The sequence below is a fragment of the Eublepharis macularius genome, chromosome 3 (genome assembly GCF_028583425.1).
Source record: "Eublepharis macularius isolate TG4126 chromosome 3, MPM_Emac_v1.0, whole genome shotgun sequence".
NCBI classification, from domain to species: Eukaryota; Metazoa; Chordata; class Lepidosauria; order Squamata; family Eublepharidae; genus Eublepharis; species Eublepharis macularius.
The window spans coordinates 27978458-28050546 of record NC_072792.1 but is presented as its reverse complement, the minus strand read 5'-3'; the positions used below and the strand labels follow the sequence as shown (position 1 = coordinate 28050546).

At 44.0% G+C, this 72089-nt stretch overlaps 1 long non-coding RNA gene across 1 annotated transcript; it reads left to right on the top strand.

The window, feature by feature from the left end:
* The first annotated feature begins 13073 nt into the window (after nucleotides 1–13073).
* Nucleotides 13074–36894, top strand: LOC129326695 (uncharacterized). Its single transcript, XR_008596726.1, has 3 exons — nucleotides 13074–13108; nucleotides 34190–34286; nucleotides 36625–36894. It is a non-coding gene; the product is annotated as an uncharacterized LOC129326695 (long non-coding RNA).
* Nucleotides 36895–72089: the final 35195 nt, after the last annotated feature.

Below are 72089 nucleotides of genomic sequence, written 5' to 3'. Positions count from 1 at the left end.
ACGATAGGAGCTAGTTTTAGCCCAGTGGAATTCTCTGGTTTTGTTTGAACATCTAATCCTTTCTTCTTGCAACTATATAACTACATTGGAATTGTGTCTTAGTTTCAAAAGTTGCTGGTTATTGGGATGGGGCGGGGGGTGACAGTTCAATAATTACCTTTCTTGGGGTAAAGAAGCTAATGCTGTCTTTTTGGGTAGTTTAGTCACTGGCTAGAAAGTGTATTCGTATTCACTTTTCAAATGGATCCTTTTATTTTTGTCCCACATTAATACTAACAATAGCACAAAAGCCTCAAAACAGAATTGGTTAGAGGCATTAGTCATGAGAAATTGGCTTGGATGTTTTACGTGCACTCTTTCTATAATAACTGTCCCTGGCTAAAGAAAGACTCGAGACTGGCAGGAGAAAACCCAATCTTAACACAATCTTAGTTAGCTGTGTCTCCCAACATTTTTAAAGGCACTTACCACTTCCTAAACCTGGTGACAAAGCAAGGTAAATAATTGGCTATTGCCCTGTGTTGTGAAAGTGTTATAACAGTGAGTAGAATATCACACTTAGACGCAGCCTATAATGCTTACTGGATGAACTTGGAGCAGACACTTGTTTTCTTGTTTCCACCTCAGGAAGCTTAGAATATGCTTTGAAAAAATTGGAAGATAAGTATCTTTATTGTAACAGTGCAGTTACTACTTATTCATGTTTTTGTGGATCTTGGCTTCATACTAAGTTTTGTATAGCCTTTTCTTAAGAAGATGGGTTTGGCAGCGTTAAAATAACATTTAAAGCTGTTCGATTCATGAAATTTTTATAATGTGGCTTTCAAAATGTATGTCTTTACTATGGTTCCTCCTGTTACAAATAAATGGTTTTAATTCAATGTGTGTGATGGAAATTGAGCCATTAGGTGTAGACCATGAGTAGATAAGACAATCCCCCGCATACATGCTGATGGTGGCACACCAAATTATTGCTGCTTGGCATCCAGGGCCAGATCTCTGCCCAAGCAGCTGAGGCACTGTCAGCATACTTGGGGCCAACAGTATAGAAACAGGCATGGCTTGTGCCAATTATCTCCTGACATCTACAGCCACCAGTGAAGCCCATTTTTGAGATGCTGGCAGTTCTGCTGAGGCTTGGCTTGGTCTGAGTGTATCGGACCCAGTAAACACCCCCACACCCACACACACAGTCCAGTTATGTTTGCCGTATACCAATGTCTTTGTAAGTAGACATTGCATTTGTTTTAGTATTTTGGACAAAAAAAACCTTGCAAAGTGATGGTCTAGATGAACATGCGTTTGAACATACGAAGTTGCTTATTCTAAGGACAGGCCACTGCTCCGTCTGGTTTGGTCTTGCCCTGACTGGCACTAGCTCTCCAGTTTCAGGCACAGAACCTGCTCCAGTATCTTCTAACTGGAGAAATCTGCAATTGAATCCAAGACTTTTATGTGTGTGTTATTGACTACTGGCCCTTCACAATAAGAAGTTTGTTCAAAATGAGGTGGTTTTAGGAGCATGTTACTGAAATTCAAAATCTGATCCTCCCTCCCCCCATGTATACTCTTAATGGGCAATATGTTACTGCCTTTTCACATTGTCTTGGACGGAGATTCAGTGATCAATGCCAGACGTTCAATGCATCAGAATTTTTAGAAACAAATACCTGCCTGTTCATTGTTTCTGAAGAATCGGGAGTAAATAGAGTATGTAGAGGTGAGATACAGGAAAGTCCTTCAATTTTTTGCGTGTGCTTAAGACAGTACTTGGATCAAGTTCTAGTAGTTACGTGACAGCATGTTAACCAGTTTTTCTCCAAATGATTCCCTCTAGCTTGGATCCTAAACTTCCCACAGAAGAGAGGGAAAGATCAGTTTTTGCTAATCCCTCCTCTCCCCATTCTGCAGTCTGTCATTTTGACTTGTGATGTAACTGATGGTTAAAAAATACTGCATCAGTAAGGGAAAGGAGTCAGTTGTCATTTATGCAGCATACAATCCACTATGGTTCCCCCCCAATATCTTCTATTAATGATACTCAAGTTTTGTGCTGAAAATAATCTCAGTATATTTTACGTGGTTAATGTTTGGGGGGCTATTTAATTTTTTAAACTTCAGACTTGAGTGTACTACAGAACTGTCGTATTTTTGAGAGAGTCATTTTTGCACGTTATATACATGTTAGGTTGCAGTGGAGTTTCACAATACATGAAAATGCTGATCTTTAGAAATAACTATTTGTGTTGATGTATTGTCAAAGGCTTTCACAGCTGAACAACGTTAGTTGTAGGTTTTCCGCGCTGTATGGCCGTGGTCTTGGCATTGTAGTTACTGATGTTTCGCCAGCAGCTGTGACTGGCATCTTCAGAGGCGTAGAACCGAAAGCCAGATCTCTCAGTGTCAATGTGTGGAGAAGATGTTAGCAGGTAACTCATATCTATTCAGGAAGGTGGGTTTGGGCTGAGTTGTCCTGTATCCACACCCTGGGAAACACAGGATGACTCAGCCCAAACCCACCTTTCTGAGCAGATATAAATTACCTGCTAACATCTTCTCCGTGCATTGACACAGAGAGATCTCTGTCTTTCGGTGCTGCACCTCTGAAGATGCCAGTCACAGCTGCTGGCGAAACATCAGGAACTACAATGCCAAGACCATGGCCGTACAGCCCGGAAAATCTACAGCAACTAATATTTGTGTTGAGTCTGTCATCTGTACCCTTTGAAATATAATTGACACTTAAAAACCAGCCACGTAAGAACTTCTATGCCATGTTAAGACTGAACATTACAACACATTTCAGAATATGCATACCAAATGTTGATGTCAAACAGACCAAATAGCTATGATGTGGGCATGTAAATAGGTTTTAAGTAGTTGAACAATTTGCAAATTATTTTTGCAAAAAAAATCGTTCATATGTTTGAACACATGGCTGTTTTCTTTTTAATATGTTAGAAGCTATTAAGTTGCACATTGTGAAATGTTTTAGAAGCTATGTTAAAAAGAACTGTGTGCCAAATGAACGTATAGTTTGAAATATGTTTATACCCATCATCAAAGACTATATACTAAGGCATGGAGCATATGACTGCATTCCACATGCACTTTGCTACAGCTGCAGTGCAATTCACTTACTCTGACACTTGTACTTCTGTTTGCGCAAGGTCAGTGGTTTTCAGTGAGTCTTGAAACAATCATTACTGGCAAAGAAATGACCTGTGCAGCTGGAGCAAAGTGTGGAATGCAGTCATAGGATCCAAAATAATGTTAAGTATAGCAGCATAGCATATCTTTTCAGAGTTCAATCTTCCATTAAAAGCTTTAACAGATACAAAATAAATCTGCTAAATCAAATGTTAAAAAATGAGCAGTTCCTGTTGTTGCAATGCATGTAACTCACACGACTCGAAAAAATTAGTGTACTATATTACATGTACAATGGAAGCACACTGCTACTTAGTGTCTTCTAGAGCATTGGCTCCCAACGTTTTTGGTGTAGTGACCTACAAGCCAAAATGTTACTTGGTCTGGTGACCCATTTTTTAAAAACACACACAAATCAAAAGTGCAAAAATCTGGGATGGGACCCACACATTGGGATATGCTGCTCTAGTGAGCATGCCATTTTGCGTTGATGTCTTACTGATATAAGCACTTAAAGAAAATACTAAGTTGGCAGTCTTTAATGCTGTTACTTTTTTTTCTACTTTTGAGTGTGGAAACGTTTGGTTTTGTCTTCCGGCAGCTTTTTCCTGCATTAGTTTTAGAAACTAGAGGTCTTTAACCATCATCATTCACTATACAGGATTTAAATAGGTTTGCTTATTTTCCCTGGATCGTTAGATCAGAAAGGGCATGGATTAGAATTCCAGGTAGCAAATCTGCATTTTTCATGAAGCTTAAGATACCCAAGTATTTGAATTAAACTCTGTCCTATTTATACAAAATAATGTCCGTTGAAATGCAGGGTCCTTGATGTTTAGTAATAATGAGTTAAGCTGCTGCAGTAGGTGATTAGTTTCTGAGCACCATGAGAGGCAAACAGTTGCCTAAGGGAATCTTACATCACTAGCCTCAACATGTCTCGGGAGTCATGCAAACCTAGTGTAAAACCTTGTATTAATCGTGAGAGGGTGAATAAACATGGAGCTGAGTGTGGACCATCAAAATCTGAGTGTTAATATATCCAGGGCTGATGCAGACATTGTGATAACACAAGTGCTTCCTGTTATACAAACTACTGTTGCTTCATGTGAATTTGCTAGATTTCCTTTTGAGTTGCCGGTTACAGAAGAAAGACAGTCATTGAGGATAGTAAGAGCTACTGTAAAATAACTTGCTTTGAAAGCAGTAACCCAAGGATAGACCTGCCATGTGGCAATGTATGATAGGTCCTGTTAAAGGATAAACTATTTTAAGACTCTGGCTTTAAAAAAATTAAGAATGGGCAACCATTTTCTGTTTCAAATGACACATGTTCTTGGACCCATTCTTACCAGTGGTTTGGGATTAGTCAGAACTCTAAAGCCAAAATATAAAATTAAAAGCTTCAGTATGTAAGAGCTTATGAAGATGCTTTCTGGCTGCTGTGCCTGCACATCTTTTCATATCAAAAAGTTTTTGATGTCCTGTTGTGACTATAGAAATAGTGTGGTTATTTGTATCTTGGACAATTTTAATATGTAGCCTAATATAAAATCTGACACACATAACATTAAGGGAAGCAGGTGGAATGGAATTTTACCTTTGGTTCAATGTCACATTCATAATTACCATAAAAAGTTGACCAATTTTCCCTAACTCATAGCATTCTGTCACTATATTTGTGGTTGTGATCATGCAACTATTTTATATTGCCAATTAAAAGTATTGAGCATGCCATTTGTGTAGCAAGGGGGGAGGAAAATTTTGACCAAAGTGCAACTTTGTTGTGAAGGTCCATGTGCCCAAGTTAACATAGTTTGCAGCAAAGATCACCTAAGTGAATATTGCCGGAGATAGCATTTGGCCTAGGAATTATTCCAAGGTCAGGAATAATTCCCAGGCTAAAAGCCTGGGAATACAATACAATCCATGTATTGTAAAATGTGGTTGCTGGAGTATTAGAAATATCACTGATAACCCTTGCCAGATTAGAAATTGTTCTGTCAACAATCTTTGTTATGTGTGTTTTCAAATTTAATAATAGATGGAAGGTAATTTAACTGAGATTACATTGTCATTTAAATTGATACGTACTCATGAAAAATTTCAAGAAGTCCTTTTTAATTACCTCTTGTCTGAAACACTCCCCCACTTTCAGTAAAGCGTACTTTGCCCAAGAGTTTGTTTAGGAACATTCAAGAGCATTTTTGACACATTTCTTCAAACATCAAATTTGCACATACAAAGCCCCCTTTGGTGAATGGAAATACTTGTGTACTATTCTGGATCCTGGTATATTGTAATAGCTATGTTCAAATCTGCCCTATTGATTCATTTTTATAATTGTCAGTATGGCACCCAAGAGATGGTTATCGATCAAAACTTCAGTACAAGTGCCCTGAGAAATGTTCTCATTGCACATGGATGTGTTTAGCTTAGTACAATTATTGGGGACAAATGTTTGAACTTGAATTCTGTTTAAGGTGTAGTGAAATAGCATATTTCATAATAAAATAATTTGATCTAGATTCAGTAGCTTGGATCCTATGATTGTGAAAGATCAGTGGTTTTGAAGGAGACCTTGCACAAACAGAAGTACTAGTAGCAAAGAAAGTGAGCTGAGTTGTGGCTGGGGTGAAGTGCATATGGAATGCAATCATAGGATCCAATCCAATAAAAGCTTAAGCTGGATTTGGGTATTGTCAATTGAAGGATACATGAATAATAGCTATATATGTTACAAATAGTACTTCAGTCTAAGGATATGTTTTGTCATTCGTTAGCCCTACTTTCAGTACGGTAAAGAGTGCAGTCAGCTTGGCAATATTGTGTTTGAGAGAAGGTAGTAAGGAAAGAATTTGAGAACATGGCACAAGAGAAATGAGAAAGTTGGAAATTCTCCTATACTTTGGTGATTATTGGAGAGGAGGGGGGCTGTCGGCTGGCCAGAATGGCTACATGCATCTCTAGCCCCTTGTTACAGTGCACAAGTGAATATTTCAACTGAGCTTGCTTGCTCTTCTGAAGACGTAAAAACAATATCTTAAGCACTGCTGGTAGATTTGCTACAAAATGCAAAGAAAATTCTAGCTGCATGTATGATTCTCTGTTGTGTGTATGAAAGACTGACCATAAAAGTAATTAAAATCTTGAAAGTCCTGTTGAGCTATTGATTTGTGTATAAGGAAACCAAAGTGTATTTAAGCAAGTATGCAGGAGCAGTATAAACAAACTAAAAGGGGAAAAACTCAAATGGGCTGAAAATGTTCCAGAAGTCAAGATTATTAAGAGCAGTTTGTTGTTAAATGGAATGGGGTAATAATTCTGTTCATGTCACTGAATCTTAAGAAAATCTTTGGAGGGATTTCCCACCCATGTTTCTTCAATGTCCCCTGGTTGGCTTACCTACAGGCATTCATTCTGCAGTTTCAGTCAGGTACTGTGTTTGTCTGTAATAGAAGAGCAAGATTCTGCAGTCTAAGGTTTTAGGACTTTGCACACACCTTAAACATTACCATGGGAGGAGACCTAGTTAAGGAGAGAGGTTGAATTGCACCTACCTTCTAGTTCTTGCAACATTTTCCAGTGTCAGCAAATATTTATCTGTTACAACTTTTGCGGGTGCTGTGCCAAATGGAGCCTATAAATAGTCCATCATGTTGGTACCCTGAGCAAGGTGATCACTGCTTGCTTCAAGCACATGTTGAGTAAAAATTGAATTGGTGAGCCATGATTTTGTGTGTGTTTTTAGAAGAAGTGACATCTGGTAAAGAAGGAAACAAAGCTGAAACAAGATGAAGCGCACACCTAAGAATTACTGGTGATTTGCTGGAACCCTATTTACTGTACCTTTCTGGTTGTATCAAAGGGGCAATGCTGTGTTTACATGTAGAGTCCAAGAGTGGGTAAAAGTATAAAGCCTTATCCATCCTTTTCTCCTAATCCATCCAGATTAATGAAAGTTAAAGGACAAACCCGTTGCCTTCACCACTTCCTTTTTTACCCCACAGCTATTCTAGATTTATCCACAAAGGGAAGATCAGTCTTTAAACTGCAATGTGCAGAAAAATGGTTATACTACATAGTGTCTTTTGTAAAATGTTATGTTTTTAAATAAATGAACTCAATGCTTTTTAAAAACACAATATTGTATAGCAGCTATACTTTAATATCCAAGTATTTAAAATTATTTCTGTATAATGAAACCTGTCTCAGTATTTGTTGAATAACAGAATAAACTAGTACCATATCTGTTGAAAAATGGCTAGCTGTTACAGAGTTTGGACACTTGGGGGCTCTAGTATTTTGCAATGTCAGTTCTTAGCAAATGTGATTTTTTTTCTTAGCTGTACTGAATTAATACTATTTTCTTTTTACTGCATTTATACCTCACTTTTTTCCCCAATGGGACCCCAAAGAGGCTTACAACATTCTCTATTTTATTTAATCAGTTCTACTGCAAGTCATTTTCTGGTGGGGAGAGGGTGACACTGTGGGAAGTGCGCTACACAGCAGAGACTGACTAGCATGTATATGAAACTTGTTGATAGGATCCAAGTCATTGTAATTTTATACATTTAAGGTTTCATGTACATCAGTTTCTGAATTGCATAGAGCTAAAAATAAATACTTCCAAGCATCTTATGAATGTATGGAAGACTTTATTAAGGACATCCTTTAACTATAACCTTCCACAGTTTTTTAAAATAACTAAGTATGATTATAGTAAGTGCTTTTGGGATGAACAGTTTTCTTCAACCAGGTAGCACATAGCATACCATAATTAACCATCAACACTATGAATTTATGTTGGGGTTATGTGACTTGTATTAGATGAGCAGAACCTGCCCCTAAAGGCTGATCCACCATACATCACAGCCCTAGCACCTAAGCTCTCCTCTCTCACCAACCTCATTGTCCCTTGTGATGGAAAGACTGGCAAACATGTACTGCTCTTTCTATACAGTATGTTTTGGGAGAGGCAAAAAATATAACTACAACACACTAATAAAAACTAATGGCAGGGTGCATCAGTCTTGAATTTGATGTGTTCACAATTTACTTGATTTGAGAATAAAATTTTTGAAAGTCTAATCCAGAAAATCCATGTAGTTCTATTTATTGAAGACCAACCTAAAAAAATTACATTTTTTGTCATTTGGTTCATTTTAGATGATATCTGGGGGCTGCCAGATGTTGGGATCCAGCTCCCTGCCCTGGATGGGACACCACTGGCAACTTTGCCAGTGGTAAAGAGTCTGGGTGTGTTCCTGGATGCCTCCCTATCGATGGAGGCCCAGGTCACGGCGGTTGCCAAGTCTGCATTTTTCCATCTTCGTCAGATCAGGCAACTTGCCCCCTACCTGACGCCCCAGGACCTGGCTACAGTGATCCATGCAACGGTCACCTCCAGGCTAGATTACTGTAACTCACTCTACGCTGGGCTACCCCTGGGCCTGATCCGGAAACTACAACTGGTCCAGAATGCGGCGGCACGGGTCCTGACTGGTATACCTTACCAGTCACACATCACACCTGTCCTGCGCCAGCTGCACTGGCTTCCAGTTGAATTCCGAATCAGGTTCAAAGTGTTGGTTCTTACCTTTAAAGCCCTGAGTGGGTTGGGACCGGCATATCTTCGGGACCGCCTCTCCCTGTACGTTCCCCAGAGATCGCTCCGATCAGCGAATAAATATTTACTTGTGGTCCCCGGCCCTAAGGAAGCCCGCCTCGCTTCAACCAGGGCCAGGGCTTTTTCAGTCCTGGCCCCAGCCTGGTGGAACGCTCTGTCAATGGAAACCCGGGCCCAGCGGGACATATTATCGTTCCGCCGGGCCTGTAAGACAGAGCTGTTCCGCCAGGCGTTTGGTGATTGAAGGGGGCGGTGCCATGTCAGCCTCCCACCTTTGGGGTGGGGAAGGTTCTCCCCACCACTGCACCTTGTTAATTTGTTTTATTATTTGTATATTGATTTTAGTTTTTGTTTTTATCAATTTTCACTGTTCACTGCCCAGAGCCCCTGGGGATGGGCGGTATATAAATTGAATAAATAAATAATTACATGGATTTTTATTTTTGGATTTTTGTTGGACTTCCCTGTCACCTTCCTGTTGACTACTTTCTGGAAATTTTAAAGCCATAAAGAAAAAGCATTTTTCTGAGATAAAATTGATATTAAAAGAAATGCAATATTTTCTATCAAGCCTGAACTTATTTTCCTGTTTTACCATAAAATACATTTATAATTAAGGATACAAATTGTACATTTGTCCATACTTTAAATTTCTAGAAAGAAAACTGCAAATGTAGCCAATACTAGAGAGAGCTGCAGACTCCTGCTGCCTAATTTTACCTTAGGTATGTCTCCTGTCTGAGAGTTGGGAAGAATAAGGGTTGAAATTAGAACGCTATGTAGTAAACCATATATTTAGATACAAGTAGTCTCACACAATCACAGTAGGACTACTAGCATATTTAGGTATAAAAACACTGAACTTGAAAGGTATCATCTCAAACATTCTAGCATCCTGTTGCCAAAATTACTCATTTAAGCAATAAACACATCCTTGAAAATGGTGTACGTGTCTACAGTATAGGATGGAATTATTCATATATCCAATTCTGAATATAATCTGAGAAAGTGGATCAAAAATGTGCACGGTGCACGTGTGTTCTCTCTAGTGCCTGCCCACTTTGGAAAGGCCTGTCTGAAGAGGTTAGGAAAACTTTCAAGTCCTGACTTTCCACAGATTGTGCAAAACTGAATTATTCAGGAGGGCTTTTTTACGCAGGTAATAGGACTGTACCATAAAGAAATGGTTCAGAGAAATGTCTTGGTAAAGGGAAATGGACTGTTGACCATATCAGTGTTTCACAACCTGTGGGCCAGGACCCCAAAATGGGTCACAAGGCCTCTGAAAGTGGCTGAAGGCAGTTCTTCCTAAAGGCAGATGCTGCCCTTTGCACCCTTCTCTTTCCTCCTTTTGTAGCTACTCACATTCTTTCTTTGTTCTTCCTCCTTACTACAATAATGGACAAAAAACTCTTTGGCAGCTAGTAATTTATGAAAGTAAGTGGAAGAAGGAGGGGGGAATGGAGGATTTAAATTCACTTACCATGAAGCTTCCTTTCTCAGTAGGTGGTTTGGGAAGGTAACTCCTCTGATGCAGGGTCAGCTGACTCTTGATCCCAGAGGGGAGGGGCTTGTTCCCGCATTCTCCAGTTTCTCTGTAAGCCATAAACCTCCGAAACTGATCTAGTCCTGGAAAAACACTGATTTGCCCTCCCCTTAATTCACAATTCCCTAACACCTGAAGAGCGCTCCTTCCTGCCAAAACTAGAGGGATTGGGAGAGAGTGCAACGAAGTGAGAGATGAGGTAGGGAGGGGATCCGTTGCTCCAAGCCACCCTGTCTTTCTTGAAATGTGGCAGAGGGGTCTCCTCTTGGGGGCAGCAATGTTGCCTCGTGGAGCGGTACGTGCAATTCCTCTCTGCCCTGAGGGAAGCTCCCTGCTTCACACCCATGGAGCGCCAGCTCCCTGAGCCCCTCTGAATATGTGAAGCTGAGCTGCAGCCACCTATTGTCCCTTGGCAGCCCTGGTGAGCCTTTCCGAGCAGCCAGGCCGCAGAGAGCTTAACGCAGTGCCCCTCAGCCTGGGCAGCCTTACCGTCTCCAATGCTTATATTGCAGCCTGCCTTGGATGAACCTGTGGGTGGGAACATGATTTCCTTGTTCTTTCCTTGCTCCTTGCTAGGCTGCCTTGGACTCTACCGCAGCCCCACCCCCAGGTTTTGTAGCAACCGATGAGGGGAAAGGTTAAGCCCATTGAGCAGAGCCCTCCTCAGGAGTCTACTTTTGCCTGAGTCATGGAAAGATCAGGACCGATGGCTCTCGTGCCCACTGTGATCTCTGGGGCAATCACCCTCCGTGGGCCTAGGGATTGCCTAGGACCATCGGTAGAGAAGCTCCGTGACTTCACACCTTCCAAAAATAACAAAAAAAGGGGGGGGAGCCAAAAAACACCAGCCTCATCTCTTCCTGGAGCTTACTGTGCTGTCTATATCTTCTACTGCTGTCTTTCTGCTGCCGGGATCACCACTCTACAGAGCAAAGTCAGAACAATCTTGCACTGAGGCAGGGCCAGAAAAAACGAGAATGCTGGAATGAGCCCCTTCCCTCCAGGATCAAATAGTTGGCTGACCCTGCATCAGAGAGGAGGAGCTACATTCCCCAACATCTGGACTGCCCCACTCCCCAACCACTGGAGAATGCTGCAAAGTATGGAAACTGTAGAGGAGAGAAAGTGGTGTGTACAAATATATAGGCTTGGCACTGCTCCTTAGAAATCCAACCTCCTGCCCAGCCCTCTACGTGCTGTGGGAGATGTACTGCACTGAGCTGCTTACCACCCATCTCTTTGCTGTTATCTCCTCAACTCACCTTCTCGATCTCTTGGACCAGCCCTAGATGGGTCACCGTAGACGTAAATTTTGTACCTGTGAGTAACTATACTGTTATTTGCTCTAATTATTATCCTACTGGCTAATTTCTTGATATCATTTAATGTGTCATGTCATTTTTGACTATGCTTTGTTTCAGCATTATTTCAGCTGTGTAGCAGATTTCTCCTTATTTTCAGGTTTCTATTGTATTGTTTATTGAATGCCCCAGCCATTAATCATATTGACTTGCACTGCATAATCTGCCTTGAGTCTCAGTGAGAAAGGCAGGCTGTAAGTAACGTACATTGCTCTTTTCCTACAGGCCTGATGAATATCCTAGATCTACAGAAAACTCCAACAAATGAAAAAATGTGTGTGTGTGGGAGGGTCAAATCCCCCTGAATGGTGAATGTGAGGTCATAGTGAGAACTTGCATTCCATAGCAACCAAAGCATCAGTGTGTGGACCTAGACAACCTTGGCACTACAGAAGGTTGAGTGAAAACAACAGCAGTTGACTGAGGTAGAGAGGAGAAAAGAAAAAGGTGAGAGGAAGAAGGGAGAAAAGGTTGGGAATAGGATTCTTCCTGCAGAAAATTGCAGGTCACCAATTTCCATAAATGCTTTAATCTTGCACACTTTTAGCAAGTAAAACTTTTTAAAAATTCCCATTGGGAAAAGAAAAAAATATTTTATAGGAGTGTGATTTTAGTGTTCTCTAGAATTACTTTCAATTTTCCAGTGGAAAATTGCAAAGACTGAGGTAGAATCAACCCCCTCCCACACACACACACACTTGCCAATTTTTTCCAGCCCTTCACATCTCTATAGAGGATGTGTGGAAATCTCTTAAATCCACAACAACAATCTCAGTATTGCATATTAATAAGCATGCCACCAAATCTAAGAGAAGGGCAGCGTGTTTAGTAAGTTAAATAATACCAAGAAGGCCCCTTTTAAAAAAGTCTTTCTCAAATGAGGCAAGCAAGAAGGGGCTCAGAGTCTAGCAAAATATAAGCAACTTAAAATGATAAAGCAGATGAAAATTTTTTTACCGTGTTGTCCAAAACATTGAATTGCTTGAAAGACATAAAAGCAAGAAACAAACGGGGGAGTGTGGAGTCTTGGCTGATAAAAGGAGGAAAAGATTGCTAAATGCAGAAACTGATGACTTGTTTGGAGCAGGCACTTTGGCTCCAAGGATGCTGTAATTGTAATCACAGGAGCACCTGAGAGAAAAATCTGCTCCATCTCTTAGGGCAGGCTGTATCGGCAGTAAACTTCACTTTCGACTTAGCACAGAGACGTTGTTTCTCCTTTCAGAGGGAACAATGATAAAAACGGTTAAGAATTTTTCAAAGTGGAGAGAGAGAAGCTATGCACCATGCTAATCTTGTTTTTCTTTTGGTTAATGTTTGTATGAAGAAAGTCAATAAAAGGCTTATGCAAGTTCAGAAAGTTTACGAACTGCTACAAATCATCCTTCAACAGACTGCTACAGGTACTTTGGTGAGCTGGTAAGAGAATTTTGCTTCAACTTGCGCGGCGGTAGCCTTAGCGAATGAAGAGAGCTTTTTCAGTATATACTGGGTACTTAGCCCTTGCGCGCCCCCCCCCCCCCATCCAAGCACCAGTAGTGGCCACTGTAACAACCTGGCTAGGTGTGATTCACCTTCTCTTGAAAAAACAAATCCCAGTTTGTTTTGATCCCTCCCCCCAATTCCTAGAACTCAGAATCCTAGGCAGAAACGGTATTTTAGAACTACAAATCCCAGTTTGCCTTGAAATTAGAAGCGTGCTCGATCTAAACCAATCAAAAGAGAAGTAAGTCGAGCCGCACGCCCACTCCACTGATGTTTACTGATTTCAAGTGCTAGACCTCTGTGTGAGAAGGCGGTTTCGGGAAGTCAGTTCCGTCGTATATCCTCCCCCCCCCCCCCCGCAATAGTTTTGTGCGGGAAAAGGTTTCCTTCCCTTCTTATTTGCAGAAAGATTGTAGCGTGTGATAGCAGCTGAGCAGCTGTTTCCCCGATAGTGTTTACTGGCTTCCTCCTGTGCCAGTTCACCATTTCCTTTCCACCCCGCTGTGATAGTCCATCCGCCGAAGAGGCTAAGTATCCGTAAAGGAAGCTGTAGCCACATCCAAGGGCCCAGCAGTTGCAGCCGACTCTCCTACACTTTATGGAAACCAGCAGACGTGAAGTAGAAAAGATTACGTCTGGAGTTGCCAGCGGGGATGGATTTCGCGACTGCAATTGAAGCAAAGGGAGGAGAGTTATCAGTCTTCTGGCAAAGCTTCTGTGCCTTAACCGCTGAATAGCAAACAGAGATGGAAGCAAGCAAAGGCTCTCCATCACTGAATCTGAAAACTGGCAGAAGTTTCACTTGCTGAATATCCAACTTTCCCCCATAGTCTCTTAACTGCTTTTTCCCTGATGATCTTATAGTATGGCATTTCAGGTACCATCTACATACTGGTGATATTTCAAACAATTTTGCTTTAATCTAAAAGCACAGCCGATTTTATGTTGTTCAAGATGTATTACCTCAGTTCCATAAGATGTCATGAATATTCATTTATGTTGTTGATTTTACAGCTTGTAGTAGATAGGCGAAAGCCTTCTTAACAAGCCCATGTAATTTGATGCCTAAACCCACAAATCTTGTGTGCCATTAGTGCCATATATGCTGCATAGAAAAGATCAATCAGCATGTGATGCACTCACCTTATTTTCTGGATAGGCTTCTATGCCTTAGCCTAACAGTTCAATAACTCCATTAATCAATAATTTACCTCTGGAAAAAGCAGCAGTTGGCATGTATGAACATCCTGTAGATCTCACAATAGTAAACTTGTTCACCTTTTTGATATTAACCAGATCAGGGTTTTAAGGCAGCAGAGGCATTGAGAAAAGACCAGATTGAATACAAACCTCTTAGGGACATGGCACTGGGAACTAGAGAAGCAATCCTAGACTGGTGTACTCTGATGTCCCCCATTTTCAGTGGTACTAACTCTCAGGACTTTCTTAAGATTACAGCTTTTAAGGCCTAATTTCAAATCCAGGTCATGATAAATGATGTGACTTTCATGACTGTTGCCTGTCCAACAATACTGAATTAGGTTAGAGAGTTTGTATTTATAAGCACTCACCATTTTTCTAAACAATGAAATCCGAAGGACATCCCTAGTGGTTAAACTTTTTTGGATGACATAGTGTTTAAAACAGATGGTGTCTCTGTAATCTTTGTTTTATTTAAACAAAGATCATATGAGAAACAAATATGTACTCCTGTTGCAGGCAGTAAATCTGCTATCCCTAGACGTTTCCAGGGAGAGTACCTGGAAGTGTACCTTCACACAACCCATAACTCAGTGTATCAATTGCCCCTTAATTGAAATTGCAAACTTGACTCTAGCTATCTCTTTATTCCTTCCTTTAGCTGAAGGGCATTGACTTTCAAAACAATAGGCAGAGGTTCTGTAGCTATCAAGACAATGTTCTTTTGATAAATCTCAAGCTAGCCTTGAAGAAATACGAGGGAACAATTTCTGATACTACCGAGTGATTAGCTGAACAAAGGATGGGCAGACAGAATCCATATGTGAAATTACTACAAATACTACAAGTACTTCCATGCAAGTGGTGTCCTTACAATTATCTGTTGTTGTTTTTTTCCAGAAAAAGTTAAAGGTTTTGGAAAAGATTTTCAATGCCCAAAATACTGTGGCTTGGTTGAACATGTTTGTTGTGATTTATAAGTAGCCCATGTTACCTGAAATTCTTGGTTAGGGAAAAATCAGTTAGATTTAAATATATTTATGGTTTAAAATTAAGAAAAATACTAAGGCTCTGAAAACTATTACTGCACTAATTTTAGCAGACTCAAGCAATTGTGCATGGTATGCCATGGACGAGCTTGTTCACTTCTCTATTTCAGCAGAAGTTAACTCTCTTACATGGAGGTCACAGGAGCTCTTCAGTTTCACTGTCAATCTCCATAGCATCACTTGCATTTAGAGATGTGAAGGCTCAGAAAAATAAAAATAAACCAAGGATTTTCTAATTTTCTGATAGTGAAATTGAAAATTTGGGGAAGCACTGAAAAAAACCTGTATGAAATATTTTTTACTTTTTTAAAGATTATATTTTAGTCAGTTAATGTATAGTGTAGAGATTTGTATTAAGACAGTCTATAAAATAGCAAGTGAGGACTCATAAGGATGTGCAGGGAGGTACCTCACTTTCCTCTAGATTCCCCTCCCCACACTATTTCCTCTTTGCCTTCTCCTAGCAACTCCCACATCCTCATCTTTCCTTGCTTCCTTCTGTTCTTCTTACCTACCCACCAATTTACCTTTTGTTCCGACCCACCCCCCATCTTCAGCTATATTTGTCATTTATTAACTTCAGTTATATGTTGCTTTTTGTCACAATGAGGACCAAAATCAGCTGGGGAAAAGTGTGTGATCACACGAAGGGAAAAAAACCCTGTACACCTACAAACAATGAAAAATGAATGAAAAATCTGTTTATGGAAAATATACAAATTATGCACCAGATAGACATCAAACTGTAACTGAATCCCATGACTATTTGCAAGAAGAATAAATAGAAAAAATACATGAGACCTTGTCAACATCATAAAACACATTTCCACATTCCAAAGTGTATCAGAAAATACATGAGACCTGTTAAACATCATGAAGAACAATCACACATCACAAAATATGGAGGGGGCACCTGGCTTTTGTGATGTGTGATTGTTCTCTATGAAGTTTACCAAGTATTTTTTTATTTATGGTTTCTTGCAAATAATCATTGGATTGCCTAGCAATGGCCACAGGGCCCCTCATTTCTAAAAGCTACAGGTGCTGCTTCTATTATTTTGGGTGTAGTTAACCACTCAATGTATTTTTTGTTCCATTTCAGATTTTTCTGCAAACCTGGAGCTTTTTTCAAATCTATAGAAAGCTCTGTCTTGTCTATTCATGGCTACAGTCTCCGGATTTAAGTATACATAGATTTTTGGCCATGTTGAGAATTGAATAGATTGAGGATTCCAGTGTACTCATAAGATATTTTCAAGCGTGTGTTCATTGTTTAAATTCTGTCTACAGTTAGTATGCTGTAATGTGTTTAATAAACCATTATTGAAAACGTAAGTGTTTTTAAAGTTATAAAGTTTAACTGAGTGTTGATATATGCTGCTACTGGACTGTTAATATCCTATTATTTAAAAGGCTAGGCGTATTCAAGACAACCATTTCTTACCCTGGTGCACCCAGCTGGGATCAGGAGCAGAGGAGGTGGCAATGCCTGCCCGCCCTTTATCCAGCTGGGATCAGGCACGGAGCAGGGGGCAATACTTGCCCCCCCCCCACCTTCACACAGCTGTGATCAGGAGTGGAGTTTGGTGGCAATGTCCACCTGCCATCACCCATCTGAGATCAGGAGTGGAGTAGGTAGCAATGCCCATTCCCTCTTCACCCAGCTCCGATCAAGAGCAAAGCAGGTGGCAATGCCTGCTCCCCCCTTCACCTGGTTGAGTTCAGCAGTGGAGCAGGTAGAAATGCCCACCTCTCACATTGACCAAGGTGGGATCAGAAGCGGAACAGGTGGCAATGCCTGCCTCAAGCCTTCACCAAGCTGGTATCGGGAGCTGAGCAGGTTGCAAAGCTCCCCCCCCCCTTCACCCAGCTGGGATCAGGAGTGGAATAGGAGGCAATGCCCACTCCCCTTCACTCAGCCAGGATCATGCACGAGGCCAGCGGCAATGCCCCCCCCCTCCCATTCACCAGGCCAGAATCAGGCATGGAGCAGGAGGCAATGCCTGCCCCCTTCACCCATCTGGAATCAGAAGTGGAGCAGATGGCAATGCCCACCCTTCACCTGGCCAGGATCTGATGGGGATCAGGAAGCAATGCCCGTCCCCTTTCATGCGGCCGGGATGAGGTGCAGAGCAGGTTGCAATGGCCACCCCCGTTTACTCTGCTGGGATCAGGCGCAGAGGAAGTGACCATGCCCCCCCCCCCTACTTTCTCCTGGCCTGGATCAGTGATGGAGGATGAGGGAATGCCCGCCTGCTCACCCTCCCCTTTCTAGAGCCCATTGTATTTTTCCACAATGGGCTTTGTTGCTAGTTATTATATGTTTATGGTTAATGGGTTTAATCTAGACAGTATGCATTGATACAGTTAGCGTGAATGTTACTTGGCTCTTGACTCAATGGCCCTATTCTTTTGCCCTTGCCTCTTGCTCTTGCACTGATCTGGAGAAAAAACAGAGTGCAATCCTAAACAGAATTACACCCTTCTAAACCTGTTGTCCTGGCAGGCATGTTGTAGACATATTGATCCACACTGGCTCCAGCCTCACAGCGGGCTTATATAGGGAGTTTCCCAACAGGTAATTCTGGGTCCAGTGTTAGGCTCATCTTCCAGGTTGAGTTAGCACCTCTACTCCCCAGAAGAGTGTAACTCTGTTTAAGAGTGCACCATAAGTAGCTCCTTCCTATGTCTTGCAGAATTCCTGCTTCGAGAGTATCAGAAGCAGGGAACATATCTTCCAACAGTGGTGTATTAACAGTAGTCCAGGTCTTATAATCCCCATTCAGGGAGTTTAGGGAAGCGATTGAATTAGGTAAGCATTATTAACTCAGCATTTCCCACCAATGTGTAATGTCTATGCAATACTAGCCTACTTTTTAATATTGCTATAGTGATTAACAAGATAACGTAAAAAGCTGTAAGTACAAAAAAGAGTCTATAAAATGTTGCTGTGTGAGGAGCCATGGAGTATATTGTTGCTGATCTGTGCAATCATTATAGAATTTTGTCTTAAGATTTTATGGGTAGGATCACATAAAAAAATGTATAAATGCAAGGAGGGATTTTTGCTGGTGACAACCTCATGCAGCTCCTAGGAGTCTGCTGTCCCATCGGAGCTGCATTTCAGGGGATGCATTTTAGGAGGAAGGGAGGTATTGAATTCATGCTTCCATACATGGAAGTCTTTATGTTAGAAGATGGGAGGGGTGTTACAAGAAGGAACAACACCCCTCCCACCTTGATACAAGCTAGCATGGTAGCCCACCTGAAACTTTTTAAAAAGAAGAACCAGTGAAATTGCTGTTTCTGACCTATCAAACTGGAAACGTACATTGTCTGAGCCTGTGTTTAGTGCCTAGGTGACTGACCAACTCATCTTGCTCTGTGCCAGGGGTATTTTAAGATTTATGCTGGAAAGTCTGTGTAAGCTTATTTTTTCCTAGATTACAATTTCCTGCTGATTTTGTATGCATTGAGCTACCTAATGGCAAATGCTTGGTAGAAAGTGAGAGCATAAATTTATTTTTTAAAATATATTATTTTAAGTTGTTTTCAATTTTTATGTCATTTTGTGCTTACTATCCACCCGTGAAGTGTGGTAAACATGCATTAGTAGGGGAGCAGCAAGGGAAGATGTGACTTTAGTTGACAGGCAAGAAAAAGATTTAGGGATGCTTGACTTTCCATAGGATTTTGGGAAGGCTCTCTGATATGTCTTAGAACTAGAGTTGTTCCCAGTGTTACTTTCATCTGCTACATGCCTGTGTTTTTTCTGATGAATATTTAATAGGGCTTTTCGTTGTGTAATTTTCTGGCCAGAAGTATGCTCACAAAAATATGTACCTGTACCAGAATAAAACTAAACCAAGTTCGTGTCCCTTTCTCTGCCCTTCCCATCGCTTGTTGTTCAGCCACAACAAAGAACAGTTCTGGTGACCTTGATGACCTCATTACTTTGTGACTTTTTAGTTGGTTTCAATAAGGGCATTATGGTATTTGGATTTCTTAAAAAATGGAGAAACACAGATTCCTGCATATTATTCTGTGCCAGTAATTTTATCATGACTTGCAGTGCAATAATAAGAATACATTCCTGAATAGACCCAAGTAGGCTTCTGAGTAGACCTGCTTAGGATCCCACTGTTAGACTACTAGCTGGGGGGGGGAGCCTAGGGTTTCAGAGAAACTCTGGAAGTCTAATGAATATACCTAAAGAACTAAGAAGCAATCTCAGTTCCTCCATCCCGATGAACTAGGCTAGAACATATCCTCTTCTTAGCACATTTGTATTAAATGTACCATTTGGCATCTGCATCTAATTAATGCAAATTAACTGATTTCACAGACCCATTTATTTTATTTTATATATTTTTGTAAACTGTACACAGTCCAAAACTTTTGTAAGTTTTAAAAAATTACATTGTTTCCAAATATATGATAATGCAATTTCAAATTATTATTATTATGGATATCTTATAACTTTTGAAGAGCAGTATTGTTTAAGCACCCAAAAAACTTTTAATTTTCATTAACTAATCTTGTCTAGAAGGAATTATTTTCTTTTTCTACATTCTTACAAAAACTAACCTAGCAGCTGTTATCATATACAAAACAACTACTTGTTTTGTTTTGAGACAGAATCAGCATAACTTAGAAGAAAAAATTGTGGTATACAAGGAATTAACTGTCCATCACCTGTTGTTAGAGTAGAAGCTACTACATTCCACAATGTTTTGGCTCATAAGCATACCCACCACATTGCAATACCAACAGTTCTCCTTCTTGTTATAATACATCCTAGCTAACTACCAGGGTGATAAATGCCACTGAGACATCATTTTCAATATATTGTTTCAGAAGACCGTACTAATGGGATTTGCTTCCAGTGCCTTCTAACAGGGGAGGTGAACTTGGAATTGGTACAAAAGGCAAAGTGTGTCTGTGTCTGTGTTTGCTTGAGGCTGTGTTGCTCCTGAGCTGTTGGGATGTGTCTGTTTGAAAACATTCTAGCTTTTGGTGAGTCCTTCAGAAGCTGCTGGGAGGGGCTTCAGCTAAGTGAGGAGAGTCAGCAGCCTGCTATTGTCTACCTCCTGGGGGTGGAGCCGCAGCTCACAGCTGTAAAGCAGAGTTCATTAAAGGTCAGACTTTGTAAGAGGTGCCCACTTTTCCTGGGGGGGGGGGAGTTGTATCTAGTGCTTTTGAACATTGTTTCTGTCGGGAAAGGAGAGAACCCCTCTAGCCAGAGTTTCCTGAGAGAGGCCATACAAGCTCCACATCAGCAAGAGGGTGGTGTGCTGCAGTGGAAATCTGCAGATTCAGTTAGGGACCCTATTTCAACCCTAAGACACTTTTAAATGACCAAACTAGTTATGAAGATAGAAAGCCAACAGGGGAGTATCCAGTGTTTTGCAGTGAGTACCACATGTATGATTATCTGCTCACTGGGAAGAAATTCTTGATGTGTCCCTGATGCATGGACCTTTTGGCTCTTAGTGGACAGGTTCATTCCATTGGGGCTAGTGTTGCTGAGGGAGAGAGGTTTGTGGACAGCATCTTCAGGGACCTGCTAGTACAGTCCCCCTCCTGTGCTGGCCGCTCTTCTGTCATCATGGAGATTGAGAGTCTAGAGGCTGGAGGGACTCAGCATAGGAGGAGGGACAAAATTCCTTAGAAGGGACACATTCCTTGGATGATGGATCAGTATCCTCTCATACTGAAGATACCCTCTGGGGTTGAGGGGAGGTGGGTATTTTTGGTAGTGTGTGATTTATTATTAGGAATATAGAGGGGGGGGGTCTGTGGCAGGCATTTTAATTACATGGTGACTTGTCTGTTCAGATGGCTGCAGACATTGCAAGCTGTCTAGCTGTGCAAGAGTCAAAGGTTTTTTGGCCTGTGGCTCTTAGCCTGGAATTCTTAGCCTGGGGGCTCTGAAAGAAGCCAAGGAAGGACCCTAGGGGCAAAGACCTAATCTCCTAGTGTTCCCAATAAGGTAAGTAGACTTTCCACAAGGAGAGCCACATAAATACGTAGGGTATTAAAAGGGGGGATATATATATATTTTCAGGTGATTGAAGGTGGGGGCCATTGCCACCTGCTCCACTCTTGATTCCAGCTGAGTGAAGGGGGGTGGACTTTTCCACCTGCTCTGCCCCTGATCCCAACTGGTTGAAAGTGAGGGGCAGGCATTGCCACTTGCTCTTTGCCTGATCTCAGCTGGGTGAAGGGGGCAGGCGGGCATTGCCACCTGCTCCACTCATGATCCCAGCTGGGTGAAGGCAGGGGCAGCCATTGCCGCCTGCTCCATGCCTAATCCCAGCCTGCACTTTCTGCTGTGGTGTGCTCTCTTGAGGTCTGGCTGCCTCATCTGAGCTTCCCTCCACAGCAGCACCCTCCGGAGGTGCTCTAGGGTAGAAAGTGAGTTGTCTTAAATACACTTATGTCAGTCCTAGGGTGGCAGTCAGATCCCCAAGCCCCTCACAGCAAGCACTCCAGTGCATTGGTTGAAGAAACTTTATTCAGAGATCCATACAGTTCAGGTATGCACTCAAAGGTCGCAGTTGGCAGAAGTGATTATTCAAACATGAATACTACTAATTATAGGAACATTCTACTGGCCTTTCAGTTCGTTGACACTCTGGCACAAAACCCCCAAAGTTACATGAGAACAGATTAGTCTAGACAAGGTACAGAGTGGAATCATCCCACCCTGAGAAAAGGATACATTCAGCACAGATAAAATGCAGCTGCGGCTCAGCTCCAAAGACGCTCAAAAGTGAAAGCACATATTTCCCTCTAGATAACAAAGAGGCCACTTGCTCTTCTGCAATTAATATTAGCCCTTAAGACACTCCCAAGTGATTCATACACAATACATAGAATACAACATATAACTGTGACAATCAGTATAAGATGCATAATGCAAAAATGGCATGGATGCTGGTATACATGACAACTTAGCCTTTTATATAGTAGGATGCTGTAGTTATGAGCAACGGGCCAAGCAAATTAAATAATGGTAGTGCATATGGAGACAGTAACCTCTGAGTTCCCTTTTCACCAGTAGCCCTGGGCTATAGTTTGGTGAGGGGAAGTACATACAGAGAACTGGCTGCTTGTCTAGTGGAGCCTCTGGAAGAGGAGAGAAGGGACCTTGTAAAGATATGGGTCAGGGCTCTTTGCCTACTGTGGTGGAAATAGACAAGTAGTGTGTGGCAGTGGACTCCTGGCCTTTATCAGCCTTGGAAGCCCCAAACCTGTGATGAGAGAGTTTTGAGATGGATGGCAATGGTATGTGAAAGGATTGTCGGGGGAGTCTCACAGCCATAAGGAGAGAGGAGATCTGGTGTATATTTTGGTTAGGGCTTTCTGCCTGATAAATAAAGATTAGACAGGTGAGGGGTTGTAACTGCTCTTAACTGCCCATGAAAGGAGATTTAATGGTGGGTGGCAGTGTGTAAGGGTGTCACAATGACCAATACTTATTGATCCAAAGTTCCCAACAGACACCACTATATCGCTATCAAATCAAAGCTGTCCCCCAAACCAGCGACTTATATACACAACTCTTTGGAAAAACAGGCCTATGAGTGAAATACTCTTTACAATCCATTGATTGTAAACATGTTTGTCACTTACATATCTGCAAATTACTTACTATTCATCAACGGTCTTAGTGCATTCCCACATTATGAACTGCGCTTGTGCAGGCCAGCCGCTCGGAACAGGATTTTTTAAAGCTTCTAGGCTATTAAGGAGGGGCGAGCTCCCCCCCCACACACACCACTCCGAGCTGGTTTTTCCCACCAAAGCTGGTCACGTGATAAGGGAGCTCGCCCCCTCCTTCCCCAGTTTGTTTTTCGCCACTGTGAGAGACAAACGTCTTCTTCACTTCGGCTTCACCTTCATAGGACATTATATTGTTAATCTTCTTACTATATAATGGAGTAAGTGTATTACAGACAACTCACTTTATACCCTGGTGCACCACCAGAGAGTGCTGCCATGAAGGGAAGCCTAGGCAAGGCGCCATGTCCCTCTAGAAAACGTGCCATGGTGGGAAGCCCAGGCCAGGAGCATGATGGGAGAAGGTGGCAATGCCTGCCTCCCACCTTCACCCAGCAGATATTATGAGTGGAGCAGGTGGCAATGCTGACCCCCTGCCTTCACTCAGCTGGTATTAGAAGGAGAGCAGGTGGCAATGCCCAACCCCAGCTTCACACAGCTGGTATTAGGAGCAGAGCAGGAGACAATGTGTACCACCACCTTGCCTTAACCCAGTTGGTATTAGAAGTGCGGCAGGTGACAATGCCTTCTCCCCACCTTAACCCAGCTGATATTAGGAGCGGAGCAGGTGGCTATGCCCCCCTGCCTTAACAAAGCTGGTAATAGGAACAGAGCAGATGGCAATGCCCACCACACTGTCTTAACCCAGCTGGTATTAGGAGCAGAGCAAATGGCAATACCCACCCCCCTTCAGACAGCTGGGATCAGGAGCGAAGCAGGTGGCAATGCCTGCCCCCTGCCTTAACCCAGCTGGTATTAGTGGCACAGCAGATGGCAATGCCCACCCCCCAACTTAACCCAGCTGGTATAAGGACTCGAGCAGGTGGCAGTGCCCACCCCCCAACTTAACCCAGCTGGTGTAAGGAGCGGAGTACATGGCAATGCCCTCCTCCTGCCTTAGTCTGGCTGGTATCAGGAGTGATGCACGTGGCAATGCCCACCACCCATCTTGCCCAGCTGGAATTACTGGAGCAGGTGGAATTTCCCCTCCCACCTTAACACAGCTCTTATTAGGAGCAGAGAAGGTGGCAATGTCCTCCCCTGCCTTAACCCAGCTGGTATTAGTGGCGGAGCAGGTGGCAATGCCCACCCTCCACCATCACACATTTGGGATCAGGCGCACAGCAGAAGGCAATGCCAACCTCGTGCCTTCAACTGGCTGAGATCAGGCACAGAGCAGGAGGCAATGTCCTTCCCTTTACTCAGCTGGGATAAGGAGCAGAGCAGGCAGAAATGCCCTCCCTGTCTTCACCTGCTGGAGTCAGGAGCCAATGCAGCATTGCCTGCCCCCCCCTTCAACCTGCTGGAATCAGGAGCAGAGGAAATGGAAATGCCCGCACCCCCTTCGCCCAGGTGGGATCAGGAGCAGAGCAGGTAGTAAAGCCCACTGACCACCTTCACCTGCCAGGATCAGGTGCAGCAAGAGAACAAGGAGGAACCACTCCCCAGGAGCACAATATTCACTTAAACCTTTTTTTCTTTTTTTTTGTATACTGAACCTTATGTATTCATTAAACTCTACAAGGATGTGTTAAACTGCTTATTATTATTCACACATATCACATTCAGAGGAGCTAATCACAAAAGTACATTCTTTAAATACAGGACATGTAAGTAACACCTGATCAATACAAAAACTAGTTCCTCAAAAGTACATAAGAGCCAGGAAGGATCGAGAGCCAAGGGGGGATCGAGAGCCAAGGGGGACTTTGCTCCCCCTTGGCTCTCGATCCTTCCTGGCTCTTATGTACTTTTGAGGAACTAATTTTTGTATTGATCAGGTGTTACTTACATGTCCTGTATTTAAAGAATGTACTTTTGTGATTAGCTCCTCTGAATGTGATATGTGTGAATAATAATAAGCAGTTTAACACATCCTTGTAGAGTTTAATGAATACATAAGGTTCAGTATACAAAAAAAAGAAAAAGAAAAAAAGGTTTAAGTGAATATTGTGCTCCTGGGGAGTGGTTCCTCCTTGTTCTCTTGCTGTGTATTCCAGGGGTTGGCCTTGTTTTGGTTCACAGGATCAGGTGCAGAGCAGGAGGCAATGCCTGTGTCTCCCTTCACCCAGTGGGGAGCAGGTGCCAATGCCCACCCCCCTTCACTCAGATGGGATCAGGCTTGGAGCAGGTGGCAATGCCTGCCCCCCTTCATACAGCCGTAGTCAGACTCAGAACAGGAGGCAATGCCCCCCCTTTACCCAGAATGTATCAGGCATGGAGCAGGTAGCAAAGCCCACCACCCCTTCACATGGCCCAGATCAGGCAGATTGGGCACGGAGCAGATGACCATGGCCACCCCCCTCCTTCACCAGCTGTAATCCATGAAGGAGGAGGAGTGAATAGTTGATAGTAGTATTTAGTTAGTTAAGAGAGAGAGAGAGAGAGAGAGAGAAGGCGATGCCAGTGAGTCACAACCGTTGCAGCAAAAGTTTTTTCTTCCCTCCCCTCCTTTCTTGTGATTCAATGGAGATAGTGGATAAGTCCCTGTTTAAGAAATGCACAGGTTGCAGCACCTAAATGGCCAAACCTGATAGCCATTTGTTGTGTCTGGCATGCTTGGGGGAGAGCCACGTTGTAGCAAAATGCAAACATTGCCAGCTGTTCACCCCGAAAGCGAGCGGGGATAATGCTTCCCGCCTGAAAGCTATACTTTGGGAAAAAGCTATGTCCAGTGCTAGCAGGCCGGCAGCTAAGATATCTGCCCTGGCAGAACACTCCACACGACCTGCTTCCGAGCCGGCTACAACTTCCAAACCGGCACCGTCTGGTACTGCATCAGATCCGAAATCTCAACCTCAAGATCGGACCTGGAAACACTCTAGATCGTGTGAGACTGTGACATCGAGCCGATCAGTAGCGAGCATCATACCTGTGGAAACGACCCCGCCTGCAACCAGGCATGAGACCTCAGGATCAATGGTAGCAATGGATGCTGGACTGACTCCTTCTGATCCTCCTCCTAAGAAGCACAAAGACAAGGCTAAATATATTGAGAGAAGGACAAGCACTGACGCAAGTCTCAGAGCCAAGTTGAATCCTCGGATCCGACACCTTCCTCCAACCTGAGGGTGCGATCCCCAGCTACAGACATGCCCTGTAAAGGGTCAAGCTCCAGATCTGTAGTGTCTGATAATGACATCAAGAGGGATGGAGGACACCAAAGGGATGCTCATTTCTCCTCGGATCCCGTGCAGCCGATGTATCAATGTCCTCCATGGTATCCCCCATATCCTCCAACAGATTACTTCCATAAGTGGGATCGGTACCACCCTTATTGCTATGCCCCTTCGATCTCAGGGTACTCGGTTTTCTCCAAATCAGCTCATCTTGCTTATCCGGACTGGTATTTGGAGATGCATGATGTCCCGTCATATCTGAGGTCAAGGGATTCTGATTCGGAGTCGGAACCAGTCGGAGCAGTGTGTAGTCCAAGCATGACCTCGGACCCATCATCAGGAGACGCTGTCAGGGACCTGGATCGAGATTCACCTAACATGGATTTCAAGCTCTATGCAGAAAACAGGGTTATACATACCTGTAACTATTGTTCATCGAGTTCTTCTGTGCTGACACACATGGGACTGCGCAGGCGCAGGCCAGCTGCCAGAAAACTCTTTACTGCTTTTTTGAGCTCCAAAGGGGCCATTGCTCACGAGCCTCATAGCAATCATTTCCCGCCCAAATGGTCACGTGCCCAACGGCGAGCAACAGTCCGTTCCCTCAGTTCTCCTACGTTGCTGCAACTCAACCAGAAATTATAATCAATGAGTTCACAGCGGGGTAGGAGGGAGGGATGTGTGTCAGCACAGAAGAACTCGATGAACAATAGTTACAGGTATGTATAACCCTGTTTTCATTGTCGTTTTTCTGTGCCTCCACACATGGGAGAGTACCAAACTAAATGCACTGAGGAGGCGGGGTGAAATTCCAACTCAATTTTATTAAATATAAGAAACCAGATAACACTGAACAATGTCAAAGATAACAAACCTGAACTGTAAAATATTACAAGAACAATCTGTTCAACAAATAATCCCCCACCAGAGAATCTTACTATATAATTGAGTAAGCGTATTTCAGATGACTCACTTTATACCCTGGTGCACCACCAGAGGGCACTGCCATGGAGGGAAGCTTTGGCAAGGCACCATATGCCTCCAGAAAACGTGCCATGGTGGGACGCACAGGCCAGGAGCATGATGGGAGCAAGTGGAAATGCCCGCCTCCCACTTTCACCCAGCTGGTATTAGGACTGGAGCAGGTGGAAATGCCCACCACCACCCAAACTCAGAAAAAACAATTCTGACTAGATGGCCAGAAGAGTATGGTTGCACCATTCTTTGAGACCAGATTTTCAAGGTTCTCCCAGGCCTGGGAGGGTATTTCTAGTGATGTTTGGGTTCTGTCTATTATTAAAGTGGGTTATCAGTTGGAGTTCAATGCTTTGCTTCCTACTTATTTGCCATCTTTGGCCCCCAATAACACAATACCTGAGTTGCAAGAGGAAATCCAGTCGCTATTAAACAAGGAGGTTCTTCAGGAGGTACCAGAGTCAGACACTCCATTTGGGTTCTTCTCAATTTTTCTTAATAGATAAGAAGGATGGGGGCAAGGGACCCATCTTAGACTTGCAGGGCCTCAATGAATATCTCAGAATTTCGAAATTCAGGTTGGTCACCTTGCCCTGGGTTATTAGTATGTTGTCACTAATACATGGTTTGTGGTTATAGACCTGCAAGATGCTTATTTTCACATTTCAATATACAAAGAACATAGGAGATTTCTAAGGTTTATGTACCAGGGGAGTGTGTTTCAATATACAGCTTTGGCATAGCTACAGCACCTCGGGTATTTACTAAATGTGTGGCAGTAATGGTTGCTCACTTGAGGAGATTGGGGTGTGCAATCTACTCTTACTTAGATGATTGGTTGGTCACAGCAAATTCCCGGGGAGAGCTAGAAGTTCATTTACAGATGATATTGAGCACATGCAAGTCTCTGGGTTTGGTGATAAGCCAAAAGAAGTCACAGTTGTGTTATGCCAATATAGATTAAAATCATATGCCAATAATCAATACTGAACAATACTAGGCCTAGCTTCTGTACTCTCTAGATGAACTTTTAAACTTTGCATGAACTTTCAGTGTATTTTTTCTATGTGTAAGGTAATTCAGCAGGTGTGCTTTCATCCTTTGACAATTAATTAAAATAGTGGACTCTACCGAGATTGATGTTCCTCTATCAGAGATTCAACCAATGGTGATTGCCCAACTTAACTTTTTCTTGACACTTGTCAGAGATTTATAGTATTCTCTTGCAGATCAGATTATGACATAATTTTTTAACTAATTGGAAGGCTGTACTATGAAATTATGAATATTCAGTGAAGTATCAAACCAATCAATATTTGTTTGTGCTATCATGTGAATAGACCCTAAATATTTGCATATGATTAGGTATATAATTGCAAACACAGAAAGAATAAGCAGGGTACTGATGGAAGAGATCTCTTGGGAGAATCTAGGTGAGAACCTATTTCTACCTATGTATTTCATAGAAACTTTGAGCAATGTTAAACTTAGGATTTATTAAGAAATGTTAGTGAACTTATTTCTTATTGCCTTTCTATGTTCTGTTGTTATAGGATTCATATTAATAGCCATTTATATTTTGATTACTTGCTTCATTAAAAAACTAGGGTATATTTTTAATAAAGTGAAATAAACTCTAGATTGGTGTCTGTGTGTTTGATAAGGAGTTGCAAAGCAATATTGAACCCTATATAAATAAATGTACTGATAAACAGCTGGTTCAAAGAACTTATCTGTTTGACAGGTCTAAAGACTAACTGCTTTCGGCTTCCCCAGAGAGAGATCCATCTTTCTCCTGGCAAGTTGAAGCTTGGTTTTAGACACGGGCAACCGTCCCGTTACAGTTGGTGCCTACTCGTACCATACAGTTTATTGGGGCAGTTCTGGATTCTGAGATGAATAAGGCTTGCCTACTCATGGACAGACTGAGTAGAATAGTTAAACTAGCAGTACAATTTCAGACTAACAAATTCCAATCAACACAATCCATCCAGGTCCTATTTGGGTTGATGGCATCAACCACGGCAGTAGTACCATTTGCACGCTTAAGTATGAGGGCCTTGCAAATTTGGCTTATCAAATTTTTCAGACCTGGTATTCATTCTCCTCAAATGAAGTTATCAATACCCGGGAGTGTGGTTCGCTCCCTGAAGTGGTGGTCGGACCCTAGCAATTTATCCAGGGGGATAATGTTCAGTATGCCTAGTCATGAGATTACCCTCACCACAGATGCCTCCTTAGAGGGGAGGGGTGGTCACTGTGAGGAAGTGTCTGTGAATGGGGTCTGGTCTGAATCAGAAAAAGAGCACCACATTAACTTCTTAGAACTGAGAGCAGTTTTCTATGCCATTGCAGATATGGTTCCAAACAAAAAAAGGTCCAGGTTATATAATAACAATAATAACATTCAATTTATATACCACTGTTCAGGATGACTTAACACCCACTCAGAGTGGTTTACAAGGTATGTTATTATTATCCCCACAACAAAACACCCTGTGAGGTGGGTGGGGCTGAGAGGGCTAGAAGCTGTAACTGACCCAAGGTCACCCAGCTGGCTTCAAGTGGAGAAGTGAAGAATCAAACCTGGTTCTCCAGGGTCCCGCACTCTTAACCACTACACCAAACTGGGTCCAGTTGTCAGATTCTGTCGGACAACAGAACAACCATTTTTTACATAAACAGGGAGGAACAGCATTAAGAAAGCTCTGTGAGGAGGCTATACTTATTTGGGACTGGGCTGTTGCCCATGGTATAACTCTGTCGACGCTGCACATTGCAGGGGCGCTAAATACCAGGGCAGACTGCCTCAGCAGTATGGGGAAGTCACACCACGAATGGGTTTTGAATGAAAAATATGCCCGATAGGTTTTTCTACAGTGGGGTTTCCCTCAGGTGGATCTGTTTGCTACGAAGCTGAACACAAAGCTCCCAAGATTGGCTCCTGGGGAGGGAAGGACAGGAACTCTCTGGGCGACGCCTTTCAGATACATTGAACTGGGGAGCTATTTTACGCCTTTCCACGAATTCCATTGCTCCATAGGGTAGTCTGCAAGATTCAGACAGACAAAACCACTTCCATTCTAATTGCCTTCTTTTGGCCGAGACAACCGTGGTTTCATATAATCAAATGGTTAGCCAGGGTGCATTATGTCCACCGAGTGTTAGCACAGGACTTACTTACGTATGCACATGACAGCACAACCTGTGTGGGCTGGATCTGGCACACCGGCCAGTCTTGGCAGCCCACTCTGCAGGTCCTGACCAACAGGCACACCATGATCAGGACTTAGAAGGGAGTACACCTTGGCCTTGGGCCCTTCTCAGCATGTCTCAACATGTTCTCTCATCCCTCACAGAGCTGCACAATATAATCACACAAGCTCACAATGTGCTTTGCTATGCTTCACAGATAAGACAAAAGGCTGACCACAGCATGTTTGCCCAGTTGTCTGTGACTGTCTTAGAATATAGTAACTTTTGCTATTGCCTTAATTGTGCTTGCTCTCTTCCGGGACTTCTGGAAAAACTTCTCAATAAAGCACTTGCCTCCAATTGGAGGGTCAGACTTGCATCCTGACTTCGTCTCCTGTTGGTTCATCGCTACAACCTGAGCAGGTTACACCTGACAGCGTGGTTCCTAGGATGCTAGGTTTATAATTCCCAAGGGAAGCATCAAATGTGTTGCTCAACGCCCGCAGACTTTCCACCAGAAGGTTGTATGCAGCAAAATGGAACAGATTTGTGGCATAGGCAGAACCTATGGGAATTTCTCCAGATGCCTGCCCATTATCTCAAATTTTTGAATCCTTAATATCCCTACAAATGGCAGGCCTATCCTCTTAATCCATAAAAGTCCACCTGGCTGCGATCTCAGCCTTCCATGGAGGAGTGGACAGAAAAACGATATTCTCCCATTATTTGTCAAAATTATTCCTTAAGGGCTTATATAACCTTTAACCACCAAGGACACAATTGGTCCCACAATGGCCCTTGTCCCTGGTGTTAGCCAAATTGATGCAGAAACCCTTTGAACCAATGGCAACTTCCTCATTGCATATCCTGCCGACTAAGATGGCCTTTCTTTTGGCAGTCATTTCAGCAAGAAGGATTAGTGAGCTCAGGGCACTTAGCTCAGAACCTCCATTCTTACAGATATACCTAGACAAGGTGGTAATTAGAGATGGGCACGATCTGGATTACGATAAAAAAACCCCACAATAATGGCAATCTCCCAATCGTGACCTGGTGGATCGTTGTCTTCCACGGCAAACGATCCAGCAGTCGGGACTCCGGGGCGATCGTGATAGGACCGGGAAAGTAGACATTCAGGCGCCAACAATCTGTTCCCCTGGCAACGGAGGCAGGGGAATGCCTGAGCTCTGTTTAAAACTTGATAATATTTCCCCTAGTGAGGAAAAGCTCTTCTCAGTGTTAACTCTTTCAAAAACCCCTTGCTTTGAGAGCAGCTATCAAGCTGTTTTATGCTCCTCTCCTGAGTTCGTTCAGTGCTGAAAGAGTTAACTGAAAAGAGATATCTCTCTCCTCCTGGCTTCTCAGCCCAGTGCCTGCTTTTTGCAAGAAGTTGGTATGTGATTTGATGTTTCATTTGTGTTTTTCCTATTTAAAAAACCATAAGATCCGCGAGGATCCATGTGGATCCTGGTTTTACTTCCTTCCTGTTTAAAATATGCTTTTTGAAGACTGGCTGCTTGCTTTTAAAATTGGGTGGGATGGAGGATTCTATCCCTGCTTTTTTTAAAAAGCTGGCTGAAACTTGTTGACGGGGTGTCTCTCTATTTGGAGGCAGGGACGGGTTAAAAACTCCCCCCCCTCTGCTCTAAGTGCGCGCGCGCACGTGTGTGTGTGTGTGTGTGAGAAAACGCCGGGTTAAAAACTTCCCCCCCCTGCTCTAAATGCGTGCGTGTGTGTGAGAGAAAATGTCCCCTCCCTGAGGGGAGGCGGCTCATCGCAGGGTTAAACCCCCCCTTCTGCTCTAAGTGCGTGCATGTGTGTGTGTGAGAAAACGCCCCCTCACTGAGGGAAGGCAGCTCGTCGCTGGGTTAAAAACTTTCCCCCCCATCTGCTCTAAGTGTGTGTGTGGGGGGGCGCCCCTCTGATCCCAGATCCCAGATCGGAAACGGGACTTGATCAGAGTGAATCGGTGATCTGGACTTGTCACCAGCGTGGATCCACGAACAGCTTGATCGGTATTTTTTTTGGATCGTGCCCATGTCTAGTGGTAATGCACATTAGCTTACAATTCTCGCCAAAGGTAGTGTCTAAGTTCCACGTGTCACAGAGTTTATCCCTTACTGTGTTCTTCCCCAGCCCTGCGACCTCCCAAGAACATACACTACATGTGCTGGATGTGAGGAGAGCCATTTTATTTTATAGGGACAGAACACACCCCTTTTGGAGGGATTCTGCCTTTTTTGCTTGTCATTCAGGAGTCAGGACCAAAAAGGGCTAGGCAGCATCTTCCCAGTCGATATTACGGTGGGTGGTGTCGGCCATCAGGTTATGTTATAAAATGGCTGGAGCTGCATGTCTTTTACATTTAGAACGCAGATGACGTGGGTGCAGGCTTCATCGGTAGCTTTCTTGAAAGGAGTCCCATTGGTAGACATCTGTCGAGCAGCCACCTGGTTGACAGAAGAGACATTCATCAAACATTATGCAATGGATGTCAACTCTAGATGAGAATCAGCGGTGGGGCAAGCAGTCTTACAGTCACTTTTCACATGAGAGCATCACCCTTCCGCCTGGTGAGTAGCTTGTGAGTCTCCCAATGTGGGAATGCACTAAGACCATTGATGAAAACAGGGTTGTACTTAGCTGTAACTGTTGTTCATCTAGGTCTTAGTGCAGGCACACATTTCCCCCTCTCCTGCCCCGCTGTGAGCTCTCTGAAAGGATTACGTGGGAATAGCGGCAGCACAGGAGAACTGGAGAAGGAGGGGGCGAGCTCCCTTACCACGTGACCAGCTTCAGCGGGAAAAACCGGCTCGGAGCAGTCTGCGGAAGAGCTCGCCCCCCTTAATAGCCTAGAAGCTACGAAAAATCCTGTTCTGAGCAGCTGGCCTGTGCTGGCAGTTCCCAATGTGTGCCTGCACTAAGACCTAGATGAACAACAGTTACAGGTAAATGTAACCCTGTTTTCTGCCTTTTGATTGATTGATCTTATTGGATATGTGATGTTGAGTCACAACTGACTTATGACAACCTCAGCAAGGATCTTTCAAGGTAAGTTAGAAGCAGAAGTGGTTTGCCATTGCTTTCCTCTGCAGAGTTTTTCTTGGTGGTCCCCCATCAAAATACTGACCCTACTTAACTTCCAAGATCTGAGATACCATGACACCTTCCTTCCGTATGGATCTTATTAGGCAGTAACAACCTTGGAGATGTATTCTGAATGTGAGGGTTTTCATGCTTGTGCCACTCTCTGTAGTGCCTGGGAAATAATTTAGGTATGTCACATGTTAACATTCTCCAACTGTCTTTATTTATAAGAGATGGTTCTTTCCTGGTACCTGTCTTGTGCTGTAAAATACTGTCTCTGTTTTTTTATTTGGAAAGATGCTGGGAATGCGTTTTAAAATTGTGTTAGTTTACACAAAAATGCATTACAGTTATTCAGATTTAAGCTGTGTTTTCAGGGTCTTTAGAGGGAGATTTCTGAAGGGGTGATAATACATTTTAACTTGAATGAGCATGCATTTTAGCTGGAAGAGAAACAGTTCACTGTCTTTGTGTCCCTATCTGCATACAGTTAGAGCCCAGTAAATTTTATCTTTTCCATTCCTTCATAAGCTACTTATTCTGTTAATAAATATCCTACTATATAAAAGGCTAAGCGTATTCAGGACAACTCACTTCCTACCCAGGTGTGCCTCCAGAGTGTGCTGCTGAGGAGGGAAGCCCAGATAAGAGAACCAGACCTCCAGAGAGCGTGCTGTGGTGGGAAGCCCAGGCTGAAATCAGGTAAGGAGCAGGTGGCAATGTCTGCCCCCTGTGTTCACCCAGCTGGGATCAGGAGCAGAGCAGGTGGCAATGCACATCCCCTGTCTTTACCCAGCTGGAATCAGGAGCAGAGCAGGTGGCAATGCCTGCTCCCCACCTTCACACAGCTGGGAACAGGAGCGGAACATGTGGCAATGCCCGCCCCCATCTTCACCCAGCTAGGATGGGGAGCAAAGCTGATGGCAATGCCCACCCCCCGCCTTCACCCAGCTGGGAACAGGAGCAAAGCAGGTGGCAATGCTAACCCACCACCTTCAACCAGGTGAGATCAGGTGCAGAGGAAGTGGCAATGCCCACCCACCCTTTCCCAGCTGGGATCAGGAACAGAACAGGGGACCATACCTGCCCTCCACCTTCACCCAGCTCAGATCACGAACAAAGCAGGTGGGAATGGCTGCTCCCCCTTCACCTGGCTGAGATCAGCAGTGTAGCAGGTTGCAATGCCCACCACCCTTAACCCAGCTGGGATCAAGAGTGGACCACGTGGCAATGCCCATCCCCCACTTTCAACCAGCTGGGATCAGGAGCAGAGCAGGTGGTAATGCCCATCCCCCATTTTCAGCCACCTGGGATTCAGGAGCAAAACAGGTGGCTATGCCCGCCCCCCCTCCAATCAGCTGGAATTAGGAGTGGAGCAGGTTGAAATGTCTGCCCCCCTTCACCTAGCTGGAATTAAGAGTGGAGCAGATGGCAATGCCCATCCCTCGCCTTCACCCTGCCGAGATCAGGAGCGGTACCAAACAACAGAGGCGTTCCCAAAGGAAAAAAATGCTAGAATACCCAAAAAAACTTCCCAGGGAATGAAATTGACAATTCATTAATAACAATTGATATGTAGACCAAGAGTTCAATACAAAAATATTTATATAAGGATAGACCACTTGTAAGTGTGAAAATATACCAATGACCTATCATACATAGCAACAGTGAATTAAATATCTGACTGTGATCCTAGCAAATGTCTCTCAGAGCAACAAAATACCGGTCTTAAAGTCAACCATATCTAACATGAGTGTAAATTTTCAAAACTGGAGACAATGCCCAATCCACAAAGATTTTCTTCTGAAGATGGTCTCTTTCAAAGGCACATGGAACACATGGCAATGCCGCCCCTCCTTCAACCTGTTGGGATCAGGAGCAGAGCAGGTTGAAATGTCTGCCCCCCTCACCCATCTGGGATCAAGAGTGGAGCAGGAGGCATTGCCCGTTTCCCCCGTCACCCAGTCGCGATCAGGAGCAGAGCAGATGGCAGTGCCTGCCTGTCCAGCTGGGATCAGGCTCAAAGCAGGTGGCAATGCCTGCCCCATTCACCTGGCTGGAATCAGACACAGAGCAGGAGGCAATGCCAGCCCCCCATCATCCATCTGGGATCAGGAGTTGAGCAGGTGTCAATGCCCACCTCACCATCACCTGGCTGGGATCAGGCATGGAGCAGGTAGCAATGTCTGCCTCCTGTCTTCAGCTGGCTGGGATCGGGAACGGAGCAGGTGGCTATGCCCACCCACTTCACCCAGTCAGGATCAGGAGTGGAGCAGGTGACAATGCACGCCCCCCTCCACCTTCATTTGGCTGGGATCAGGCACAGAGCAGGAAGCAATGCCTGCCCACCCTTCATCCGGCCAGGAACATGTGTGGAGCAGGTGGCAATGCCCCCCCCCTTCACTCGGCTGGGATCAGGAGTGGAGCAGGTGGCAATGCCTGCCCCTTTCACCTGGCCAGGATCAGGCACAGAGGAGGTGGCCGTGCCTGCCCCCTTTCCGCCTTCATCTGGATGGAACAGTGATGGAGGAGGAGGTAATGCATGTCTGCCCACCCTCCCCTTTCTAGATCCTGTTGTATTTTTTCCCACAAGGGGTTTTGTTGCTAGTTTGCAGAATATTTTGAGTTATAGTTATTTTGTTAGTTGAAAACATTTATATGTCACCTTTAATTCCAAACAGGGTCCCCCAGGTGGTGAACAATAGCTATCAAATCATTGAAAACATTAAAAGTGCAATCAAATCCACTGTGAGTTTAACTATTCTTAAGGTGCATACATATTACATACATAGATACATCCAAAGGAAACAGCAATGGTGATTTCACTAGTATGCCCTGGCAGAAGTTAATTGAGGCAAGTCTATTTTGCAGACTAAATTAATATAGCATACTACAAACAATAATGTCTTCAGCAATTCTTTCTTTCTTTCTTTCTTTCTTTCTTTCTTTCTTTCTTTCTTTCTTTCTTTCTTTCTTTCTTTCTTTCTTTCTTTCTTTCTTTCTTTCTTTCTTTCTTTCTTTCTTTCTTTCTTTCTTTCAGGACATGCACAATTTGGACTGAATGGATAAGATCATCTTAGTAGCTGCTTCGTTGTTCACCAGGGATCCAGGTGCATTACTGCAGCTTGGAAATGCAGGAGCAAAGAACTTGGTGGCTTGAGTATAGGTCATTAATACGTATCTCTTAGTAGCCTCGGGCTGCCACCCAGTGGACATCATTGGAAATTTCAGTTCATTTTGGTTACTTTTGAAGTATCAGTAGAATTTAAATGACTATAGGTAGGGACCCACAATAAAAAAATAATGTGGATTGTGTTGTGGTTTATTTTCAGTAGTCCTTTTTAAAAAACAACAATGCAATATATATGATTTGTACACAGTAAATGTATATGCTCTGCTCCCCCCTTTCCCATTTTTACCGTAGAGTATAGAGAAAAATACCTCTTTAACAATGGGCATTAAAAATACATATGCAAGTGCTTAAAGTGTGTGCAGTGATACTTAATGCAAGAACTCTGGGAAGGCAGTGCTTGGAGCAAGTCTCATTGAATTCAATTGGGTTTCAAAAGAAGTGAGCATAGGATCACAGCCTAAACAACCACAAAAAAACAATGCTTGCAAACCCACACTTTTCTCTGTTGCAAAGTCTCCAAGACTGATCCAACAGCAATGCAGACTCCAACCTTTTTAACCTGGAAGCCAAAATAATGGCATAATCTCCCTCTTGAGCAGATTAAGACTCTCCTGAACTGCCCTCTCCCTTCTCAAAATCAGAAGCAATACATTTGAATTTGCAGAGAAGGGTTTTAAAAAAACATTATTAAAAAAACTGTTCATTGTCAATCTTCTGTGGAGTCCCACATGGGATTGTGTATGCATAGGCCTGCAGATTGATAGGCTTCTATAGCTTTAAGACTATGCAGGAGGCACCTTCCCCTCCCAGAGTGCCTGCTTGGCTGTTGAGTGCCCCAAAACAGCCTGTGTGCCCCAACCCTCAGTTTCTCTTCTGTCACCAGTCGAAGAGGAGCATCTGTAGCATTCTTGCTGTTCCCAGGTCCCCAGACATGATATTGTGGCATGATCTGTAAGAAAAGGAAAATTCTTTGTTATTCCCATGAATGAGAAGGCTTTGTTCAAGAACTGCTCGAAATGCAACACTAAGATGTCCATGACTGATGGACATTCCCTGTGTCTTCTTTGCCTGAGAGAGGGGCACAATGTTGGACACAAAAAGATGGCATGGGAAGAGCTACGCAACTGATAGCCAGTTTTATGGGAAAGATCCATCTCAAGCTCTAGCAGCCTAGCACCTAATTATCTGCCTTGGTGGAGCTCACTGAATGCTCGGAGCTGACTGTTGGGAACACCACATCGGAGTATTATGGAGGCATCAGATGTGATGGCATTGAGCCGCATCCAGTAGCACTTGCCATCTATGGAATCCTCAGAACTGACTCTGAGGCTTCTCCTCACCACCAGAGCATACTAACTCCCACTTGGATCCACACCTGTAATGGTCAAGCCCCATGGGAACTGGAGGACTGGTCCTCAACTCCTTGGAGCCCCCAGCTAAAAATGTGAGATCAACGTTGAAGCATTCTTCTAAGCGCAAGACTTCATTGCACTCAAAGGTTATTAATTCCAAGTGACAATTGACAACCTGGCGAACATCAAAGTCCCTCACACTCCATCAGTGCACATCAGATTTTTGTCCCAATATTCCTCAGAGGAAGAAAGTGAAATAATCCAACCTTGACCAGAGCCATCTGTCCAGAGCCATAAGAGATCTTCCTACAGAAATTGCTGTGCTCACCAGTGCCCATCATGGTATCCACACTGTCCATCCCTGTCAACTAACATCGATGGGGGGGGGGAGATATCTATTGACCCAAGTCTGTCAGATCCACTTTGAACCCAGTGCAGCTGAGGCCACACCAGTGTCATACTCTTTATCAACTACCTCCTTGATCATCCATGTTGTTTCATCTCTCTGAATGAGAGTTTGACATTAGGAGATCTGATTGGAGCTTGAGTATACCATTGGATTAATCCGCCAATGAGAACATAGGGAATAGAGAACCTGTGTCTCCAACAGATAACTTCAGCCTTTACACTGAAGAATTGCTATGGATGGCAAATTCCTTAGATATAGATATTTCCTCCTCTGAACCGAAGCCTAAAAATAAGGTACTATAGCATATGTACTCAGGGATTCCTTCAGCAATTCTGCTCCCAATAATAGAGGTGTTTGTCGACCTGATGTCAAACTTATGTGTTCATTGTTGTGTCTTCTGTGCAGTCTCACATGGGAACTGCACATGCACAGGCCAGTGGCAGATGTATCAAAGCTTCAAAAGGCATGAGATGCTCAACTTTTCATGTGCTTTTTGAGTGGATGCGGTTATAAAAGGTGGTGCGAGTAGAGCCCTCCAGTTCTTCTTTAGCAGCCACTGAAGAAGGACATGCTTCGAGCTCCTCCTCGATTCTGAGCAAGAAGAAACAAAGCAAGAAGAAGAAGATGACCTTGAAGACACTCTTCAAGAAGTGCCAAGTGTGGCTCCAAGATGGCCCAATCCAGTGTGCACAAGAAATGCCTCATGTGCTTGGGAAAGGCACACAATACCATGTACTGTGGCATGTGCAAACAATTCACTCCAAAGGCCTGACATGAACAGGCATCACACCTAAAAGTGACACCGTGGGAGTCGGCTCTTAATGATGTCTCTGATTCCGTACTGATCAAAGCTGCAAAAAAGGATCGCAGCACTCAGAATGGACCTCCTTGGTACCTATTACTTCAGCTACAAGTACCGATAAGAACCGGTCGGTTCCTTCTACTTCAGCTCCAAGTGCCGACTATATGAACCAATTGATTCATAAAGATTCTGGCCCATCTCAGTCTTCATCTGAGCCACCGTCGAAAAAGACCAAGCTCTGAAATCAAGGCATACTGAAAAGCGCCTGACTCTGAAACCTTAAAAGAAAAAGCAGCCCTCAGCTTCGGCACCATCTGCCTCCATGGCCTCCAGTCCACCTGCGGCTCCAAGTAACACCCTCTCCAACCCTGAGACGTTGGTCAACCTTGGTTCCTGCCATTCTAGAAGGTGAGATTCTAGATCTTTCAGGCCTGGGAATGTCATTGTCTCCATTACCACCTTCCCTTGTGAAATCTGCACAGAAGGAATCAGCTTCCTTGGCTCCAACTGACACCAAGAGTTGTCTTGAGGTTTGTTAGAAGTCACAGGCGCCTATGGGTTCTGTACCCTTATGAGTCTCCTTACCAGTACCTATGGCACAGAAGGATCTCTGGGTCTATATCCTCCACCTCACTACTATCTACATGATTATTACTACCTTCCAGAGCCTCGTCTTTCTGTCACAAAGACAAAGCCACCCTCATTTCCTCCAGTGGTTCCTGAAGATACTGAGTCTGTGAACACTTGATCCACCAGTGTATCCCGACAACAGTTCTGACTTGACATCTGAGCCATCTCTTCCCGAGTGTATCACAGAGGACTCAGCTGAGTCTCCCACTGAAGACCTTCGCCTCTACTCTGAACAACTAGTCAGAATGGCAAGGTCATTGGAAATTAATTTGTTCAGCTTCGACTTCATCGGATCCAGTCTTCAAGGTTCTCCACTCTGAGTCTACGGGCCTTGCGGTGTTCCCAGTTATGCAGGGAATGACAGATGTCACATCACAAAAGAGGTTTGGTCAACTGCAGCATCCGTGCCAGCAACCTCAAAGAAATGCTGGCGAAACATCAGGAACTACAATGCCAAGACCACGGCAATACAGCCCGGAAAACCCACAACAACCAACCTCAAAGAAATCAGATAACCTATATAAAACCAAACAAGATGGGGCTGGGTTCTTGTTCAATCACCCTCCTGCTAATTCCATCGTTATGGAAACCCTACAAAGCAAGGATCTTCCACAGGGTGCTGGTCATTCTACCCCCACAGATAAAGAGAGCAGGAAGCTTGATATTTTAGGGAGAAAGGTTTATGCCTCATCAGCTCTAAATTTCTGTATTGGCCATTACGGAGGCCGTTATGGCCAGATACCAATTGTTCCTTTGGGACAAGATTGGTCCTTATTTAAAGTCTCATCCCTGATAAGAAACAAAGTCTTGCAAAGATTCTTCAGGGACAAGCCCTTCGGCTCTCAAAACAGCAAATTCTCACTGCGAGGCACAAATGAGATTGCTACGCATGAGCTATGGCCTCATTTTAATTCGGAGGCATGTGTGGCTTAGAACCACTGCTTTAGCTCCACACCACAGGTTAAAGGTTGAAGATCTATCTTTTGAGGGAAGTAATCTTTTCTCGTCAACCACTGACGATGCCCTCAAGAAAATAAAAGATGATAAGGTGACTGCTAAGTCCCTAGGTATTACCCCGGTCGTACCTTGTAAGCCCTAGTTCTCTCCTGGACCTTATCCTTACTACAACCCCAGATACAATTGGTTTCTGTCTCAACTGAACTAACATTTCCTTCAGAACCAGCAACATGCTGCTTCCATCCAACCAGCCTCGACAGAAGTATTACTGTCAAGGTCAGTTCCAGTTCCCTCAGAGAACAGTCGAGCTCCACCAAACAAAGTTTTTGACGCCAAGCCATCTTTCCCCCTCTCTGTTGGTCAATCCCTGCCCTTGCCTGCATGGAAGAAAATTACCCAAGAGCTATGGATACTGTCAATAGTTTGGGAAGGTTACTCCCTAGAGTTCAAATCCATTCCTCTGAATGTTCCTCCCCAGTCAGACCCCTCCCTGCTCAAGCACTTTTGGTGAAGGAAGTACAGAGCCTATTGCTGAAACAGGCAATAGAACCAGTTCTATCCTCTGATTCCAATGGAGTTTATTCCCGCTATTTCATGGTGGACAAAAAGTCAGGGGGCTCCCCCCATCTTAGATCTCCATTTTGTAAACAAGTTTATTGTTCTGAAAAAGTTCAGAATGTTATCATTAAAAGATTTTTTACCCCTTTGTTTGGTTTGTTACTGTAGATTTAAAGGATGCTTATTTCATGTCACAATAAATGTTTGTTACAGAAAATATCTCTGGTTCCAATATGTACAAGTACAAAGTCCTCCCTTTCGGACTGAGTCTGACGGTCAACTTAGAGAAGTCTTCCTTGGTTCCACAACAGAAGGTAGGAGCACCATTGGACTCTGTGCTAGCTTGGGTTATATCCACCAAGAAACAGATAACTCGGTGTCAAGGAGTTCCAGACCCCTGGGGCCCAGCCCAGCTCAGGGGAAGGGACACAGGCTGCCTGGAAGGTCCTGTTGCAAATAGCAAACCAAGTAAGCTGCCACCAGCTCCCCAGTCTATCCCTAGGCTAAGGAGTTAGGGAGCAAAGCTCCAGAGCCTATTAGGGAATTTAGCCAAAGCAAAGTCTACCTTGCAAGGATAAACTTACAGGCAGAGTTCACAGCAAAAGAATAGTTGTTTGGTAGGTGGATCTCAAGCACACATAGGGTGAGTTCAACAAAGGTTTTATAGCAGTGAGGCTTCAGAGTCTTAATAACCCACACAAGATAAAAATATAAAGGTTTATTAATTCCAGGTGCAGGGTTATCACACACGAGACAAAAAGTGAGTACAAACAAAAAAACCCCATAGCAGTAAGCTCTACATACCACAGTAAACTCTTAGGAGGCAAAGCAAGTTGGTTTCTCAGTTGTAGCAAGCAAAAGTCCCACAAAACAGCAAGGCAAAAGATGGAACTTCAGTCCTTCTCAACAAATAGAGCCAGAAACAAAGCAAAAGGGCATAAGCAGAGGTCTAAGGTAGACACTCAACATAAGCTTCTCCATATTGGTTAACAGCCGGTTTATATTGGTTCAAGCTGGAACCAAAGTGAGGCAGGCCTAACCACACCCACTCCCAGCCTGACCACATCACCTGACAAGTGCGCAAAGGGACGTGTGGAAGGTCTGCAGCTCTTGGCACACGACCCCAAACTACAGGTGTGAAGTTAATTACCAATTAGCTAGCAAGAACAGCTTATCTTGACTCAAGGACAGAGCATACATAACTTACTGCTAGCAAAAGTGAAAAGCCTCTCCAAAAAGGGGGGAAGGAATTTCTCCAGCAAAGGAAGCCTCCAACCCAGATCTCAAAAGGGCTTCCTATACTCTTAAACATAACATTTTTTTCTTTACACTCGGTTTCAAGTAACTCTGAACAAAGTGCAATCTTTCAGACACCAAAACGCAAGAGAAATCCAAAAACTGATCTTGATCTTTTAGAGGGGGCATTTAATCCATTCACTTCACATTTACTGAGATTATCCTAAATTTGTTCATTTTTCTTCTTTTTTTTCTTTTTCTGCTTTTGATTGCTTATTGCTCCTTCTTTCTCTCTAGTTGAAGGGCTGATATCTCCCGAGCTTGATATTTGGTCACTTGTAGAAGAGCCGCCACTTCTGTAACTGATGTTACTATTTTCTTACCTTGACTCAAAACTATTTCTAGCCCACACAGGACTTTGCAAAGATATGAAAGTTCAAATCAGAACTTTCTTTTCCAACCTTTACAAAGAAGGGGCCACAAAAGAAGAAGAGATGGAGAAATATCTGCAAGAGACATGAATCAAAGAGTTTGACTGAGCCTAGAAATATCCTAAATCAAGCAATAACAATACAAGAGATTAATTTTGCAATAAAAAAACTAAAGCCCTCAAAGGCTCCAGGTCCTGGTGGGCTCACAGCCGCCTATTATATAAATGTTTTAAAGACTTATTAGCTATACCCTTGCAAAAAGTGCTGAAGGAGATACAAGACAAGAAGATCTTACCATGTACATGGCAAGAAGCAAACATAACATTAATATCTAAAGAGGGAAATGACCCATTAATACCACAGTCATATACACCCATCTCCTTACAGAATGTGGATTATAAGATATTTCCAACAATAATGGTGGAAAGATTAAGATGCATCTCAGAAGTAATTCATGAGGTTTAAACAGGCTTTGTCTCAAAGAGATACATGAAAGATAATATCTGATACCTCCTCAATGCAATTGAATACTCAAGAAGAAAGGGCAAAAAAACTGCATTTATATTTCTAGATGCTGAAAAAGTGTTGGATAATGTGTCTTATGAAAATTTCTTAATTTAATTTAATTTATTGTATTTATATTCCACCCTCCCCGCTTTCGCAGGCTCAGGGCGGATAATTTTCTTATGAAAATACGGCAATGAATTAACTGTGGGACTGAGTTCTTGAATTGGATGTAAAGTATTTACAGCAGCTGCAATCCTAGTAAATGGTTTGTTTATGGAGAAAATTGAAATAGCAAAAGGAACACAACAGGGGTGCCAAATATCACCATTATTATTTATTATTGCCTTGGAAATCTTGGCAGTGAGCATCGGGCAAGATAGAAGAATCTTACTATATAATTGAGTAAGTGTGTTTCAGACAACTCACTTTATACCCTGGTGCACCACCAGAGGGTGATGACATGGAGGGAAGCCTAGGCAAAGAACCATGTCCCTCCAGAAAACATGCCATAGTGGGAAGCCCAGGCCTGGAGAAGGATGGGAGCAGGTGGCAATGCCCACCTCCCGCCTCTACCGAGCTGATATTAGGAGTGGAGCAGATGGCAATGCCTGCCCCATGCCTTCACCCAGCTGGTATTAGAAGCGAAAAATGTGGCAATGCCCACCCCTAACACAGCTGGTATTAGGAGTGGAGAAGGTGGCTATGCCCACCCCCACCTTAACCCAGGTGGTATTAGGAGAGGAGAAGGTGGCAATGCCTGCCCCCTGCCTTAACCAAACTGGTTTTAGTGGTGGAGCAGGTGGCAATGCCAACCCCCCTAATTAACCCAGCTGCGATAAGGAGCAGAACAGGTGGTAATGCCCACCCCCTGCCTTAACCCAGCTGGTATTAGGAATAGAGTAGGTGGCAATGCCCTCCCCCTGCCTTAATACAGCTGTTATTAGGAGCAGAACAGATGGCAATGCCCATCACCCATCTTAACACATCTGGAAATAGGAGTGGAGCAGGAGGCAATGCCCACTCCCTGCCTTAATCCAGCAGGTATTAGGAGTGGAGAAGGTGGCAATGCCCACTCCCCTTACAGCAAGCTGGGAAAAGGTGCCGAGCAGGTGGCAATCCCTGCCCCCTGCCTTAACCCAGATGGTATTAGTGGTGGAGCAGGGGGCAGTGTCCACCTCCACCTTAACCCAGCTGGTATAAGGAGCGGAGCAGTTGGCAATGCCTAACCTCTGCTTTAATCCAGCTGGTACCAGCAGAGGAACAGGTGGCAATGCCCATTCCACTTTGAACAAGTTGAGATCAGGAGAAGAGCAGTTGGCAATGCTCGCCTCCCCCGCTGTAACCTAGCTAGTATTAGGAGCAGAGCAGATGACAATGCACACCACCCATCTTAACCCAGTTGATTTTAGGAGCAGAGCAGGAGGCAATGCCCACTCCCTGCCTTAATCCAGCAGGTATTAGGAGCGGAGCAGGTGACAATGCCCACTCCCCTTTCAGCCAGCTGGGATATGGTGCCGAGGAGGTGGCAATGCCTGCCCCCTGCCTTAACCCAGCTGGTATTAGGAATGGAGTAGGTGGCAATGCCCTCCCCCTGCATTAATCCAGCTGGTATTAGCAGCAGAACAGTTGGCAATGCCCACCTCTGCCTTAACCCAGCTGATATTAGGAGAAGGCAAAACTGCGGGCAACCCCAGACTAACAATTATAGTTACAAAAAACAAGCCGGGGAACTTCAAAAATATGTTTTTCTTTTTTAAAGTGTGAAAAAGTGCAATAGTGCAAAAGTGCAACAATTCAATTATAATAACTTTACAATATAATTTTACAATACAAGAATACACAAACACACAGTACAGTCATTACAAAAAGTCTTCTATAGTCCGTAGAAATTATCCTCTGCGTTAAAGTGCAAAGTGCCTATTACAATAAGAAGCCGGAGGTGGAGAGTGGCAATGGGCTTGTATATCCTTTCACAGTCCAAAAATTAAATTAGTTCCAAAAACGCCGACGGGAGTATGCTGGCAGATTTCAATTAACCCGTTTCGTGAGTAAACAACTCACTTCATCTTGGGCATGAACATTTCGGACCGGACCCACTGTGAACATAAATTACAATCAACGCTTGTATCCATTATACATCGCTTATATGAATTTATACAAAGTTTCATAAAATATATCCACTCACAGTGTAGTGCAAGCTCCGTCTACCCTCTCCGGCAGCAAATGAATCAGGTGGTGCTAACGGACTCATGATTAGTAAATTAATTACTGTGTATATATCAATTGTGTGGGGCCAATTCCAACTTTAATTATATCTAAATAGGTTCCAGCTGGAGGAAGGTCTGTGAAACCCTCACTACTTATAGTAGAGCCTCCGATACCAAATTTCATAGAAAGCAAGAGTAGATAATCTCTAAATTCAATCCATGCGGTGAGAGGGTATTGAGTTGGAAAATCCATTTAGACTCCAACCGCATGAGTGATTTATTTATGTCTGAAGCATATGGGCAGTCCAAATGTTCAAGGACGGAGACCTTAAAGTCATGATGTGTATGTTTACAGTCATGAAAGTGACCGACCAGGGGTGCCTCTAGGACCCCGTTCTTAATCCTTGATATATGTTCTTGTATTCTTATCCTGAGCGGGCGGGTGGTACTGCCTATATATAACAAGGGGCACTGGCATTGTATAATATATACCACATTGGCTGATTTACAATTTGTAAATCCATGTCGCAGGGGTGTGAGGGTCGGTAAAATCCGATCCAATCCTACCATGTGGCCACATACATTACATGTGCCACATGCGAAATGGCCCTTAGGCATATTAGGACGCGGTGGTGCATTTGAAAATTCGGACCTAATTAAAATGTCCCTGATCGATCTAGTACGTCTGTAACCAACTGCTACTCCTGACTCGCATCCCCGGACATCCGCTATAAGATGCCAATGCTGCCGTACAATAGAGGTAATCTTCGGTGCTAAGGGGGTATATTCCAATCCCCATTTAATCCTGTCGTCCCCTCTCCTCTGTTTCGGAGTCAACAAAGTTCCCCTGTCCGTTGCATCCGAGCGTGTCCTAGCTTGATCTATGATTGTCCTGGGATAACCTCTTGTGGCAAAGTTTTCCCCCATTTCTTTACGTCCAATCTTATAGAAATATGGATTGGTGGAATTCCGTTTTATCCTCAAAAATTGGCCAACAGGAATATTGTTCCGTAGGCTTGCAACGGACAGGGGAACTTAAATGGGGATTGGGCAGAGCAGGTGGCCATGCCCACCCCACTTCACCCAGCTAGGATCAGGAGCAGTTCAGATTGCAATGCCCAACCCCCTTCACCCGGCTGGTATCAGAAGTGGAGAAGCTGGCAATGCCCACTCCCACCTTTAGGAGTGGAGCAGGAGGCAATGTGCTCACCCTGCCTTAACCCAGCTGGTATTAGGATCAGAGAAGGTGGCAATGCCACCCCAACCTTAACCCAGCTGGTATTACAAGCGGAGCACTTGGCAATGCCCACCTCCTTCACCCAGCTGGGATCAGAAGCAAAGCAAGTGGCTTTGCCCATCCACTGCCTTAACCCAACAGGTATTCGGAATGGAGCAGGTGGAAATGCCCACCCCACCTTAACCCAGCTGAGAACAGGAGCAGAGCAGGTGACAATTCCCACCCCCCTTCACCCAGCTGAGAACAGGAGCAGAGCAGGTGACAATTCCCACCCCCCTTCACCCAGCTGAGATCAGGAGCAGATCAGATGGCAATGCCCACCCTCCTTCACCCGACTGGGATCAAGAGTGGTGCATGTGACAATGGCTTCCCCAGCATTAACCCCCCTGGTATTAGTGGCAGAGCAGGTGGCAATGCCCATACCCTGCAATCACTCATGTGGGATCAGGAGTGGAGCAGGTGGCAATGCCTGCACCCTCTTCACCCAGATGTCATCAGGAGCAGAGCAGGTAGTTAAACCTGCTGCCCAACTTTACCTATCAGGATTAGACATGGAGCAGGAGGCAATGCCTGTTTCTCCCTTCACTTTGGGTTTTTCTCCCAGTCCCTTGATATACTGCAATTAAGGTCTTGCACTTCACATGCGCCAAAATGGAAGGCAGATGCTAAAGACAAGAATATTGAGTGACTAGTGGAAGTGTATATGTGAGTATAATTGCAACAAATATTGTTAATTATTGTCTTATATGTATAAAACTAATTATATGATGGACCTCTTAGGCTTGGACTGTGATATAACGACTGCCAGGATGAAGAGATGAAACGGGCAGATTGCTGGCTTCCCGTCGCAGTTGTGTATCAATTCTTCTCTGCTGCCTCTCATTGTTATCATATGAGACCATATACACCGTTTCTCCAAAAGAAGACCTTGCATTGTTATACCATAAATTATTGGGACTTTGGTGATTACTGTATAGACCTCTGGTCAATTCTAGGCACATAGCACTTTAATATTGCACAGGAATTCTTGTTGAATTATATTTGAATTACTTTTATATGATGCTTTGCCCTCTGTAATCACCCACCCTGTGTGTGTGTGTGTATTTCTTTTGTTTAAGCTGACTATAATATTGCTTTAAATTTGATTGATTTACAATAGAAACATGTATTAGTTAGATTTCACGGCTTGTTTGCTTTTTTCTGTATATTACCATGATACTCTCTACTTGCTTGGTATTAGGAGTGGAACAGTTGGTAATACCCACCGCCTGGCTTAACTCAGGTGGTATTAGGAACGGAGTAGGTGGCAATGCCCACTCCCACCACAACCCAGCTGGTATTAGGAGTGGAGCAAGTGGCAATACCTAACCCCTGCCTTAACCCAGTTGGTATCAGCAGCACAGCAGGTGACAATGCCAGCACCCCTTTGAACCAATTGAGATCAGGAGTGGAGCAGTTGGCAATGCCTGCCACCTGCCTTTATCCAGGTGGTATTAGCAGTTGAGCAGGGGGCAATGCCCACCCCAACCATAACTCATTTAGTATTAGGGGTGGAGAAGGTGGCAATGCCCATCCCCACCTTACCTCAGCTGGTATTAAGAGTGGAGTGGGTGGCAATGCCCAACCCTCCATCCTAACCTAGCTGGTATTAGAAGCAGAGCAGGTGGCAATGTCCGCACCCCTTTCACCCAGCTGGGATCAGGAGCAGACCAGGTAGTAAAGCCTGCCCCCCACCTTCACCTGTCATGATCAGGCGTGGAGCAGGAGGCAATGCCTGCCCTCCTTCAGCCAGCTGGGATCAAGCTTGGAGCAGGTGGCAATGCCTGCCCCACTTCAGGAAGCTGTTGTCAGGCACAGAACAGGAGGCAATGCCCCCTGTTTACCCTGTGGACTGGAACTGGCACACCAGCCAGCCTTGGCAGCCCAGCTCTGCAAGTCCTGATCAATAGGCACACCGTGATCAGGACTTAGAAGGGAGTACATCTTGGCCTGGGGCCATTCTCAGCATATCCTCAACATATTCTCTCATCCTTCACAGAGCTGTACCATATACAGCTCACAATGTGCTTTGTTATGCTTCACCGATAAGACAAAAGGCTGACTGCAGCATGTTTGCCTAGTTGTCTGTGACGGTCTCAGAATATTGTAACTTTACTATTGTAAATTTGCTATTGCCTTAATTGTGCTTGCTTTCTTCCGGGACTTCTGGAAAAACTTCTCAATAAAGCACTCGCCTCCAGTTGGAGGGTCAGACTTGCATCCTAATTTCGTCTCCTGTCAGTTCTTCACTACATCTGGCGCCCGAGCCAGGAACACCCCCTCCCCGTACTACCAGCGCCTGGAAGAGGCCCCTAGAGTGCACCCATTTACAAAGACCCCATCTCACTGGTAAGTATGGGTAATGGATTAACATAGCCTCAGCAAAGGCATGTGGAAGAACTGCGATTCCTGGTTCAGAAGTCTGGCAGATCTAGTACTTCTGCAGAGATTGCAAGTCTCCTGCGCCACCTTTCTACTCATTGTCCGGCTTACCCGGAAGCTGGGACCTTGAAGCTCAAGGATTGGGAACAGGTGGGCAGATTTCTACATAAGGAACCCCAGGCATCTGTTCAACTGCTGCACACTTGGCACAAATGTCGCCATGCTGTGGAGCGCTTTGGTCCATCACCATCAAAAGCCCCTCTACCCCCTTCGGCGCCTCCTGCCAAAGTTCCCAAATCTGAAACGCCAGCCAGAGAGTTCTCGGAGCAGTCTGGGGGAGGGTTTCTCTGGGATAGGCTGCAATCGGCTCTAACAGAAGCCGCAGAAGAACATACTGCGGAACTCACAGAAATGTTGGCCATCTGTCCAGTACACTATACCGGTAACGAGGACAATGCTGGCCACCCCATAGTAGAGTACAGGCCAGTTGAGTATAAGGTCCTTCTCCAGCTAAAAAATGCTATCAGGGATACAGGATTAACCTCTCCCTATACCACTGGGTTTTTAGAAGCCATGATCCGGAATACTCGTATGGTCCCAGAGGATTGGAAGCATCTTTTCAGGATGCTTCTGACCCCTGCACAATATGTAGTATGGGAAAGCAAGTTCCGGCAGGAGTGTTACACCCGTGGGGCCAATTCCGGCGGGGCATACACTGCAGCCCAGCTCTACGGAGCTGAAGCTTTTCCCCAACCAAATGAACAAATAGTCTTGCCCGTGGCGACGCTTGAACAGTCAGCTCTGGCTGCGTATCAGGCTCTTACACGAGTCCCGGCCTCAGGAAAGTCTCAACCCTCCTTCGCCACGGTTAGACAGCGACCAAATGAGCCTTACCCTGACTTTATTAATCGACTCCAAGAGTCAATAAAAAGGCAAATTAATAATGAAGAAGCACAAACTGAAATCATGCTTAAATTAGCCAAAGAGAATGCCCTTCCTGAATGTCGGCACGCAATTCAGGGCTGAGGTCACAGTCCCAGCCTGGCCGATATGATTCGAGCTTGTCAAGATGTTGGCTCTGCCTCTCACAATGCAACCTTGCTCGCAGCAGCACTTCGCCAAGCAACTAAACCAGTAGGAAAGTGCTATAATTATGGGAAACCCGGCCATTTTCGAGCAGAGTGCAGAGCTAAAGGAGGGGGTGCGGTTCAGCCCCATCCCCCTGGGGGCGGTGGCCGGTCCGCTCAGCGGCCAAAAACCAAATGCCCAAAATGTGGAAAAGGTTTTCACTGGGCTAGTGAGTGCCACTCTGCCCACAGTCGGGAAACCCAAGAGAGGGCAGGTCTCTGGCCCCGGTTCAAACAGAGACTCCAACCTCCTACGAGGCATTGCTGGACCTAGCCCTCGACTAATTCCACCTCATCTCTCACCGACAAAATCAGCCACCTGCGGTAGTGCCGGTCTGGATCTTATTTTACAGAGTGCTTTAACTTTCAAATTTCCAGGGGAAGTCTTGGTCACTCCTTCCCAACTAAAGGGCCCTCTTCCATCAGGGACCGTAGGTCTAGTCCTCCCCCGGTCTTCTAGTTCCAAATGGGGTATTTTTGTGGTCCCTGGGGTCATTGATAGTGATTATCAAGGGGTTATTCAAATTCAACTGTAGACTAATTTGCCACAGTCTCTACCAGCTGGTGACTCTGTCGCACAGCTGATTCTCCTCCCCTATTTTCTCCCCGCAGGGGGACAAGATCGCGATCGTGGGGAGGGAGGCTTTGGGTCCACTGACCAAAGTCAAGAGACCTTGGTCGGTCTTACTGCTTCCATTTCCAGAGCCCGCCTGCAACAGCACTTCCTTCTTAACGGTTGCTCGTTCTCAGGTATACTTGACACTGGGGCAGATGTCATCGTAATTTGTGCGCAACAATGGTCCCCAGAGTGGCCTTTAGAGGACTGTCCAACTGTCTGGGGGGGGGGGGTAGAGGACAGCAAAAAGTGCAGCAGAGTGTTAACTTTGTGCAAGTTTCACTGCCCGGTTCAGCGCAGACAGTGCCCCTCAGGCCGTTTGTGCTTCCAGTTCATGTAAATTTGTGGGGCAGGGATTTACTTTCCCAACTCCAAGCTTCTCTCTCTTTTGCTGAGTAGGGCTCCATGGCCCTCCCGCTCACCTGGTTGACTGATGAACCTGTTTGGGTTGACCAATGGCCCCTTCCTCAAGACAAACTTGAGGCGTTACATTACTTAGTCCAGGAGCAGCTGCAAGCCCACCATGTGGAACCCTCCACAAGCCCATGGAATACTCCTGTTTTTGTTATAAAGAAAAAGAGTGGAAAATGGCGAATGCTCCATGATTTGCGGGCAGTAAATGCTTGCATTCAACCCATGGGGGCTCTTCAGTGTGGCACCCCGAATCCAAATTTGATCCCGCGAGATTATCAACTTATTGTGGTAGATTTAAAAGATTGTTTCTTTTCCATCCCTCTCAGTGCTAGGGACAGGCAACGGTTTGCGTTTACCGTTCCTGTCCGGAACCACCAAGCGCCTACCCAGCGATTTCAATGGAGAGTGCTCCCACAAGGAATGCTTAATAGCCCAACCTTGTGCCAGCTGTTTGTGGATAGAGCCCTTCAAGGGTTCCGCAAGCAGCACCCCAAAGCTCTGGTATATCATTATATGGATGACATTCTGGTGGTGGCCCCTGAAGTTCCCCCCGCGTGGGTGGGGGAACTAACCCAAAGTCTAAAGTGCTCCAAACTCACAGTAGCTCCGGAGAAAGTCCAATCTCAACATCCCTATACCTACTTGGGGCATCGGATGTTGCTTACGCATGCCGCTCCCGTTGTCCCTTCTCTGCATTTCCCACAGCCATGCACGTTAGTGGCCCTTCAGCAACTTCTGGGCACCCTTAACTGGGCTCGTCCTTTTGTATCTCTACCTACACATCTCTTAAGTCCTCTCTTTCAAATGCTCTCTCTGGGAAAGTCCCCAGCTGACATTATCCACCCCTCTGCAGCCGCTCGAGCTGCCCTCCAGCAGGTCAATAGCCTGCTGGCGGCACAGTGTGTGAACCGCTTACATGAAGCGTTCCCTCCACTGCAACTGTTTATTATCCCGACACCCATGACCCCAACGGGAGTCTTGGGCGTCCTGCAAGGCACTCAGCTTTACTTGTGTGAGTGGCTTTATCTTTCGCATGGCAGTCACTGAAATATTCTTCCTTATCCCGAGGCAGTAGCTGAATTGTGCGCCATGGCTCGGGAGCAAGCATTACTCTGCACAGTCTGAGATTGTAAGCCCTTTCCAAAATGGGAGTTCGACTTTCTTCATCAGACAGCTGCCTTCTTTCAGCTGCCCCTAGCTGACTTTGTAGGAAAAATCTCTTATTATCTCCCCCAAGATCAGCGGCTTTCTTTGTTTCACACAGTCCCCTTCAGTCTTCTTAGTCTCAATTGTTCCCAACCCCTGGTGGGAGCTCCCACTGTCTTTAGTGACGGGGGTCACTCCCGGGGCGCCATTGTTTATCAAATTGCTTCCAATGCACCTTGGACTACCAAATATACGCTGCCACAAGTTTCCCCGCAGCAGTCTGAGCTCGCTGCAGCGATCCTAGCGTTTCGCACTTTTGACTCAAGCCCTTTTAATTTGATAACTGATTCTCACTATGTATCCCGCGTCATTGCTTCCCTACCTGGGGCCTATTTGGCTCCACATATAGACTCCAACCTTATGGCTCTATTCCTCACATTGCAGCAGTGCATTTCAGAGTGCTGCCATCCTTTCTACGTGGCACACATTCGTAGCCACTCCTTGCTGCCAGGGCCTCTGACCAAAGGGAATGCTATGGCTGACCAAGCGGTCCATTCCCTATTCAGTGACCCATTTTTAAGCCATTAATTTTTCCACCCAAACTCTAAAGGCCTGGCTGCTCAGTTTCATCTCCCCCTGTCTCAAGCACAGGGCATTGTTTCTGCTTGCCCACACTGCGCTGGCTTTTCTTCTGCCCCGGAACGGGAGGGAGTTAATCCTCAGATGTTACACATGTTCCCCAGCTCGCCCCCTGGAAATATTTGCATGTATGTGTCGATACATTCTCTGGAGCTTTATGGGCCACCCCCCTCTGGGGGGAGACGGCCTCCCATTCCAATTCCCACTTACTGGCCGCTATGGCAGTTTTGGGGAAGCCAGCTATGCTGAAGACAGACAATGGTCCCGCCTACACCTCCCAGGTGTTTACCTCCTTTTGCACCCAATGGGACATTGTTCTTACTCATGGGATACCATACAATTCCACTGGTCAAGCAATTGTGGAGCGTGCAAATCGCTCTATTAAAACCCTCCTCTCTAAACAATTACAACAAGGGGGGAGGAGGGCCCTGATGCTGGGGATGACCATGCAGCGCATACATAAATGTATGTTCACGTATAATCAGCTCAATTTTTTGCAACCACAAGCTGCTGCCTCCCCACCTGCTTCTGCCTTTGAACGGCATTTCTGGCAGAAGCCACAGCTGCCCACCCCGCAGGTGTTTTATAGGAGCCTGCCAGACAAGACCTAGCATGGGCCAGTCCCCCTGTTGACATGGGAGAGAGGGTATGTTTCTGTTTTATCATCCACAGGTCCTTTGTGGGTCCCTACCAGGTGTATTCGACCAGCTCATGGCATCATGGCACAAGGTGACAACCAACCCTCTGCCGGAAATGGAGAAGGTGACCCTCAAGACTGTGCACCCATCGATGACTGTGTGCCCGTCGATTTGCCAAGATGCTGCGGCCAACTGACGCGCCCCTCTGATAACATGGGGAGCGGTCAAGAGGACCACCAGCAAAGCTCAACAGATCCTGAAAACGAACGGCAAGGAGGAAACCCCCGAGAACCTCTGTGTTGCCATCGTTGCGGTTATTACTGCCAATTCTACACTCATTCTGTGTGTGCTTCTTTGTTCCATGCCACTGACTGTACACGCTGACGTCCATCCTCTGCAGGATTGTCTCCAGTACAACTTGTGGGAACAACTGGCTGCACAAGTGAGCAGTTCCACCTTTTGTTTGCAGCAAATGAATGATACGAACTTATTGCTAGGCTCTTGCCTCATTCCTGTATGCACCCCCCTTGCCTTGCTTTTGAATGATACGTCTTTAAACATGTTCCTAACCAGTAGTAACATGAAATATACTCAGATGTACAATTGGGGTCCAACTACGGCCCGGCTTCCATTGTTTGCAATGTCTCTTTACACTCCTTATGTAGCTTCCAGTTCTTCAGCAAATCAAACTGTTTGTGCTCGAATAGTGAATTGTACCACTCATAGATCTAAGCCTCACTGCCTTCCTGTGGGGCCGAATGTGCTTAATTGTTCAAAAACAGAAAATGTTTCCTTTGCATTTGCATTTACCCAGTTGCCCTCGGGTTGGTTTTTTACCTGTGGCTCGAGAACTTTTAATTACATACCAGCTAACCTGTCTGACTCTCTTTGCTGCTTGAGCCGTTTAGCCATTGTCTTACCTTCTAAAGATATGATCATTGCTTCTCGCAAACGCCGCACAGTTACATTTGATGCTACGTGCTCTGAAGAAACCGCTCTCATCAACAAGGCGGAAGTCATTGCTCTTGGGGCCTCCCTTATAGGGGTTCCTGCTCTCGCTGTGCTTAACGCTAACAATTTAAGGCATTTGGCCTGCAACCTTGCTAAAACCATTAACACCACTTCTGTAGCTCTAGCAGCCCTCAATTCTGAGCAGCAAGAGCTTCGCCATGCTATATTAGATAATCGAGCAGCCATTGATTATTTACTGCTTCTTCACCATCATGGTTGTGAATCTGTAAGAAATATGTGTTGTTTTAACTTGTCTGATAACTCTAAGGCTGTTAACAAACAAATGCAACAGCTCTGTCATTTAGCCTCCTCTCTAAAGGAGGATGTGCTTCCCTCCTGGTGGTCGGCTCTCTGAAGCTGGCTGCCAGGTGGGCTCTTTGGTACGCTGGTGCGCTACGGTGCATATGCCCTAGTGGTGCTTATTGCAGGATGCTGCTGTATTCAGTGCATCCCCTCGCTTATTGCCTTAATGGTTCCAAAGAAATATCCTGCTGCATTTTCTGTCACTGCTCCCCCATCCAATTTTCTAGCCTTGTGGCCTGAATCCTCTGATGAGGAGGAAGACATCTTTTGGGATGATGCTGAGACTGGCCCTTTGTTGCCTGCTTAACAAACAAAAGAGAGTGGGATGTGGGCTGGAACTGGCACACCAGCCAGCCTTGGCAGCCCAGCTCTTCAAGTCCTGATCAATAGGCACACCGTGATCAGGAATTAGAAGGGAGTACATCTTGGCCTGGGGCCATTCTCAGCATATCTCAACATATTCTCTCATCCTTCACAGAGCTGTACCATATACAGCTCACAATGTGCTTTGTTATGCTTCACCGATAAGACAAAAGGCTGACTGCAGCATGTTTGCCTAGTTGTCTGTGACGGTCTCAGAATATTGTAACTTTACTATTGTAACTTTGCTATTGCCTTAATTGTGCTTGCTCTCTTCCGGGACTTCCGGAAAAACTTCTCAATAAAGCACTCGCCTCCAGTTGGAGGGTTAGACTCGCATCCTAATTTCGTCTCCTGTCGGTTCTTCACTACATCCCTGGCATGTATCAGGCCTGGAGCAGGTAGCAAAGCCCATCACCCCTTCACATGGCCGAGATCAAGCAGATCAGGCTCGGAGCAGATGACAATGCCCACCCCCCTACTTCACCAGCTAGAGTCTGTGATGAAGGAGCGAGGAGCGAATGCCTGCCTGCCCACCCAACCCTTTCTAGAGCCCGTTGTATTTTTTCCCCACAATGGGCTTTGTTGCTAGTATTTTTATTTCTGTTTATAGTTCAAGTGTATTTGTGGGAGTGACTCCTGAGGAAGGTTCCACGAAACAAGTCATTTGCTGGCTTCTTGTTGAGTTGCCAGGTCTTGGTACCCTCCTTGTTGTTACACCAGTAATATGTAACAATAAGAGAAAGAAAATTACCATTTATATTATTGTTGAACTACCATACTTACTTGTTGCCTGATGGTTCATTGCTATTCCTTTTATAGCATCTGTTATAGAAAATTATAGTTGTATTGCTTTGTTGCCGCTGACTAAGTACTTATATAAGTTGTATGAGATTTCATATACAATTTTGTATAAAAAATGTCTGATATTGTAGCACATTGCACCTTATAACGTTATAATATATTTTTTCACTTTTCTTAACTTGTTGGTTTTGCCCTCTGCCTTTTTGACTCTTTGTTGTTAGCTTGTGATCAGGAGTGGAGCAGGTGGCAATGCCTGGAGAGAATCGTGGAAGATGTAATCACAGTCCATGGGCTTCCATATAAAAAAAAAAAAAATTTTTTTTGCATGTTGCACTTTAAATGAAAGCAAGGAACTATACGGACTGTAAAGACTTGTTTGAACAACATATGTGCTGTATATGATTATACTGTGTATTTCTGTATTGTATATATTTGAACACATCGCACTTTGCACTTTGCACTTTTACATGTGGACAGGAGATCAGAAGTGGAGCAGGTGGCAATGCCCATCCCCCCTTCACACAGCTGAGATCAGCAGCAGAGCAGGTGGCAGTGCCTGCACCCACCTTCACCCAGCTGGGATTAAGAGCAGAGCAGGCAGCAATGCCTGTTATGTCTTCATACAGACAGGATCAGGAGCAGAGCAGGTGGCAATGCCCACCCCTGTTCACCTGGCCAGAAAGGCACAGAGCAGGAGGCAATGACCACCCCCTTCATCCATCTGGAATCAGGAGCAGAGCAACTGGCAATTCTCACCGCCCTGCCTTCACTGGCTGGGATCAGGTGCAGAGCACGAGGTAATGCCCACCCCTAATTCAACCTGCCAGAATCAGGCACAGAACAGGTGGCAATGCCCCCACTTCTTCCAGCCAGAATCAGGTGCAGAGCAGGAGGCAGTGCCCACCCATTCTTCACCTAGCTGGGATCAGGCACAGAGCAGATGGAAAAGCCCTTCTCTTCACGCAGCTGGGATCAGAAGTGGAGCAGTTGATAATGCAGTCAGGATCAGGAGCAGAGCATGTGACAATGCCCAGCTACCCTTCCCCAACCAGGAAAAGGTGTGGAGAAGGTGGCAATGCCCAGCCCCTTTCATATGGCTGGGACCATCTGTGGAGCAGTTAGAGATGCCCATCCCCCTTCATCCAGCCTGGATCAGGAGTGGAGCAGGTGGCAATGCCCGCCTCTTCACCCAGCCTGGATCAGGCACAGAGCAGGAGTCAATGCCTGTCCCCTTCATCTGTCTGGGATCAGGTGGCAATTCCCATCCCCTGCCTTCACCAGCTGGGATCAGGCATGCTACAGGAGACAATGCCTGCCCCTCATTCTACCTGCCAGAATCAGGCACGGGACAGGTGGCAATCCCCCCCCCCACTTCACCCGGCCAGAGTCAGATGTAGACCAGGAGGCAATGCCTGCCTGTTCTTCACCCAGCCAGGATCAGGCATGGAGCAGGCAGCAGTGCCCACCTGCATCTTCACCAGGCTAGGAAAAGGAGTGGAGCAGGTGATTGATTAAAAGCATCCACAATATGGTTCAACATATTACAAGAATAATAACAATAATAATAACATTTGATTTATATACCACCATTCTGGACAACTTAATGCCGCACTCAGGGCAGTTTACAAAGTATGTTATTATCCTCACAACAATTACCCTGTGAGGTGGGTGGAGCTGAGAAAGTGGTGACTGACCCAACGTCACCCAGCTGGCTTCAAGCAGAGGAGTGGGGAATCAAACTTGGTTCTCAATATTAGAGTTCTGCCACTCTTAACGACTACCCCAAACTGGCTTTCCTTGTATATACATAGCAAAATCAGTATAGTTTCTCTCCAGATGTACAGAACCAAAAACCAGACACTTTTTGATCCAAGGGCTTTCTCAGTGGTATGTATATCTCATGAACAGCATTCTATCAATATAATCAATACATCAAAAATATATGACCCAACACAAAATAGACACTAAGATGTAATACAAAACAGCGTGGAGTAAATTCATTGAAATCCTCCCATAGAACAGCATAAAATGCAAAAAGGGCAATTCACCCAGATAAGAGTTGATCTTTTGCTATAGACTATAGACAGAGTTCCAAATGCAACAAGAAACCTCACTTCTCTAATCCTAAATGGGAGACCAAGATACCTGTTGCATTTGGAACTCTGTCTATCAATGCTCTTGAAAAAGCGATACCAAAACAGGAATTCAGCTTGTGCCCTGTTGAGCAGTTGATAGCTGTGATTCTTTCCCTGCATGTCCACTTCCTCCATTGTGGGTTCTCTGGTCCAGAGGTCGGCTCCTCACTTGCCTATGGCTTCGGGCTCCCTTGAAGGCATCCTAAGATTAAAGAAGAGAGCTTGAGCTCTGTTTTCTATTTCTAACCATATGGACTTTGGGGAATCTGGACGATTGTTAGGGATTCCTTTGATGCTCTAACCTTTGGTCAATGACAGGTTTCTAGTTATTCTGGAACTTTCTTATTGTAACCTGATTGTATGAACACTTGCTGGTTAGATAAATATATTTTTTTGCTAAATTATTAGAGGAAGTGTGTTTTCTTCCAGCTTAGTGTGCTTCTATCTTGTGGGTCTTCTAGATCCAATCGTTGTAGGTTCTTGGTTTGTACATTGTTGTTTACTACACGGTGCCCCTCTGTTCGGTTTTGTTCACTTAGGTTTCCCTCCATGGCAGTGCCCTCTGGTGGTGCACCAGGGTATAAAGTGAGTTGTCTGAAACATGCTTACTCAATTATATAGAAAGGTAAGTTATTGAATTGTTACTCTTTCTTACATTATATGCCTGTAATGGGGACATTAATGAAGATATTGTTCTTCAACATTTTTCTGAGATTTCAAATTATCCTTCTGTGATCGAATGGTTTTTTAAAAAATTTAAATCTAGAGTCTTAAAGCTACAGAAACCTACGAATCTGTCCCATGTGTGCCTGCACAGAAGACTTCAATGAACAACCATTACAGGTAAGTGCAACCCTGTTTTCTTCTGTTGTAACAAAGCCTGAGCTTGAAAGAACAGCAACTTCTATATCAGCAGGAAGGGTGAGAAAGAGACTTGTCACCAGCTCACTTCTAGCGCCATCAGCTCAGCCACCCTCCCCAAACTTTCCTCTCAGCTGCTGACTGCCAAGAGTGAGGTGACAGCACTGGAGGCGATCAGGTGGGCAAGAAGACTCTTTTTCACATAGTTGTCTGCCTCAAGCACCTCCATCTCACTCTCGCAGACACACTTGGCTTTTAGAAGCTCAAGATTCCTTCCTTCAGTCCTCTCCCCCACCTCTGCCCAAGTCTTGCCCTCTCATCTGAACTTTGGCTCTGTAATCCAAAATATGCCTGTCTATACTTAATATACTTGCCCATTTCAGTTAGCCAAAAATAAAATAAATAGGTATATGCAGAACAGCCAAGTGACCCTCCTCTCAGCAGTTGTGGAAAAGAAAAAGAATCACAAAGCAAACAAATTAAAACAGAACCTAGTTTGGGAAAGGTAGAGATATTGGAGGACATCATGCTCCCCACTTACGGCGAGATTCAGCTGATACTTACAGGCTCAGTTAGGAGCCTGGGAGTTATACGTGACCCAGCACGGTATTAGTGAAGTAAGGCAATGCAGCTGCAAATAAAGCCTTCCTCAACTCAGGCTAGCCTGGAAGATGGGCCCTCTACCTTTATATGGCCCATCTGGCCACCAGGATTCACACCATGACAACAATGAGACTATGCTACTGTACAGTACTGGATTAATGCTTGTTTTGAAATGTCTGCAATTCCATACTCTTGCTTTATTGAATGTCCCAACCATTGATCATGTTGTCTCACACTGAGTAATCTGCCTGGAGTCTCAGTGAAAAGGGTGGAATATAAAATTAATAAACAAACACTCCAATCAGTAGAGTATAAGTCCAAGGGCACCGTAGAGATTCCGGGCTAAGAAACAGCAGCTTGGAAAACTGTTTTAGCCCCAAGAAGTTTGGGCTCAGAAAAGAGCAAGAGAGAAGTTGGTAGTGGTGTGATGGGGGTTGCACTTTGAGTTAGCCTTTTGCTGGGCCATATAGCCACTCTCCTGCTTGACTGGCAGCAGCAGCAGTGGCAGTAGAAAGACAAAGGCTGGGTTACTCTGTAGTGCTGTACTTGGCAGCAGTGGCTTTCAACTCCTCACCTCTCTTGTGGTCTTCCTGCTTCTGCCTCCCTTGCTCAGTGTCTGCAGTGGAGCAGCCTCATTGCGGGGAATAAAAGAGCCTGGGCTTTTCCAGCTAGCTGCTGAACCACTTTGGGCCAAAAACCCCTCCAGGGCAAGCACGCAGCAGACATTTTCCCAGCACCAACACAAAAACATCACTTCTGGAAGTGGCATCATCATGCTGCAGTGGGCGTGTTTCTATGCTTTGCAAGAGGCCAATTCAGCCCATTCGGGGCAAAAATTGCCTCCTGCAAAGAGAGGGAGCATGCCTTTGCCAGTGCAATCAAGGCATTTGAGGAAGTAATGTCATTGTGCCCCACCGGGACCATGCCCACTGCACACTTGCCCTGGAGGTTTTTTGCCTCCCAGGCCCATTCCCCTCTAAACTTTCCCCCACTGTTGGCCAGGCGAGAGGTGGCAGGGGGTGGAGGCTGGGTTTCCTTGCCCCCTCACCCCACCAGTGATGACATCTCTAGTATGCTTTGGTCTGCCTGTGTCTGTATGTATTTCATATCACATTCAAGGCATCTGGTGCTATCCTTCCATATCTCAGCACCTATGCATACTTTCATTATTGTGCCTTCTGTGCAATCACACATGGGAACTGCACATGCACAGGCCAGCTGCAGATGTTTTAAAGCTCCTAAAGGCGCAAGTCCCTCACCTAGCTTTTTTGCGTGCTTTCCCCCAAGGCGAGGCTATAAAAGGTGGGGCAATTGGCTCCCTCAGTTCTTCTTTAGCCACCACTGAAGAAGGACGTATTCTTCACTCTGCTCGTCAATTCTGAATATGGATGCAAGTTCAAGCCTTCAGCTTCATGGCATCGAAGGGTCTCTTCAAGAAGTGTTCACTGTGGAACCAAAATGGCCCAGTCAGATGGACATGACACCATGACACCTTGTGGTATGCAGTCTGCAAACAGTTTGTGCTCAAGGTGAGCCATGGAAGGGTCTTGTGATAGAAAGTGGCTCTTTGGGAGCCAGCCCTGAAGGGCACTATCAACTCTGAAAACAATGCTGCAGATAAAGGACCGCAGCACCTAGAACATGGTTCTTCATTCTGCCAGCATGCTCATGCTCAGCACCTATTATTGCTGAAAATGGTTCAGGTTCCTCCTTTGACAGTTCCAGCTTTGTGCTAGTCAGAGCCACATACAAAAAAAAAGGCTAAGCTCAAAACAAAACATGCCAATAAACAGTTGACCTTGAAACTGCAAAAGAGGAAAAAGTCCTCCTCTCCAGCTCCGACCAAATTGGTAGCATCTAGTCCACTCAGGGTTCCAGAAACTCCATCTTCAGCCCCCAGACAGCATTCCGCTTCAGTTCCATCCCTTTCAGAGGGTGAGATTCTTGAAGTTGTAGAATTGTTGACAGCCATTTCTCCATTGCTACCATCACCTATATGGCCTGAGGAAAGACAGAGGACTTCTTCGGGTTCATCCAAGAATGACCATCACTTGGAACTGGCTCCTCACCATAAATGCCATTGGATAAATTATTCTCCATGTGGTTTCCTGTACCATTACTACGCTTACGTGCTTGAAGGGTTGCAGGACATGTCTCTACCTCCTCATTACTTCTTCCATGAAGAAGACCCTTAGGTTCGCTCAGAACCTAGAAGCAGAACTAAATTTACATTAATTCTAGCCGTGGTTCCTGAAGATAACACTGTCCCAGAACCAACGTTGAATCCCATTACATTCTCTGACAATTACTCTGATATTGATTTGGATCTTGCATCAGAACCTTCTCCCCAAGCATTTCTGATGGAGGATTCAGCTGCATCCCCAAGTGAGAATCTCTGCTTGTATACTGAACAGTTAGTTTGAGTGGTGAGATCTCTGGACATTGAAGTGACCTGCTCAGAACCTAAAAGCAGAACTAAATTTACATTACTTTCAGCCGTGGTTCCTGAAGATAACATTGTCCCAGAACCAACGTTGAATCCCATTACATTCTCTGACAATTACTCTGATATTGATTAGGATCTTGCATCAGAACCTTCTCCCCAAGCATTTCTGATGGAGGATTCAGCTGCATCCCCAAGTGAGAATCTCTGCTTGTATACTGAACAGTTAGTTTGAGTGGTGAGCTCTCTGGACATTGAGGTGACCTGCTCTGCTTCAACATCTTCAGATCCGGTTTTCAAGATCCTTCACTAGTAGCTGGGTTGGTGACATTTCCAATCATGCAAAGCATGCTAGATGTGACGAAAGATGTATGGTCCAGGCTGGCCTCAACTCCAGCGATGTCTAAGAAGCTGAACAATATGTATAGAATGAAACAGGAAGGATCATGCTTTCTGTTTACTTACCCTCTTGCCAATTCTATTGTCACCAAGATCCTCAAAGGCAAGGGCCTCCAGAAAAGCACGAGCCATTCAGCTCTGATCAATAAGGAGACCGGGAAGCTGGACATACTGGGCAGAAAAGTTTATGCTTCAGCAGCCTTAACCTTTAGAATTGGTTATTATGAGGCCATTATGGCCCACTACCAGCTTTTCTTATGGAAAAAGGCTTGCAAAAATTCTGTATGGGGAAGCTATAAAGATCTTCAAATAACAAATTAATATGGCCAGATATATTGTGGACTGCTCTTCCAGAGCTATGGCCTCTGCAATTGTACTACGTAGACATGCGTGTCTCAGAACCTTGACACTCGGCCCTCACCCTAGGATGAGGGTAGAAGATCTCCCCTTTGAAGGGTCAGACCTAGTTCCGTCCACCATGGATGAGGCACTCAAAGAGATTAAAGATAATAAGGTGACAGCAAGATCCTTGGGTTTTATACCACTCTACAAAATTTTCCCCCAAGCCAAAATGTGCCTTGTAACAACAAATACAATCAGTTCCATCCACAACTGATGCTTACTTTGCCCAGATGCTCTCAGCAGCCTTCTTCCTCAGCCTGTTCAACCTTGGAGGAGATGTTTATGAGGTGAATCACAGGAGAGTTCCTGATCTCCAAGAGATTGGCCTGGGTCCAATAACCAGGGCTTTTTATGCCTAACTACCTTGTGCAAAGTCAGCCAACCACTCACTTCCTCTACAGGCCTGGGAGTCAGGAGGCTTCGGTGCTGTCCATAATCAGCCAAGGCTACAGCATGAAATTCAAGACGGCCCAACATTATCCTTCTGTTCAACCCTCCATCTCCTCCTACCTTACTTTTAGAGGAAGTGCAGTCACTGCTGCAAAAACAGGCCATAGAACCAGTTGTACCAACGAGGTATTTTTCCACTATTTTATTGAGGACAAAAAGTCAGGGGACTCTCGCCCCATCCTAGACCTTCTTTCTCTGTTTATGGTATTCAGAAAGTTTTGAATGTTGTTCTTAAATTACTTTCTACTCTTGTTACAAAGTCAAGTTTGGTTCCCTACTATTGATTTAAAAGACTCATATTTCCATGTTCCAATAAATGTTCACTGCAGAATGTTCCTTCATTTCCAGTGTTGCTCCAAGAAATACCAATACCAGGTTCTTCTTTTTGGCCTCTCCTCTGTCCCTTGTATTTTTACGAAAGCCATGGCAGTAGTGGTAAGCCACCTCAGGGGAAAAAGTGTTTACCACTTTCCCCTAGTTTGATAATGGGCTTCTAGTGGGCAAGATCAAAGACTCGGTCCCAACACACATTTCTGGTTCTTGCGGTCCTCCACCAACTGGGCCTGAGGGTCAACCTAGAAAGGTTGAAAAGAGTCCAGTAGCACCTTTAAGACTAACCAACTTTACTGTAGCATAAGCTTTCAGATGTGTGGGACAAAGAGAACTGTGATTCTCGAAAGCTTATGCTACAGTAAAGTTGGTTAGTCTTAAAGGTGCGACTGGACTCTTTTCAATTTTGCTTCTACAAACTAACATGGCTAACTCCTCTGGATCTATAATCTAGAAAGGTTATCCCTGGTTCCCCAGCAAAAAGTGACATTTGTGTGGGCAATTTTAGACTCCTCGCTAGCCCTTGCCTTCCCTAGTCCAGAACGGACAGGGAAATTTCTTCTCAAACAAGGTCCTTTCAAAGGTTTTATGACCTCTCTGACTCTGATAGTTCCATTCGTCAGGCTGAGGCTTCGTCCCCTGTGGAACTGGTTAGTCAGAGTGTTCCACCCACACCAACAGAACTTGGACAAGCAGTTCTCAGTTCTGAGGATCATTCACAGGTCCCTGGGATAGTGGAACAACACATAGAACCTATTGGTGGGGACTCACTTTGGTTCCTCTCCAGTTCACCTTTCGATATACACAGATGCCTCTCTATTGGGATGGGAGATACTACTCACAGGCAAGAAAAGAGAAAGCCTCTCTGGGGGTTTGCCACTGTATAATAAATGGCACAAGGCAAAGAGGGCTGATCTCAAAAATATATAAAATAATTATACAGCTTCACAAGCCAAAACAATATGCATATCAAAAAAACTGCAACAGGATTGTGATTTGCAAATATCTCAAGATCAATGGAAAGAAATCTGGTTATCTCCCACTCTAAACTCAAAAGCAATAAATATAAAATTACAATCATTTAAAATTTTAACACGTTGGTACCTAACCCCTAAAAAGCTATCTGTCATCACATCAAAATACTCACCCATGTGTTGGAAAAAATGCGGAAGTATAGGCACATTTGCCCACCTTTGGTGGCAGTACCCCAAAATCAAAACATTCTGGGAGGAGATACTAAAGCAAATAAAATTAATAACGAACCACAACATACCCCTGGAGCCCCAATTAATTTTTTTGAATCTATGGCAAGGGGTAAACGTGCCAATGCCTCAACGAGATTTAATTACTAATCTACTTGCCATAGCAAAATCATCAATAGCATATTTTTGGAAAAACCAGTCTCCACCATCCTTGAACCACTGGTACTCCAGAGTGTGGAATCAGCTCATTATAGATAAAATAACAGACAATTTATCGGCTAATTCCTCGATATCTAACTATTATGAAAAATGGTGGTCTTTCTTAAATTTCATTGACGAAACTGAAACACTTCCTCCCAACCATCTATACCAAGATATATTGAAAGTCTAGCACTATGAACTAAACCAACTATACCAATATACTGTGACTTATTCTTGTGGTATATGAACTACAAATTATAGTAAGCAAGTGTTTTAAATGTTTTTCTTCGAAACCTGCACACTTGTATAACCAATATATTACTCCATGTATTTGCAATTTAATATTTATTGTTATTGTTTCTGTTTATAATTAATAAAAGTTGTTTATTTAAAAAAATAAAAATAAATGGCACAAGGCCTGAGTCTTCCTTTTCTGCCAAAGGTCATCTCCACTTTCCATTTAAACCAGGACATTGTCTTACCGGTATTTTCCCCTTCTCCTATGACCAACACAGAGAGACTTTTGCACGCACTTGATGTTACACGTGCTTTGTGCTTTCACTTGGACAGGACAGCTCCTTTCCGAAAGGCCCTCAATCTCTTTGTATCATTTAAAGGGCCCCCAAAGGGTCTGTAAGTCACCATACAGACCATTGGATAGTTTGGCTCATTAAAGATTGTTATAAACAATTTAAACAGCCATGCCCATTACTCTCTAAAAGGGCTCAGTTCACCTCGTCAGCCTTTAACTTGGGCATCCCTCTAGTGGACTTGTATAAAGTGGCCACCTGGTCTACGCTGTCCACAATGATCAAACATTATGCCACTGCTGTAGACTTCAGATGGAACGTAGCTGTGGGCAAAGTTGTCCTGAAGAGTTTCTTCTATTAAAAACTTCATGCCCACCTCCTGGGTAAGTTAGTTTGCTAATCTCCCATGTGGGACTGTGCAGAAGACATGACAATGAAAACAGGGTTGTACCTACCTGTAACTGTTGTTCATTGAGTGTGCTTTTTTATTACCTTTCTACATCAACGACTTAGAGAACTGAGGGAGTCACTCACCCCACCTTTTATAGCTGCACCTAGAAGAAAATTGCTTGAAAAAACTAGGCAATTGTCTTGTGGCTGGCCTCTGCATGCACAGATCCCAAGTGTATCTGCTCAGAAGAACACTCAATGAACAATTGTTACAGGTAAGTGCAACCCTGTTTTCCTCCTTAACATTTACTGTCAAATTAGGAAACTCATCAGCCAGGATAGCAAAGACAGACCTCTCAGTTGTCATCTCTTCAGGACAGGGTGTATAGTTTTATTATGCACGCACATTTAAAAATTAAGGAGAAAACATTTCCAACATGGTTGAATAATACTCAATGTTCAATCATTTGGTTTACAGAGGAAATTACCTTCCCTAACTTATGGAATGTGTGCTGGTCAACATTCCTATATTTGCTTATATTTAATAATAATAATGATGATGATGATGATGATGATGATGATGATGATGATGATGATGATGATGATAATAATAGATTTATATAACGCCCTTCAGGACAACTTAATGCCCACGCAGAGCGGTTTACAAAGTATGCCGTTATTATCCCCACAACAAAACACCCTGTGAGGTGGGTGGGGCTGAGAGAGCTCCAGAGAGCTGTGACTCGCCCAAGGTCACCCAGCTGGCTTCAAGTGTAGGAGTGGGGAATCAAACCTGGCTCTCCAGATTAGAGTCCCGCGCTCTTAACCACTACACCAAACTGGCTCAATTTTCCTTGTAACATTTTTATTAATTTTTGTTTGACTGACTGTTCCTTTGATATTGCATGTAATCTTAACCAAGCCTTTTGTTAGATCTTAAGAGACTAGAATTGGCATTTACATCTCCTTAGTGAATGGGAAATTGTTCTCCAGATAGGTCTTGCTTTTGTTTTAGTGCTTGTTGTGGTATGGATTTTGATTATTGCCGTTGTTTTTGTTTTTGCATATGTCTTGAGCTAGCAAACCCCTTCATACTGGAAACTTATAAATTGTCTAAGTAGTTCTTTTCAAGTTTGTCAGGTTATGTTAATTCCCCACAATCACTAGTTGTAACACAGGTGAGTTATGATATCTTTCTTCAGCTTGCAAGTGGTGCTTTCCTCTGATAACCAGAGACATCCCCTTCAACATGACCCCAGTATACATAGGAAAGTTCCTGGTTTTGTTCATATTTTGGATATGCTCAGAGGGGCTTCTCTAGAGACCAGAGGACAATTTTGAGGAACCAAAGGACCCAACACTCCTTTCCCCTAGAAAGAGCATTGAGGGGCATTTGGGGCTGCAGTGGGAGGAGGGAGGCAAGCAAATCTCATTCCACTAATGGAAACCTCTTCCATCAGCACAGATTTACTGTGGGGTCCAAGTCATTAAAGAAATCTACCCTACTTTTCAGCCACAATCATTCCTCTTAACATGAAATGAATATATAAAAGTCACTGGGGAGCTATTATTAGCAGAAAATGTAGACTGGACCACTTTGATATTCTTGTTACTTAAATAAACGTTTTTCTTTTCAAACAATAGAGTAACCTCCTTTTAGTCTTCAGTAAGCATCTAGAAGTATGAAAATCTAATTATAACAATTTATAAATCATATCATAAATGGAGGACTAATGCAAGCATGATATGACACTGTTATGGCCTTTTTGTTTTTACTTCTTTTTCTATATTCAAAGAGAGAGAATAAACAAAAATTCATGTACTTCTCTTGTAAAATGCAACATAATACTCTTTGCTGTTCAGAATTATTAATAAATTGTGCATAACAGTTGAAAATATTCATTTTATTAAACTCTAAGCTTTTGGCATATTTCTTGTTTTTAAGGTTTAGGGAGACTGGTTCCTGCCTTCTGGCAGGGATTTCTGCCACAGTAATTTCACTGCCTAATTTAAGATGAAAGCTTTAAAGTTTGTTATCTGAATTGTACAAAATGTCTATCCTGCATTAAAAATTTTAAAATAACAATGCTATTTTTTGTGCATTCTTGAATTGCTGCCAGTTAAATAAGCTTAGAATACTCTCATTTTAGTGTCTTATTCGCCTCCCCCCAGTATATAGTGTGTATGTTAGTGATCCCCAGGGTGCCATAGTGCCACACTAATGTGTCTTCTAGTGCTCACTCGCTTCTTCTCCACAACAAAGTGCCAATTGTGGCTTTCCTCTTACTCATTAGATAAGGAGGTGTTTTAGAAAAGTCCAGGAGGTACCACCTTTGTGTCTTCAGAAGAACCCATTTGGAAACAGCTGCTTCCATTGTAAGAAGATGCTTGGCTTGCAACCTCTCAACATTTTCTGGGACCTTTGTGAATCCAGTACATAAACAACAATATTCACCAGAGGTTCCCAATCTTGTTAAGTTTATGAGAATTTCTGAAATTTTGAAAGTAAGTAGCGGTAGCGATCACAAAACAGCTGCTGCCATTGAGAGACAGAGCCAAGCCACCATGTCCCCTGCATATTCCCCTTGCTGCACCACCAGGAGGTTTGGAGGGGGCAGGTGGGGGGGGGTCAAAACTGATATGCCCCAAACAAACCTGCTCCAATTTGGATGCCAAACTAAAGTAAAAATAGCAACCTATTTAAAAGAATAGTTTTGCAAATACCTTGTAAAACAAATCCACAAAGAAATGGCAATTTGATGTGCCAGCAGAGAACAATAATTAGCCCATTTATTTGTTTAAACTGCAAATTATGCCAAATAGCTATCCAGACACCGGAAAAATCCTACTGGGGTAAAAAAAACCCAATCATGTTATCTGCTTATGTGAGTAAGTGTGCCAGTATTTGGAAAAGTGAAAATACAGAAGTAAATAAGGGCTTAGCAAATTCTTCGCTTTTACCAATCTGCTGCAGTAGCCTGCCTGATAGTGCTTAGAAGTGATATCTGGTAATTAGAGATAATAATATATCAGCTTAGCTGAGAGAAGCAAGCTTTATTAAACTGCTGCAGTTCCCCTCAGGAGTACACCTACTCCAACAAGACTAACAGTGCAAGCTGGTTTTTTACTAAACAGACAAATTAAAGACAATTTAAGGACAGTTATAAATGCTATTGAATACTATGACAAGCGTTGTGATAAGGAGGTTGGTTTCTTCTTTGTGGTCGCTGAAAAAGCATTTGACAATTTGAACTGGGATTTTATGTTTGCCACTATGGAACAGCTACAAATGGGGGAAAGATTTATAAGAGCAGTGAAAGAAATCTACAGAGACCAGAGTGCAGCAATTGTGGTGAATGACGAGGTGACTAAGAAACTGATTATAGGTAAAGGTACAAGACAAGGTTGCCCGTTGTCTCCACTGTTGTTTATTTTGGTTTTGGAAATATTGATGATACAGATTCGAGAAGACAATGCAATCCATGGCATAAAAATAAAAGACTTTTCCTACAAGGTCAGAGCATTTGCGGATGACATAATGTTAATTGTGGAAGATCCAATTGAGAATATGCCAAAGGTAATAGAGAAAATCAAGGAATTTGGAGATTTGGCAGGATTCTATGTAAATAAAAAGAAGTCCAAGATATTATGCAAGAATATGACCAAACAAAAACAACAGTTATTAACGGAAATAACAGATTGTGACGTAACAAGTAAGGTGAAATATTTGGGAATTGAACTGACTGCAAAGAATATAGATCTATTCAAGAATAATTATGAGAAATTGTGGACTCAGATAGAGCAAGATTTGATTAAATGGAATAGATTGAATTTGTCATGGTTGGGAAGAATTGCAGTAGTTAAGATGAATGTGTTGCCAAGAGTGACGTTTCTGTTACAAACAATACCAATTATTCGGGACTCTAAGCAGTTTGAAAAATGGCAGAGGAAAATATCGGACTTTGTTTGGGCAGGCAAGAAGCCTCGAGTGAAAATGAAAGTACTACAAGATGCAAAAGAGAGAGGGGGAATGCAACTGCCCAATCTAAGACTTTACTATGATGCAATCTGTTTGGTGTGGCTGAAAGACTGGATGACGCTTAAAAACCGCAAACTACTGGCCTTAGAAGGATATAAAAAAATATTTGGATGGCATGCATATCTGTGGTATGACAAAGTAAAAGCAGACTCTATGTTTTTACACCATTACATTCGGAGAAGCCTCTTCACAATTTGGAAGAAGTATAGAGATTACCTACAGGAAGGAATTCCCTCCTGGGTGGTTCCTTATGAAGTAATAGATCCGAGAACTGTCGATAATGAACAACAGTGTTTAACATATAAGGAGATAACACGAATAGAATTTTCCAAACTAAGAATAAAGACGCAAGACGAGTTGTCTCCAAGTTATGATTGGTTTCAATATAGACAGATTAGAGATCTTTATAACTCGGACTGTGTGAAAGGAGGGGTAAGAATGGAGAATTCGGAATTAGAGGAGGTAATTTTACAAGAGGATAAAAAGGAAATCTCTAAGACTTATAAAGTGTTGCTAAAATGGTATACAGAGGATGAGACAGTTAAAGTGCAAATGGTGAAGTGGGCTATAAACTTTAATAAGGAAATAACAATGGAGGCGTGGGAATACTTGTGGAAGAATACATTGAAGATCACGACATGCACTAACATTAAAGAGAACGTTTACAAAATGATTTATCGTTGGTATTAGACACCAAAGAAAATTGCGTTAGGGAATTTGAACATGTCTAATAAATGCTGGAAATGTAAAAAGCATGAAGGATCGTTGTACCACATGTGGTGGACTTGTGAGGTAGCTAGGCAGTACTGGGGGGAAATAACAAGAGTGATAAGTGAGATTTTACAATTTCAAGTTAATAAGAACCCAGAACTCCTGCTACTGAACTTGGGAATGGAGGATATTCCTGCACAATACAGGACATTGTTATTTTACATGACAGCAGCGGCTAGACTTTTGTATGCGCAAAAGTGGAAAGTACAAGAAGTGCCAACTATCGAGGACTGGATTTACAAATTGCTGTACATGGCGGAAATGGACAAAATGACAAGGAAACTGAGAGACCTTGATCCAGGACAGTTTAATATGGATTGGGAAAAGTTGAAGCAATATTTGGTGAAAAAATGGGAGGTGGGAGGAGAACTGTGGCAGTTTGAAAATTACTGAAATACAACAAAAGAAGAGGGAAGTGACTTTACCGAGGGGAGGAGAGTTAAATGAGAAATTCTAAGCAAATATTTTATTTGACTACTATATATAGTACTAAGTAATAGAGGTGTTATTATAAGAATTATAAGGATAGAAATTAACTAATTTTATTTCTGGCAGATAATTGTATAATGGAGAAATTATATAACTAAAATAGAATGAATATAAGATACAAGGAAGTAAAGAGCAACATATAGAGTACAAGTTGAATTGATTGACTTACAGTGAATGTATACAATGCTTATAGAAGTACTTAAAGTTATGCAGAATAAGGGACAAATTGTTTGCCCCATACTGACGAGACAAGAATGAAATAAGATAGAATATGGAGTATAAAATTAGACAAATGATTGTTATTATTAAAGAATATATGCCA